The sequence below is a fragment of the Chiloscyllium plagiosum genome, unplaced genomic scaffold (assembly GCF_037043375.1).
Source record: "Chiloscyllium plagiosum isolate Xiang-an unplaced genomic scaffold, Cpla_swu_hap1 HiC_scaffold_23, whole genome shotgun sequence".
Classification (NCBI taxonomy): domain Eukaryota; kingdom Metazoa; phylum Chordata; class Chondrichthyes; order Orectolobiformes; family Hemiscylliidae; genus Chiloscyllium; species Chiloscyllium plagiosum.
The window spans coordinates 24,349,397-24,421,485 of NW_028270161.1; the positions used below are offsets into that span (position 1 = coordinate 24,349,397).

The following is a 72,089-nucleotide window of genomic DNA, read 5'->3' on the forward strand; positions in this document are numbered from 1 at the left end:
TAACATGCAAGAACTCAAAATGAGAAAGAAAACATCAGCTAATACAGTAAGAGAACAAGGCGCTAATTGGTTGGATCGTGGGTGGCATGGCGATGCAGTGAGACCTGTCATCAATCTTAGCTGATGACGCTCACACCAGGCCAGTCGACACCGGTCAGGGTGTTGCCATGGGGAATGCAGCAGGGTCTGACCTTCTAATTCACTTTCCCCTCAGTGTAAAAGATACAATCTAAAGACATGTTCCTCGTGTCTGTGCAGAACAGGGTCCTGTGTGTGTACATACGGAGCTTCCAGCTCATTAATTGAATTATACTGTGAGCCAAACTGATTATCTTACATTGATTTCCGCTGTATCTTAGCACAGTCTGGATGATGGAATCCATTTCCAACAACAGGAGCAGGTCCATACTCCTGCTGTGTCCCGGGACATGTGGAGCCGGTGAGGTCACTGCACCGCGCTAATCCCCAGGAAACGGACTGGCAGCTGGAAAACTCTGGGCCTCCCCCTGCACACCCCATGCATCCTGAGGGGCCCTGCAGCTACAACCTTTCTCTGGGCTGGGTGTTCCCAATCCTCTGTGCCAGACCACTGCTGCTCCTGTGCTTGCTGTCAGCTCTGGTCCTCCTATACCATCATTCACCTTCTTCAGAAGGCAGTCCCAGTGACCAATATCCCATCAGAGGCAGGATGCAGGAATCTCAGTGAAAATTGGGAAACACAAGGAGTGAAGGAGGTTCTTCAGTCTGAGGAGAGTCATTGGTGACACACACCTGCAGGTGAGGACACAACACACTCCCCCAGACAGTGGGACATGCTGCATGCACGCCAGTAATGAGGGCCTTGTCTCCATCGTACATTCAGCTTCAGCCTCAGCAACCTGGTGAATATACCACATCAGCTCAGTGAGCAGTATGTCACATCAAAATGGAGTACTTACTGCACTCTGAACCCTGTCCCATCCCAGATCAACATCAAGCTTTCAACTTCCCAGTGCATTCAGTGCAGACTATCATCAACCTTCCATGAGGGATGATGAGGTGATGGTGTGTGGCTCTCACGTCATCCTCTGATGTTGAACAAACAATGCTTCACCTTTAGCCAGTGCTGGCCTTTTGTAAAATCATTGCTGCTGAGTTCAGAATCATTGAAATGTTCAAGTTCAACTTGCAAGGACCAGTGGCATTGTGCAAGTCGGCTGTGACCATTATCTGACCCTAAACACCTTCACTGCAGGGAGATGGGCGATGAAATTATTACAAATTAAATGGAACTGGGCAAGGAGGGCCTGACAGCTGGTGGGCCTTCTCTCACTCTCTCTGTCCCTCCTCCTGTGCTCTCCAGCTCTCTCTACCCACAACCCCTCACAACCCTATCTCCCTTCCCCACTCCCATCTCCAGTTCGCTCCCATCTCTGATACCCTCACCATCCTCTCCATCTCTCCCACCTTGATGCCTTCCCTGGAACCATTGCCCAGTGTGCTCACTGCTCCCTGGAACTCATTAACTGCACAATGTGTGATTTGAGGTGGTGCACAGAGAGACCACGCGAGTAACAACAATCACCGACTCACGGAGTTATTGAGTCAAAAAGCACAGAAACAGGCACTTTGGTCTAACTCATCCTTGTAATCAAGTTGCCCAAACTAATCTAATCCCACTTGCCTGTGTATGACCCATGTCCCCCTCAACCTTTCCTGTTCGTGTCTCTGTGCAAATGTAATGACGCAGGTGCTTCAACCAACTGAGCCACAGTGCCACCACTTCCTCAGGATAATCCCTTTGGCCAAGTACCTGCAGCTGCTTTATCTTTGACTCTGTGACTTCCCATTTGTAATGCACAAGTGTTCTTGTCAGCAAGAGATCATCCAACCAATTGCCTTTGCTTTTCAAATGCCCACAAAAATAGTTGACTATTATTAACCAGAATATTTGAAGGATCAGCTGTATAACATACAGGTCAGAGGCTGTGAATTCTGCAGTGGCTAACCCACATCCCAACTGTATCTAGATCCTAGAACACCCTCTCTATGAAGACGGGGTGTACCTGTTCCAGCCGCACTGCACTAATTCAAGAAGGAAGCTCACAGTCAGCACCTTCCCAAAGGGGAATAGAATTAGACCCTGCAGTAATACCCACATTGTGGAAATGAATTATAAAACTATCCATGCCCCTGTTCTGCTGTCTCCTCCCCAGAATAGCATTGAAAGAACAGATGGGTAGGAAGCATCAGTGGGACAGGAAGGCTGCTATAAACTAGACTCACAGTAACAAACACACAACTCATGATGCAATTTTTATTCTTGGCTGAGAAACTAAGTCAGTACAGTCATCATTGGCTGTGACCGCAACTACAAGCAGATTGAGGCACAACATCCACTCTCAGACAGGATTCTTGGAGCATTGTTGGATTCTTTTAGTAGAGCAGAGACCTGGCAGTTTGTAGGAGCAGAGGGAATGTAATTTGACTGTGCAGACCATATCGTTCCAGTAAAGTACCTTCCCTGGAGGAAAGAGAGAATGAGGTCAGTGAACTAGACAACTGTGTGTGTGGTTGGTTCATCCTCTGTTTTTGGGAGCATCTATAATCTCATCATTTGTTGTTGTTGCATTGCCATAGTCTGACCAGACCATAGGGGCTGCTCTCTGGTGGTGATTTAACCTGAGGGTCACCAGATCTCAGTCAAAGGAAGAGGTTGAGGTTGGTAACCTCAAACTGATGATGGGAATTGAATCCACAATGTTGGTATCACACTGGTCTGCAAACCAACCATCCATCCAACTGAGTTAACTCGATCCCATCTTGTCATTATCCCATTGCTTGATGTAGGATATTGGGCACAACCCTAAATTTGCTGGGTCAGCCACAATGGGGAAAAGAAAATCATTTGAAGCTTCTCTATTGAAAGATCAATTAGTTGGACGATGTCTTCATTACTCTTTTCAGTGTTGTCTGAAGGGATGTGTGTTTACATTAAATAATGTAAGTGTTGTCACTATCTGGCTGAAGTTCTGAGTTCTGATTTAAAACAGACACTGTCTACGAGATGTGTAACAATCATTTGTCAATAGCCACAGGGTTATGGTGTATAAATATCTGATGGTTCATTAAACAACACAAACTTCCACTGCAAGGAAATAGTTTCAATGAACAACCTGAACAGACTGGCCTGAGGTCAAGGTTCATTAAAGCTGGGAAATAAGCCATATTTCCAGAGAAAACAAGCAATTATCTTACTGAGTGGAAGATGAACAGACTGTGTTAGATGACACTGTTGTGATGTTTGCTCATGGTCAAACTGACCAATCACTGAAGACAGGACAGTGTCAAGGTTTGATCTCACTGGCTGCTGACAAGGAAATGGAGTATAAGGGAATGAGCCCCAGGGCGATAGCGAGCTCTCTCAGAAACAGGAGTTGTCTGATCACCGGCTGGAACAGGCTGAGATGGAGCAGGCTGATCACATGTTACAGTCTGATCTGGAGTGGTTTCTTCAAAGAGGATTGTGAAAGCTCACCGTGGGCATTGGAGGTTATTAAGAACAAGGTTTGTTGTAAGTCACATGATTGGTGATGAATGTTACTTTGCTGTCGGCCCCTGCTCGGGCTGTGTTTGAACAATGACTAGCTTCAGTGAATCCTTGTTGCTCTGCTTCAGTTAGAGTGAAGGCTGCTCTGGACCAGCTGTCCAGCTGATCTCTGCAATTTCTAAAGAAAACCACGTTCAGGGTGGGACAGGCAGCTGCCAAAGGAGAAGTGGGCCATTCAGCCCATCAAGGCCTCTCTGCCTTTCAATGAGATCACAACTGACCTGATCATCCACAACTTGACTTTCCTGTCTATTCCCCAAAACCTTGATTCCTTTCCTGATTCAAAAGCTGTCTCAGTCCAATACTCCATTCCCCTTAAAGGAAAGGCCAGCATTCCACTTGCCTTTGTCATTATCTGTGGAGTTTGTATGCTGGCCTTTTGGGATTTTTGCATGAGGACTCTAAACATTCCACTGTGCTGCACTGGTCTGCAGACTGAACCCACTGAAATAATATTCATCTCCTGTTGGCTTCCTGCCAAACTGCATTACCACCATTTTTCCACATAATGGACTATCTGCCAAGAATTTGCTGACTCATTTAACCAGACTCAATACTATTACTGACTCATTGTGACATTCCTGGCTTACCTCGTTTTTTGTGTGATCCACAAAGTGGTGACACTAGGTTCCCTTTCATCCTGTAAATCATTAGTATATGGTTTAAATAATCGTGGACCTAACACTAATCCCTGTGGGACCTTTTTGTTCTGTTGAAAGAGTGACTGTGGGACATTAGGACTGGATTTGTTGAGCAAGCTGCATTTGCAGGACTTGATGTATTGACTGGAACAAGGTCAGCCTGCTGCACCTCTGAGATACACGTTTCCTGAAAGGCACTGTTAACGCCACCACAAGGGGTGTACAAATTTAAAAATCACCCAACACCAAGTTATAGTCCAACAGGTTTAATTGGAAGCACACTAGCTTTCGGAGCATCGCTCCTTCATCAGGTGGTAGTGGAGGGCTCAAGCCTAACACACAGAATTTATAGCAAAAATTTACAGTGTGATGTAACTGAAATTATACATTGAAAAATTGATTGTCTGTTAAACCTTTCACCTGATGAAGGAGCGTCGCTCCGAAATCTAGTGTGCTCCCAATTAAACCTGTTGGACTATAACCTGGTGTTGTGATTTTTAACTTTGTACACCCCAGTCCAACGCCGGCATCTCCAAATCATGACCACAAGGAATGTAAGACCTATGCCCTCACCTCCCCCCTCACCTCCATCCAAGGTCCCAAAGGATCCTGCCATCTCCGGCAGAGATTTTCCTGCACATCCAAACACCTCATCCCTGCTGTGTCCATTCCTCTCGATGTAGTCTCCTCTGCTTTGGGGAGATAGGATACCAACTCACAGAATGTTTCAGGGAACACCTTTGGGACATATGCACCCAACAACCGCACAGCCCTGTGGCCAACCACGTCAACTCCCTCTCCCATTCTGCCAAGGACATGCAAGTCCTGGGCCTCCTCCACCACCAAATTCAAGCTACCTGATGCTTAGTGGAAGAAGGCCTCATCGTCTGCCTTGGCATCCTCCAACCACATGGCATCAACATCAATTTCACCAGTTTCCTTATCTCCCCTCCCCCCACCTCATCCCAGATCCAAACGTCAAACTCGGCACCACCCTCTTGAACTGTCCTACCTGTCCATCTTCCTTTCCACTTGTCCACTCCACCCTTCCCTCTGACCTATAACCTCCCACCTGCATCTACCTATCGCATTCCCAGCTACATCGGACCCACCCCACCCTCCTATTTATCTCTCAGCCCCCATTCCCCCATACATTCCTGATGAAGGGCTAATGCCAAAACATCCTGCTCCTCAGATGCTGCCTGACCAGCTGTGCTGTTCTGGCGCTACACTTTTCGACACTGTTAATCTGGCCCAATTAGGGAACCCTGGCTGACAGGAAAAGGATGAATGGCAGGGATATTGAGTGCCTGAATGCCTGACTTTGTATGAGGCAGTAGTATAGGAATGGTCTGTTCATGCGTAACTGAGGGGTGACTTGGTGGTGGCGCCAAGAGTAAAGGACAATGCTGAAGAAACTTGCTCACAACAGTCGTCTCTGAGTTGGGGTAAGCGCTTCCTACATCATATGTTTTTTGGGATGCTTGTCTTGGTTGACTACCATTGATGACTGGGCCCAGTCTGGGGAAAGAATGTTATTTTTTTCTGGACAAATGACATTGTGGCAGATACAAAGCAACATGTAATTCTCCTGATAGCCTGTGGAGCCACAGATTTTTCTGTGATGAGGAGCCTGCCTTACCTTTCAGGAGGTTTCCTCCCACAATCCAAAGATGTGCAGGTTCGGTGAATTTGCCATGCTAAATTTCCCATGTTGTTAGGTGCATTAGTCAGGAGTAAATGTAGGGTAGGGGAATGGGTATGGGTGGGTTACTCTTCGGAGGGTCAGTCTGGACTTGTTGGGCTGAAGGGCCTGTTTCCATACTGTAGGGAATATAATCTAATCTAAAAGAATTGATAGTGTTAAGGAATTGTGAAGACAGCTGGTTCAATTACCAGTGATTGTGCTAAAAGCTTCCTCGAATTCTGGCACACTATTGCTTTTACTCAGCAATTTGAGAATTAGTGGAATCTGTGTCAGGATTTTTGGTGAGGTTTTAATGACTGGCAGAAGCCTGGAAATTTGGTTTAACCTTCAATGAGATGCTTCGAGACTATCTGCCATATGGGATTAATGATCTAACTGTGCAAAAACACCTGCTAACTGAAGCTCAGCTGGATTTCGCTCAGGCGCTATAACTGACTTTATCATTGGAAAATGCAGCAAGTAGAGTATATGAGTTCAGGGTACTCTGTGGGAAGCAGACAGCCTTGCTAGTCCAATTGAGGTTAGGGAACACCACTTGAGTGAAGACAATTGCATAGCTTTACTCAGAGCATATCCTGATCAGAGTGACTCGAGGTCTGCCCACAGCAAAACCCCAAAACAAAGCCAAGTCTCAACCAACAGTTGAAATTATCTTCTGGATTCTGGCCAGCAAGCCATTGTAGTTGTTGCTAGTATGGGGCATCGAGACAGCAAAAGAGTCCTACTTGACAGAAATTGAGTAAGATAGCTCATAGGTTGGTATCCAGGAGAGTTCATACCTTGGAAAGTTCACACACATCCAATTTGGAGCATTCAAATCAGAGGAGAAAGTGAGGACTGCAGATGCTGGAGATCAGAGCTGAAAATGTGTTGCTGGAAAAGCGCAGCAGGTCAGGCAGCATCCAAAGAACAGGAGAATCCCCCTGAAGAAGGGCTCATGCCCGAAACATCGATTCTCTTGCTCCTTGGATGGTGCCTGACCTGCTGCGCTTTTCCAGCAACACATTTTCAGCACATTCAAATCAGAACCAATCAAGATGACCCTCTGGTTAAGTGGTCATCTGGTTCTAATGGAGATCAATACTGCTGCAACACATCAATGATCGCAGAAGCAGTTTTTTAGTAAAATTTGTTCAGGACTCGAGTCCTTAACTTTGGGAAATTGCTCAGCCTACCTGAGAATTTACATTGTGGACCCTTTGCAGATTAATTGTCCAGCCTCTTTTCCAGTCTCTTCTGAAAGGCAGCTGGTTCAGTTACCAGCAGTCGTAGTAAAAGAGTCAGGCTCAGTCTTAATGGGGCAAAATTGGCTGCGAGAGATTCACCTAGACTGGCTTAACATTCCTCAATTAGGAAGTAGTTGCCTGAGTCAAGTCCTAATTAAATTCCCAGAAGTTTCCAGGAAGGTCTAGGGACTATCAAAGGAGCCAAGGCCATCCTGCATATTGACCAGGAAGCAATTCTGTGATTCTGCAAGGACTGCCCTGTGCCTTTTGCCTTATGGACAAAAGTAGAAGCAGAAATCAGGAAGCTGAAAAGTGAAGGAATTATCAAACCAGTCCAGTTTGCAGAATGGTCAGCACTGGTCATACCAATTTTGAAGCCGATGGGTCAGTTCATCTTCTTTGGGATTTTAAACTAACAGTGAACTGCTTTCCATAGCAGAATAAATACCCAGTCCCTGCGATAGAGGGTTTACATGGAGCACTGATGGGAGTTGGGGGGGAAGTGCTGCACTTTCAAAAGTTGGACATGAGCCATGTTTACTTGCAATTGCATTGAAAGGGGATTCCCAGAGGTACACTACAATTAATATCCAGAAGGGCTATAACAATATACAAGACTGCTATCTGGGGGACCGTCAGCCTGTGCAATTTTTCAGCAGATGATGAAGAACATTTTGCAAGTTTCTACCCAGATCACTATTTATCCTAATGACAGGGAATACTAATGAGGAACACTTTGAGAAATTGGACCGAGCCCTTTGGAGATCTTAGAAGGGGAACTTGTGTTCCAGGCTGTCCCAATGACCTACCTGGGTGACAGAGTGGACAAGACCATAGCTTGGGGCCACATTCAGTGGTGGGCTTATACTTATAAGAGAAAGCACTGTCCAGGACGCTGAGTAATGAATGTGGGTGCATTGAGCTGCTTCCCATGACCAGATACGCCAGTGGTGGTACTCCCTGCAGAAGAGTCTGCAATGATATTAAATTTTCTGGACACACTCCCAGTCACAGCCTACTGTCTCAAACTTTGGACACAGAAAGATCCAGTCCTTTTCAAACTGAAACAACTGGTATTAATGGGAAAAACCAAAGGGCCACCACAACTAGAGCTGAAAGCCTTTTGGACCTGGAGAGCCCAGCTCACGGTAGAGTACGGCATATTATTACATACAGCAAGAGTGATTGTCCTGAGCAAAGGTCGCTGTCAAATACTGGTTCTACATCACCAGTACCACTCAGGGGTCTCCTAAATAAAGATTTTGGTGAGAAGTTGTGTCTGGTGGCCAGGATTGGGTGCAGACACAGCTGCATTGGTGGGGCAGTGCCCAGAGTGCCCCGTGGCCAAGTACTGCCAGCAGCTGCCCCACATCCGTGGGAACGGCCAGGTAAAGCTTGGACTCGGTTTCACCTCGACTACACAGGTCTCTCATGGGTTCAATGTTCTTAGTCATTGCAGATGTCCACTCAAAGTGATTGGACGTGCATAGGGTCTATTCGTCAAACATGGGGGCAACAATAGAAAAATTGTGCACATCGTTTACAATATACGGAGTCCGGGAAGTGTTAGTCACAGCTAACAGCCATCATTTACCTGCAGGGAATTTAGTTGTTTCTTCAAGTCAAATGTGGTTCAACATTTGAGGGCAGCTCAATGCCACCCCTCACTCAATGGCCTGGCAGAAAGGGCTGTTCAAACTTTGAAGACTGGATTGAAGAAACAGCATATAGTCTCACTCGACACCAAACTGTCACAGTTCCTGTTTGATTAAAGGATGATGCCATATGCTACTACAGGGACAGCACCAGCAGAGTCAGTAATGGGTAGGACAGGTTTAAATCTTCCCAAACCGAGGAGAGTGTGAAATGGTATCAAGATCTCTAATGCTGGAACCAAGACTCTGCCAAATGCAAAAGATAATTTGATACAGGGTATGCAGTTTGATATAAGAATCATGTACATGGCCCTGCATCAGTAAGAGGCATGGTCGATGTGAAATCAGGGTCAGTAATGTACAACATTCAGCTCCGTGCAACATTCCTGAATGAAAGCTGCAATTTCACAAACTGTGCTGGAGCAAACCGTGCCCCGCCCCTCGGAACCTTTGGGAAATGCTGCTGGAAGCTGTGGATTCACCCTCTCCTTCAAGCGTTCTCGAGTCCCCTGAATCAGAGATGGAAATAACTGGAGTAGCTGCCTCGCTGTCTTTGCCACTGAAAGCAGGGAGTGAAATTCTACCGAGGTGTTCCTGGAGTAAAGGGAGAGTTCCTGTGCTTTACACACTTCCCGTGTTGGATTCCAAGTCAGAAGAACCTGACCTGGTGCTAAAACACCCCCAGGAAGCTTTCCAAGGAAAAGGTGCAGCCTATGTCCTCAGATTCAGTGGGCGAGAGATGCAGTGATTGTAACGAGGTCAGCTGTGTAGACATCATAGAAAATGAGTTCCCTGATTGGAGCAGATTTACAGCCTCAATCAGGGAGCCCTGGCTGACAGATATTAAGTAGTGAAATGTATTATTTCCCCATCCAATTCTATTTTGATTTAACCCCCGCCCTCTCTTTCACTGTTTGATCATACAGCATTACCCTTCAATGTTTAGATTAGATTAGATTAGATTACTTACAGTGTGGAAAAAGGCCCTTCCGCCCAACAAGTCCACACCGACCTGCCGAAGCGCCACCCACCCATACCCCTACATTTACCCCCTACCTAACACTCCGGGCAATTTAGCATGGCCAATTCACCTGACCTGCATATCTTTGGACTGTGGGAGGAAGCCGGAGTACCCGGAGGAAACCCACGCAGACACTGGGAGAATGTGCAAACTCCACACAGTCAGTCGCCTGAGGCAGGAATTGAACCCGGGTCTCTGGCGCTGTGAAGGGCACTGCTTGTCCCTGGCCACTTGGGTGTTTCCTCTCTTTCTGGTGCTGGAAACTGAATAAAGATGTGTGCACCTTGTGTCTTTCACAAAAAAAAAGGGAAAAAAAAAGGGGAGTATCAGAGAAGCTGTCACTTTGGTACCTGCCTCTTTATGAGGCTGTACTGCAGTCAAGGAGTGTTCATGTGTAACGAAAGTGTGACTTAGTGATGGGATACCAGCTTCTGTAGAATTATTTGACTTCAGAGACAACTATAGTAGTTAGTGACTTAACAGGTGCCAGAACATCAGAGCAACAGAGTTCAAGAAGAAGAAGGGAACATTTTCTGAAAGCCAAGTATTACAGTGATGTGTCTGTGTCTGTGTCAGTGTCTGATTTCGATTCATAATAAGTTTTTGTACTTCAACATCATTTACTATGTTAAATCAATTAATACTCCATTCAATAATTTCTACTGGTAATAAATTAATGAATTATGAAGAAACCTGATGAAATAGATCTTGCTGTTTAGAACCTGCTATGGGTAAGGCTTTTCAACTGATTATCTTGGTAAAATCTATATAATGTTTTCAGTTGTGTTATGAACGGTGGAATAGTGAGACTCGAGTGATAGGAGCGTCGGTCGGAGTAACTCAACCACACGGAGTCCAGCTGGAATCTCACCCAGGGATCTATTTGCCTTTCCCTGAGACACTCGGCAACATTGACTTACCGACAGCGTGCACACAGTGTTTTTTACCACGATGGTTATCGGGTTGGTTCATCTTCCAATTCATAAAATCTGATGAAGATCCATCAGTCCTGAGGAAAGTCCCCTCCTGTGGAGATATAAACTCATACTATTTTAAAATATATAGTTTGTTTCCCCTAAATAATGTAAAGTAGCAATGCCAGTAATGTTACCTTGTAGATGTCATTCAAGCCAGTCCAAAGCTGTTTCAATGGAGATGAATTCTTTCTAATAAAATGACTCAGCTCCTGCCAGTGTATGGAAGCAAGATGACCACCAGGAGCCAGCGTTCGGCAGTGCAACTTGAAATGATTTTGAAAAGGCAATTTATTCCTAGTTACATTTTTATATTGAACACATTCAATTGTGTTTCTCCACCAGGTTTAATTTTTAAAATTTGCTGCGTTGGAGAATATGAACAATAAAACTACAACCCCATGATTGTGTGTCCACAAGGACCTGATATGGGCTGACTCCAAACTTCAGTGAATGGTGCCACACTGAGGCTGAGGATTTGGGAACAATCAGATAGAAATGTCAGCAGCTTCTGTGTAACAGCTGATATTGGGCTGGGCTTGTGCTCGAACGCTCTGTCTGAAATATTGTGTTTCCTGTTCTTCCCAAGTGAGGTTCCCCTGACTCAGTGTCTAACACGGACAGCGTGTACTACATGGGGGCTCACTCTTGTACCAGGAGTGCCTCGGTGGAATTTCACTCTCTCTTCTTTCGACGTCAAGACAGCAAGGTGTCCACTTCCATTTGTCCACCTCTGATTCAGGGGTGTTGACAATGAGAGGGTGAATACACGGGTTCCAGAAGCATTTCCCAAAGGTTCCGAGTGGCAGGGCATGTTTAGTAATGTTTGTGAATTCACAGCTTTTATATTGTTCACATACTTATTCAGGACCATCACACCCACCTGAACCTTATACTGGCCCTGACCTCACGTTGACCATGTTTCTTCCCGATGTGAGACCATTTCCCCGATTCTTACACCAAACGTCGTCCCCAACATCAAACCATCTCTCTCACTTCCTGGTGCTGTTTCACCGTCCCTCCCCAGGGTCGGGAAGATTAAACCCAACCTGGGAGCAGAGATCACTGCCCATTAGGAACTCTGCTGGGGCTACCCCTGCAGTGACATGTGGCATGGTCCAATATTAGAACATAGGATATAACAGCACAGTTACAGGCCCTTCGGCCCTCGATGTTGCGCTGACCTGTGAAACCAATCTGAAGTCAATCTAACCAGCACAATTCGATTTTCATCCATATGTTTATTCAATGATCATTTACATACCCATATAGTTGACAAATCTACTACTGTTGCAGTCAGTGCGTTCCACACCCTTACTACTCTCTGAGTGAGGAAACTACCTCTGACATCTGTTCTATATCTGCCACCCCTCAATTTAAAGCTATGTCCCCCCATGCTTGCCATCACCATCCAAGGAAAAAGCATCTCACTGCCCCCTATCTAATCCTCTGATCATCTTGTATGTCTCTATTAAGTCATCTCTCAACCTTCTTCTCTCTAACGAAAACAGCCTCAAGTCCCTCAGCATTTCCTCACAAGACCTTTCCCCCCATACCATGCAACATCCTGGGAAATCTCCTCTGTACCTTTCCATCGCTTCCACATCCTTCCTATAATGTGGTGGCCAGAACTGAATGCAATACTCCAAGTGCAGCTGAACCAGAGTTTTGTACAGCTGCAACATGACTTCATTGCTCCAAAACTCAAACCTCCTACCAATAAAAGCTAACAGACCGTACATCTTCATAACAATCCTATCAACCTGGGTGGCAACTTTTACGGATCTATGAACATGGACACCGAGATCTCTCCGCTCATCTGCACTATCAAGTGTCTTACCATTAGCTTAGTTCCCTGTATTCCTGTTACTCTTTCCAAAGTGAATCAAACATAGAACATAGAAAAGTACAACACAGAGCAGGCCCTTCGGCCTACGATGTTGTGCCGAGGATTAATTCTAATGTAAAATAAAATAAACTTACCTACACACCCCTCAATTCACTGCTGTCCTTGTGCATGTCCAGCAGGCGTTTAAGTGTCCCTAATGACTCTGCTTCCACCACCACTGCTGGCAATGCATTCCATGTATTCACAACTCTCTGTGTAAAGAATCTACCTCTGATGTCTCCTCTATACCTTCCTCCTAATATCTTACAACTATCACCCCTCATTCCAGTCAATCCTGCCCTGGGGAAAAGTCTCTAGCCATTGACTCTATCCATGCCTCTCATTACCTTGTATACCTGATCAGGTCACCTCTCTTCTTCCTTCTCTCCAGAGAGAAAAGTCCAAGTTTAGTCAACCTCTATTCATAAGGCAAGCCCTTCAGTCCAGGCAGCATCCTGGTAAACCTTCATTGCACCCTCTCCAAAGCCTCTGTATCTTTCCTATAGTAGGGAGACCATAACTGGACACAATATTCCAAGTGTGGTCTCACCAGGGACTTGTACAGCTGCAGAAAAAACCTTGCAGCTCTTAAACTCGATCCCCCTGTTAATGAAAGACAGAACACCATATGCTTTCTTAACAACCCTATCCACTTGGGTGGCAATTTTGAGGGATCTACGTACTCGAACACCAAGATCCCTCGGTTCCTCCACACTGTCAAAATTCCTGTCTTTAATCCAAAATTCAGCATTCAAGTTCGACCTTCCAAAATGCATCACTTCACATTTATCCAGATTAAACTCCATCTGCCATTTCTCAGACCAGCTTTGCATCCTGTCTATGTCAAGCTGCAGCCTGCAATAACCCTCAATACTATCAACGGCACCTCCAACCTTTGTGTCGTCTGCAAATTTACTAACCCACCCCTCAATCTCCTCATCCAAGTCACTTATAAAAAGTACAAAGAGCAGAGGCCCAAGAACAGAGCCCAGCGGGACCCTACTCAACACTGACCTCCAGGCAGAATACTTTCCATCTACAACCAAACTCTGCCTTCTGTCAGCCAACCAATTCTGAAACCAGACAGCTAAATCTCCCTGTATCACATACATCCTGACTTTATGAATGAGCCTACCATGGGGAACCTTATCAACTGCCTTGCTGAAGTCCATATACACTGTTGGACTTTGGCTCAATCTACAAACTTACTTTCTTCTATGTGTGAGCCAAGTCCTGCGTGTTCTTTTAAATGAAGCAATAGGAGAAGATATTCGGTCTCACACTCTTAATTTATTTTACACAGTAAGTGAACAAAGAATTCAGAGCTCTGGGTCTAAACCTCTTTGTCCCTGACAAACTACAAAAGTATGCCAGTTCAAAAAGAAAAAGACCTCGTTTTGTCCCTGCCCCAGTATTTTATACAATAAAAAACGTCATACATACAATAAAAAACGTCATATAAACACTGAGGTAGAATTATCTTCTGATTGGGTGTTAGTCTGACTCCATTCCCCGCCTCCTCGCATTCCTAGATGTCCGACCCCACGTGACCTTCTTTTGCCCGCGAAATGGGGCATCACGCGGCCTCCTCGACCCACTTCCGAGGCGCGAAACGGGACGTCACGTGATCGCCCGCCCTCTTCCGGGGCGCGAAACGGGACATCACGTGACCCGTCCGCACCTTTCCGGGGCGCGAAACGGGACGTCACGTGACCAGTCCGCACTCTTCCGGGTGCGAGACGGGGACGTCACATAGCCACGCCCCGCACTCTTCCGAGTTCAAAATGGGGACGTCACATGGCCACGCCCCCTGCTTGAGTTACAGAGCCACCACAGTTTTAAATACTGCATTCATCCAGAGTCACAGCCAGCCTTCCGTTTTTAAAGTAAGAAATATATTTACAAGTCCCCCTTTTGGTCTCATGAAAATGAGACCAACCAACCAGTTCTATATATCATATTCACTCTCTGATGCATAGTCCTCCCTCCTTGCTAAAACCATGGTTTCCGTCTCCATCTGTGACATCTGGTAAGACGGGGGAGCCTTCCCTTCAATTGCTGTAATAATTACCCTGTTTAACAAAGATCTAATACAGGGAATACAACAACATCCGCACAACACTAACACAATAATCATACCCCCGAGGGACATAAACACAGAGGCAATTAATCCCTTCCATTTCCCAAACCATGAATCGAACAGTCCTCCTAGAGGATTGTAAATACCCGAGTGTTCATGCATTTCGTCAGACAAGATTCTTAGTCCTTCCAAGGCTCTAGTGACCGAACCATCAGGTGCCGTATTGTTGGGGATGAACGTACAACATTGATCTCCAAACATAGAGCACACTCCCCCCTTTTCTGCTAACAACATATCTAAGGCCATTCTATTTTGAACTGTCATCAATGAGGTTGCTGCCAATTGTTCAGAAAGTCCTGCCACCGCGTCTCTAGTTCTATTAGCGAGCCTAAGTACATTGTAATGTACATAATTAATTCGGTCAACATTTTTATTTGGCGTAACTGGGAATAAAACCCCGATAATTGGGAGATTCTCAAACCCTGCTGCTATCTGGTCTGCTAATTTATATTCATCAGGTACACCACGGGGAACACCTATTGCATCTATGTAAGTGGTTGAGCCAGATGTAACATCAAACAAATCCCTACGAATTCGTGTATGCGGATTTATTCCCTGTCGCCGTTCTCCCAAAAGGAATAAGGGTACCCCTAACCTAACCATTGCGCAGGTTCCAGACCAATCTGGAGGTAGACTAATATGCAGTGTTCTATCTCCACAGTACCAAAAAAGATCAGCTCTGGCCCAAACCATTGTGCTAGCGTTCTGCCAGCCAGTTACATTAATTGTATCCTGACACCAGTCAGTGGGCATGTCTCCCAAGACAATATTTGACTTTCGAGCAAAACACGTGTAATTGTTGGCTCTTGGTGTAAACACTGGAGGCAACATAGAATTCTTTACAGGTGGGAAAATAGCACTTAATGTGGTACAATTGGGAGGGTTCGCTTGCATAGTGAGGGCCATCATACAGTGAAATCCTGTTGGGTCTATATTAGGGAACAATGGGGCTGGGGTAGTAAATAGGGTTGGCCTTGCCGAAGAACACGCGACGCAATTACTCATATTCATTGAGGTTGCAGTCGCTGTCATCCAGTCCAGCCATAAGTTCTTGTCCCCATACCCGGTAGCCAATTTAATAATGTCCCTTCTTGTAAGGTTGTTGTGGTCTATTACCACAACTCCTGAACTTGGTTCTACCTCCATACTTGTACTCTCAGTTTGTGGCTGGCTCATAGGAGGGTCCACTAAGGTTACCTTTAATAATCCCATATTATCCACTCCAGATTGATCTACACCTATTACAAGATAAAAGCTTCTGTCATCACTCTCACAATAACTCTGTACCTCCTTTGGACTAGGATTAATATCAAATTTTGTCAGAGTTAACAAAAGTGGATTTTTTAACTCTGAGGAATGATCAAGTTGCCCCTTTGTCAGGCTCACATGGTCTCGAATGTTCCATCTATTATCCAAAGGTGACGATCTTTTGGGGGTCCATTGTACCCCAGTCCATGTTAATACATTATCCCACGACGGGCATGGGGTGATAATAAATGGCATAAAAACAAAGATATACATCATACTCCCTCCAGCTCCCTATATCTTTGCCACAGTCAATTACTTCGCATAAATCAAACTGATATGTTGTACCATGATTTCTATCGTGTCTAATGTGTACCTGGCTCCTCGTCTCCCTTAAACATTTATCCGTCTCTTGTCCTACTACTCTTTTGTTCCTGGAACTTCCTCCCTTGCCTGTGTGTTTGTCCCTCGTTGTTAATACTCCTATTAACAGCAGCATAACACTTATACATAAAACAATAGCAAAGACTCTCAATCTCCACAGCCTAAGGTAATATGGGCTGCTTACAGTGATAAACATCATATCCTTTACACAGTTTTGCTTAGAAATCTTGAGAACCTCTCCCCCTTTTTCCAAAACCTTCTTCGTACAAACATTAAACATTTAGGACCCTTCTACTCGTTTTCTGTTCTTATTTGTTCTAAAGTTCTTGTTGGCGGTTCCGTGGCTGCACACTGGCTCCAATGGTACCAGCTTTCTCCTTTCCCCTGTAGTCTGACCGCATGAGATGTCCTCTCCACCACCTTATAAGGTCCTGTCCACCTCGGCTCCGACCACTTCCGTTTGATCACCTTCAGCAGGACCCAGTCTGTCGTAGATGGCACCTGGCTCTGTAGTTCCCCCTTTTCCGGTCCAACCTGTTTGGAGAAAGCTGACACCAAAGCTGTTAGTTGGTCATAGTAAGGTTTGTACCTTAAAGAGGCTCCTCCTCCCTCTAACATCTGTATTCCAGCTCCTGGTCCCGGGAACTGCTGCCCTGTTGTCAGCTCATACGGGGTGAACCCTGTGATAAAGTTTACTGAGCTTCGAATGGACATTAAAGCTAAGGGTAGGGCATCCACCCAGCTTAACTTTGTTTGTGCACACACTTTTCCTATTTTTCCTTTTATGGACCGATTCATTCTTTCCACTTTTCCCTGTGACTGAGGATGGTACACTGTTCCAAACGCATGTTTCAGTCCTAAAGCTGCTTCAACTTCTTGCAGGTCTTTATTCTTGAAATGTGTGCCATTATCCGACCTGACTTTCTTTGGAAACCCATGTGTTGGAATATATTGGTTTATCAAGAATTTGATCACTGTCTTTGCATCTTCCTTTTTTGCAGGTATTGCTTCTGGCCAACCAGTGTATGCATCCACTGCTACCAGAAGGTACCGATATCCATTTACTCTCTCTATCATATCAGTGTAGTCAATCACTATTTCCTGACCTGGCATTCTTGGAAGAGGGAATTTTCCCTCGTGTGGTTTCACTGTTGGTCTCACGTTATATTCTGTACACGTTCTACATTCCCTGATATAATTTTCAATCATTGCTGGCAAGAACGGATGCCACCAATGTGTCAGATACCTCTGCATCTGTGTTTTTCCACAATGTGTGAGCCCATGTGCCTCCTGAAGCATAGAAGCTATCAAACCTGGAGGTAGCACTGGTCTACCATCCGGTGACCTCCAAATCCCTTCTGACTCTATGGCCCCTCTCTCTCTCCATACTGTCAGTTCATGAGGAGAGGCTTTCTGCTGCTCTGTTATTAACACATTCGCATCGCAAGCGGGCAGCAGGTCATACACTGTTCTCTCTGTTTGCATCATTATATATTGTGGTGTATACCCTGCTGCTTTCTTTGCTGCTGTGTCTGCTTCCTGATTACCCTTCGCTACTACTGTATCTGCTTTATCATGTCCTCTACACTTGACCACTGCCACTTCTGCAGGTTTCATCAGGGCCTCCGCTAATCTTTTCATATCTTTTTCATGTTTAATTGGGATTTTTGCTGCTGTTAAGAATCCTGCCCTGATCCATTGACTAAGTTCTACTTGTATAGCCCCTGCCACATATGCAGAGTCGGTATAGATATTTACTCTTTTTCCCTCTGACCATTCTAACGCAGCTATCATTGCCTGTAGTTCAGCCAACTGAGCTGATTCTTTGCCTGTCACTTTTCCTGTCAACACTTCCTCAAATCCCTCACTTGTCTGTCGTACCACTGCATAGGCTGCTTTAAGTCCTTCAGTTGGATGTCTGTAACAGCAACCATCTGTGAACAGCACTTCTTCTGGGTCTACTAATGGAATTGCCTGTAAATCTGCCCTTACTTTAGTATCTCTCTGTACCCTTTCCTCACAGATGTGTGGCTCTCCTTCTCCCATATTATCAGCCATGTTAATTCCTTCATGTGTAAAAATTATATGTGGTGCATTCAAGATTTTCTCTAACCTAGTTTGCCGCAATGACGTCATTGTAAAAGCTGTTGAGTTCACATAGGCCACTATACTATGTGTCGTCAGTACTGTTAATGAATGGCCCATGACTATATGTGCTACCTTTTGGAGAATTTTTGCTACCCCTGCTGCATGTCTTGTACATGGCGGGTGTCTGTCCTCCACTGGGTCAAGAGTAACACTTACGTACATCAGCACCTGCCGGCCTCCCCCTTTTTTCTGAAAAAGAACACCATTTATTGTGTGTAATTTTTCAGAAATATCGAGGAAAAATGGCTCTTTGTAATCTGGGATCGCTAAATCAGCAGCCTGCGTTAAAGCCTGTTTAAGAGATATGAAACTTTCATCTGCCTCCGTAGTCCACTGCAAATGGGCCGACAAATTTCTCATACCTTGCTCATTTACCATGGTCCTCAGAGGGAAAGTGAGCTCCCCATATGATGCAATAAATTGTCTACTGTATCCTGCCAACCCAAGAAATGAGAGCATGTCTTTTACAGTGACTGGTTTGGTATGATGCAGAATGGAGGATCTATGGGACGGAGACACACCTGTTCCCTTAGCAGAAATAACTCTACCCAGAAAAGACACCGTTTGTCTGCAGCATTGCAATTTAACCCGTGAAACTTTGAAACCGACACTATACAGGTGAAACAGCAACGACTTTGTGGCTTCCAAACAAGAAACATGATCGGGTGCTGCCAAAAGAATGTCATCCACATACTGGATCAATACCACTTCCTTTGGGAGCGTCAGATCCTTCAGCTGCTGTTTCAGTACCTGATTAAACACCCCAGGTGACAAAATAAACCCTTGAGGGACCCTTGTATAACGTAATTGTTGGCCTTTATAGGTAAATGAAAAAATGTCCCTCAAATAATCAGCTAAGGGCAAACAAAAGAACGCGTTGGCCAGATCAATGCACGAGAACCATTTATGGTCAGGGGTCAGCACAGACATTGCAGTGTAGGGGTTTGGAACCGGAACCGTTGGAGTAGAAACGACACTATTGATCCGTCTAAGATCATGCGCCATCCTATATCTGCCTGTATTCTGCTTCTCTACAGGTAAGATAGGAGTGTTCCAAGCTGAGCGGGAGGGTTCTAGCACCCCTGCTGCTAACAATCCTTCGATTATGTCGGCAATGCCGGCTTCAGCCTCTGGTTTGTGTGAATATTGTCTCTGCCAAATCGGAGTGTGGTCTATTAAATCAAATGTGATCGGTGTAACATGTTTGCAGTACCCAACATCCGTTGAACTAGCTGACCACAAGGTATCTGGTAGTGAGTCAAGCATCGCCGCAGCCTGTGGATGGTCTGTTTTTTCCCTACCATGAAACCGTTCAATCTGCCTATGTTCCAGCAGTACCTTGTCAGTTGTTCTGTACATAATTCGATAGGCTTCCTCCGATGGTGAATATTGTAAACCGGGTAACTGAGTCCACACCCAGTCCGTTAACACCATCAAGCGTTTGGACATAGGTCCCAGATCCTTGGCCTGATGTTCAGCATGCACGGCCAATGTGACATGAGGTATAGCTTCTTCAGACATCTCATACCAGTCCAACTGTTCTACAGTTAATTCAACAATACCTGCCACACCTTCGTTTCCAAGCAGGATGCAACTGGAAGAAATATCCCATTGAGTCCCTTCCAAGTGCTGATAGAATGCATGCTGATAAATTTCATTACCATCTCTATCATAATATAAAGTAACATGAAGGGGATCTGCAGGAGGAGCATAGGGATGCAACATCTGAGCCCAGGGTCGCCATTGATTGTATAAAGACTGTATGCCGTTGTTTTGCCTGTTTTCGGGTTCGAGAAGTCCCCAATATATATCTGCCCACTGCCCTTCTGCCATTGGTGATGTGTCTGGTGATAACATCATTTGGGATCCAGAGTGAATCATTGTCATAGAACAATTGATGGAATGGCCATTTGGAAAGGTCACTACCAGTCCATCTGGCCCGCAGAGAACCGAAACCCCGCATCTCACCAACAAGTCACGTCCCATCAAATTCACGGGGCATGCAGGTGATGAAATATACTGGTGACGAAAGGTCTGTCCGGCCACTGATGTAATCAATGGCGATGTCAAAGGCAGATTTTCTGGTTTACCCGAGAACCCTACTAACTGGACGCTAGAGGATGACATGCTTGACCGAGGTATATCACAAGTGATGGTAGAAAATCTTGCACCCGTGTCAACCAAAAAAGACAGAGTCTTGTCCATTACCCTCATTTGCATATAGGGGTCTGCCAACCCCACATGCCCCTGGGTTCTCGGGCCCCGTCAATATTCGTACCCCTGCCCTTCCAGCATAGTTTGGGGGTACTGTCCGTGCACCGGGGCTGCAGCTGCATTCGGGACTTGACAAGGCTGAACAGTCTGTTGAAAAGGAGGCTGACTTGCACGGAGGTACTGCCTTGGGATCAATCCCTGGCCTCCCTGGAGTCCCCACAGCATGGGACAATCCCTTCTCCAATGCCCGGGTTGGCCACATTCAAAACAGGTGTTAAGTGGCTGACCTCTAAATCCTCCGCGGCCCCTTCCTCTACCACGCATTCCTCCTGGTACACCTATTGGTCTGCCCCCATATTGGGGGTAGGGTGGCATCCAATCAGGTGTTGGAACTAAACTTGGTGGATTGTTTTGTGGCGACGGCCGCTGAACCATCTGATTCGTCGTCTTTTGGGAGGCCTTCTTTGTATCATTAGCCTTCCTTCTAGCCTCATCGAGCTGTAACTTCAACAACTGCGCTTTAGCTGACTCATTACTCTGTTTATCCTCATCTTGTTTTGTCCTGTAACGCTTCATGTGATGCGTCAAATGTTTTTCCCACTGTTCTGTAGTACAACCTGGGATGTCAGGATTACTCTCCATTGCCTCTTTTACTTCCTTTGGCATCCCTGCCATAACGGCATTCCTAAATAATGTAGTCTGTAGCTGGCCTGACCCTGGATGGCTCCCCGCAGTATCTGCCCACGTGTCCTTACACCTAGCCAAAAAGACAGACATATCCTCACCCTCCTTCATTGTGAAGGTGAGTGAGTGCATCGCTCCCGGTGGAATCGGAAACCTATCCCTCATTGCCCTTCCCACACAGGTGGCATGCTGCACAAACGGTTCCGAATCAGGTAATAAGGTGGTCCCCGCAGACGCTTCGATCTGCTGTATTTCCCACATATTCAATTGCTTACCCAGCAACGCTCTCCAATCACCCATGGCTAACTTGTACCCTAGTGTATATTGAGAAAACTTTACCATCCAGGGCCCACCCCCCTCCATGGGTGGGGGCATTTTATCCAGGATACAGTTCATATCAGCAAATGTAAAAGGCTGATAGACATTCCCCAGATAAGAGCCTCTGTAAATTAACGGCATTTGGTGGTGCTGATACTTTATAGGTTGTCGTAATGTGTCTCTTTGACGCAAGTCGTAACTCAATTCAGGGAGGGGCTTCAGTGGAGGGCCATGTTCGGTATGCATTGTGAGTGAGCCTCTCAAGGTGACCGGGTAGGTGTTTGGATCATTGTCTGTCAGGGATTCCTCGTCCTCAATATCTATACTACTTTTAGACTCCTCATCCACTTTCTCTCTATCCTGTTCTTCCCTCAAATCTCTCCTCCTTCTGTCTGAGAACCCATCATCCAATAACTGGCCTGAATCATGTAATCTTCCCCTCTTTTCATTCTCAGCACTATATGGTGTTGAATGAGCATCTGGCTCCTGTACTGGAAAACATCTGCCCTGTTTTAGCTGTTCTTTATTCCTACTGTGCATCATTGTCACCCTATTTGCTTCCTCCGCTTCCTTAACCCTCTGATCAACTTCTAATGTTAATTTTTCTACTTTCCTAATACTTTCTTCTACAGCCTCCGCCAGTCTCTGTTTTACTACATTGTACTCTCTTGTTCCTACTTCTCGCATATCTAACACCCCTTCTTGAACATACATAAGTGGCATTTGTATTACAGGATATGGAGGCGGTGATTGTACCACAGGCAATTTAGGATATAATGGCGCAGATGGTCCTGCCTTTCCTGTCTCCTTTGTCAAATCTGTTGTGAAGGTACCACCTACTCCCTTTTGTAATGTTTCTACCGCCATACAGGCTAACGTCATGTTGTGCAGATGAATCCTCCTCTCTTCTTTCTCCCCACCTTCTTTTGTCCACTTTCTTCTAACTAATATTGACCCTTTCTTTCTCTTCATGTGCTCTTCTACTTCTAATTTAGCTTGTTCTTCTGCTTTTCCTAAAAACAGTGACAATTTCTTCTTCTCCTCATCTTTCGGGACTTTGCCTTGTTTCTGTAATTCCTCCCAAATCTTATCATATTTCTCCATCATTGTTTTTTGTTTATTCTTGGCAAGCCCACTGACTAACTGACTTCTGGCTTTATCCCACTGCTGTTTTATGGGCAACATTAAATCGGAAGAACATCCTCCATATTCTTCACATTCTTTACCAAACTCCCCTTCCATTTTATGTATTTTTATTTTAATCCCCCCGTCCAGTAGTCAGTTAGTTCAGATATAAATATAACCAAACAACCAACCCAATCAAAGACAAAGCCGGTGGCTAGTCAGTTTGGATGAAATACACCCAAACAACTGACCCTTTCAGCGAGATTGATCAGCAGTTTCGTTGTCACCGTTAGGTTTCCACTACCAACTCTCTCTCACCGAAACACCACCGTCTTGGTCTTCAAAACGCTACTGGCTTTTCTTCCACCCTCCGTACATCCCCCAATCTAATTTCTAAAACTTACAAAACATCAAACATACATCAAAATTTGTGAGCGTTGCTTTTATGAGATCCTGCTCAATGGACTTTAAACCTCCTCACATTTACGTACCTTGTTGCTTTTATGGGGACTCTAACCCCAAGGGACTTTAAACCTGTACGTATCAAACTTTGTTGCTTTTATGGGGACTCTAACCCCAAGGGACTTTAAACCCGTACGTACCTTGTTGCTTTTATGGGGACTCTAACCCCAAGGGACTTTAAACCTGTACGTATCAAACTTTGTTGCTTTTATGGGGACTCTAACCCCAAGGGACTTTAAACCCGTACGTACCTTGTTGCTTTTATGGGGACTCTAACCCCAAGGGACTTTAAACCTGTACGTACCTTATCAATGCTTTGTCCACTTACTATTACTAGGACACTTGCAGTATAATGACAACAATCAATTTAGTATCTCCAAGTGCAGAACTTCGATATAAACAGGCGTCTGCTCACCTTTTTTTTATGCGGCGCCGCTTGTTGTTGTCATCAAACGTCAGTTGTCCGTTGTTTCTATTTTTCTCTCTTTCCGTCACTTCTCCGTCTTCATCACGTCGGGGTCACCAAATTGTTGGACTTTGGCTCAATCTACAAACTTACTTTCTTCTATGTGTGAGCCAAGTCCTGCGTGTTCTTTTAAATGAAGCAATAGGAGAAGATATTCGGTCTCACACTCTTAATTTATTTTACACAGTAAGTGAACAAAGAATTCAGAGCTCTGGGTCTAAACCTCTTTGTCCCTGACAAACTACAAAAGTATGCCAGTTCAAAAAGAAAAAGACCTCGTTTTGTCCCTGCCCCAGTATTTTATACAATAAAAAACGTCATACATACAATAAAAAACGTCATATAAACACTGAGGTAGAATTATCTTCTGATTGGGTGTTAGTCTGACTCCATTCCCCGCCTCCTCGCATTCCTAGATGTCCGACCCCACGTGACCTTCTTTTGCCCGCGAAATGGGGCATCACGCGGCCTCCTCGACCCACTTCCGAGGCGCGAAACGGGACGTCACGTGATCGCCCGCCCTCTTCCGGGGCGCGAAACGGGACATCACGTGACCCGTCCGCACCTTTCCGGGGCGCGAAACGGGACGTCACGTGACCAGTCCGCACTCTTCCGGGTGCGAGACGGGGACGTCACATAGCCACGCCCCGCACTCTTCCGAGTTCAAAATGGGGACGTCACATGGCCACGCCCCCTGCTTGAGTTACAGAGCCACCACAGTTTTAAATACTGCATTCATCCAGAGTCACAGCCAGCCTTCCGTTTTTAAAGTAAGAAATATATTTACAACACCACATCTACTGCTCGACCTTTGTCGACCTATCTTGTCACCTCCTTGAAGAACTCAATAAGATTAGTTAGGCACAACCAGCCCCTCACAAAGCCATGCTGCCTGCCTTTAATCACGCTATGCTTTTCCAAATAGTTATAAATCATATCCTCAGAATTCTTTCCAAAACCTTGCTGACCACAGACGTAAGACTGACTGGTCTGTAATTGCCAGGGATTTCCCTATTACCTTTCTTGAAAAGAGGATCAACATTCACCTCCTTCCAATCCTCTGGTATGACTCCTGTGGAGAGTGAGGAAGCAAAGATCTTCATCAGTGGTCTAGTAACCTCCTTTCTCAATTCCCGGAGCAACTTAGGATAAATCTGGTCTGGCTTGGGGACTTATCAATCTTAATGTTCACCAAACTTTCCAACACATCAACTTCATTAATCTTGATCTGTTCAAGCCCATATCCCAGCTCCTCAAAGTCCTCATTCACAACAAAGTTCTCATTTCCTTAGTGAAAACTGAGGAAAAAACTCATTTAGGGCTTCCCCTATCTGCTCAGACTACCCGCACAAATTCCCTACATTATCCCTGATTGGCCCTATCTTCTCCCTGATTATCTTATTCTTTACATATGAGTAAAATGCCTTTGGGTTCTCCCTAATCCTTCTTGCCAAGCCTTTCTCGTGCCCCTTCCTGGCTCTCCTCAGTCCATTTCCGAGATCCTTTCTAGCAAGCCTGTAATCCTGTAAAGCTGTGCTAGATCCTTGCTTCCTCCACCTTACGTAAGCTGTCTTCTTCCTTTTTAATGAGAAGCTGCTCTGTTTTTGTCATCCTAGGCTCCTCAATCTTACCCCTTCTTACCTGTCTCAGAGAAACAAATTTGTGCATCACTCGCAACAACTGCTCCTTAAATAGTCTCTACACATCTGCTATGCCCCTTCTGTGGAACAATTGCTCCCAGTCTGTACTTCCCAACTCCTGTCAGATAGCATCATAACTTCCTTTTCCGCAATTAAATATCTTCCTTTGGTGACTGCTCCTTTCCTCTCTAAGGTTATGGTAAAGTGAGACAGTTGTGGGTCACTGTCACCAAAGTGTTCTCCCACCAGGAGATCTGACACCTGTCCTGGCTCATTGCCGAGCACCAAATCCAAAATGGCCTCTCTCCTCATCGGCCTGTTTACATACTGAGTATGGAAACCCTCCTGAACACACCGAACAAAACTAGCTCCCTCCAAACCATCTGCACTAAGGAGGTTCCAGTCGATATTGGGAAGTCACCCATAACAACAACCCTGCTACATCTGCATGTTCCCAAAATCTGCCAGTTTATCAGTTCTTCAATCTCTCTACTGCTATTCAGTGGGTCTGTAGAAAGCTCCCAATGAGGTGGCAGCTCCCTTGCTGTTCCTAACTTCCACCCATACTGATTCAGTAGGCAAACCTTCCTCAACAACCTTCATTTCTGTAGCTGTGATGCACTCTCTGATCCACCCTGTCTGTTCTTTTTAACTGGGAGGGTGGAATCAACTTCAAACTTTTCCACATTAAACTCCATTTGCCACCTCTCAGCCCAGCTCTGCAGCTTATATCTATGTCCCTCTGTAACCTGCAACATCCTTCAGCACTGTCCACAGTTCCACTGACATTAGGCTCATCCACAAATTTACTAACCCATTTTTCCACGCCCTCATCCAAGTCATTTATAAAACTGACAAACAGCAGTGGCCCCAAAACAGATACTTGCAATACACCACAAGTAACTGAACTCCAAGATGAACGTTTCCCATCACCACCACCCTCTGTCGTCTTTTAGCGAGCCAATTTCTGATCCAAACTGTTAAATCACCCTCACTCCTATGCCTCTGTATTTTCTGCAATAGCCTTATCAAATGCTTTACTAAAATCCATATACACCACATCAACTGTTTTACCCTCATCTACCTGTTTGATCACCTTCTCAACAAGGTTTGTGAGGCACAACCTACGCTTCACAAAACCGTGTTGACTATTCCTAATTAAATTATTCCTTTCTAGATGATTATAAATCCTATCTCTTATAATCCTTTCCAACACTTTGCCCACAACCAAAGGAAGGCTCACTGGTCTATAATCACCAGGGATGTCTTTACTCTCCTTCTTGAACAAGGGAACAACATTTGCTATCCTCCAGTCCTCTGTTATTATTCCTGTAGACAATTATGGCATAAAGATTAAAGCCAAAGGTTCTGCAATCTCCTCCCTAGCTTCCCAGAGAATCCTCGTATAAATCCCATCCAGCCCATGGGACTTATTTAGTGGCACACTTTCCAGAATTGCTCACACCTCCTCCTTATGAAACTCAATCCCACCTAGTCCACCAGCCTATATCTCAGTATTCTCCTTGACAACATTATCTTCTTCCAATGTGAAAAATATTCATTTAGCGCCTCCCCTCCCTCCTCGGACTCCATGCACAACGTCCCACTACTGACCTGGACCGGACCTAATCTTACTCTAGTCATTCTTTTATTCCTGACATACCTATAGAAAGATTTAGAGTTTTCCTTTATCCTTCTGGCTAAAGACTTCTCATGTTGTCTCATGGGTCTTCTTAGCTCTCTTTTTAGGTCCTTCCTGGCTAACTTGTAACTCTCAAGCACCCTAACTGAGCCTTCACATCTCATCTTTACATAATGCTTCTTCTTCCTCTTGACAAAAGATTCAACTTCTTTCGTAAACCATGACTCCCTCACTCGACCAGTTCCTCCTCACCTGACAGGTACTGTTCCTTGAACAAATTCCATATTTCAATTGGGCCCATCCCCTGCAGTTTCCTTCCCCAACCCTGTGCATCCTAAATCTTACCTGATCATTTCATAATTGCTTTTCCCCCAGCTCTTAATCTTGCCCTGTGGTATATACCTATCCCTTTCCATCACTAAAATAAACTTAACTGAATTGTGATCACTATCATCAAAGTGCTCACCTACCTCCAAATCTAACACCTGACCTGGTTCATTAGCCTGTACCAAATCCAATGTGGCCTTGCCTCTTCTTGGTCTAACTACATACAGCATCAGGAAACCCTCCTGCACACATTGGACAAAAACTGAAGGTGCGGGCACAGGTTTTGCAATTCCTGCGGTGGCAGGGAAAGGTGCCAGGTAGGGAGGGTGGGTTGTTGGGGGGGCGTGGACCTGACCAGGTAGTCATGGAGGCAATGGTCTTTGCAGAAAGCAGAAAGGGGTGGGGAGGGAAATATATCCCTGGTGGTGGGGTCCGTTTGGAGGTGGCGGAAATGTTGTTGGATGATGTGGTTTATGTGGAGGTTGGTAGGGTGGAAAGTGAGGACCAGGGAAGTTCTGTCCTTGTTGCAGTTGAAAGAGTGGGGTCTGAGGGCGGAGGTGCGGGGCATGGATGAGATGCATTGGAGGGCATCTTCAACCACATGGGAGGGGAAATTATGGTCTTTAAAGAAGGAGGCCATCTGGTGTGTTCTGTGGTGGAACTGGTCCTCCTGGGAGCAAATACGGCGAAGGCGGAGGAATTGGGAATACGGGATGGCATTTTTGCAGGAGGTAGGGTAGGAAGAGGTGTAATCCAGGTAGCTGTGGGAGTCGGTGAGTTTGTAAAAAAAAGTCAGTGTTAAGTCGGTCGTCATGGATGGAGATGGAGAGGTCCAGGAGGGGGAGGGAGGTGTCAGAGATGGTCCAGGTGAATTTAAGGTCAGGGTGGAATGTGCTGGTGAAGTTGATGAACTGCTCAACCTCCTTGTGGAAGCCGGTGGCGCCGATGCAGTCATCAATGTAGCGGAGGAAGAGGTGGGAAGTGGTACCAGTGTAACTACAGAAGATGGACTGTTCTACGCAAACCTTTATCCCCACCTCCATCCACCTACTGTACTCTTAGCTACCATCTCCCCAGCACCAACCCACTCCCATTTATCTCTCCACCCCAGAGGCTCCCTGCATCATTCCTAATGATGGGCTTTTGCCAGACACCTCAATTTTCCTGCTCCTCAGATGCTGCCTGACCTGCTGTGCTTTTCCAGCATCACTCTAATCTTGACACAACATCGATGCCCCAGGTCCCAACCCATGCTGCAAGTTCAGCTAGCTTATTTTGGATGCTCCTGGTATTGAAGTGGACACAACCTTGTGTGTCCTGCAACCTTGAAACTTTATTTATAAGCTCACTACTCTCAACCTCCTGTACACTGGAGCTACGATTCAGGTTCCCATCCCCCTGCTGAATTTGTTTAAACTCTCCAGAAGAGCATTAGCAAACTCCGCCCCCCCAGGATATTGGTGCCCCTCTGTTTCAGGTGTTGACCACCCTGTTTGTAGAGGTCCCACCTGCCCCAGACTGAGTCCCAATTATCCAGGTATCCGAAACCCTCTTCCTGCACCATCCCTGTCGCCACATGTTTAACTCGTCCCTCTCCTTATTACTCGCCTCACTAGCACATGGCACAGGTAACAATCCAGAGATAACAACTCTGTTTGTTCTTGCTGTAAGCTTCCACCCTAACTCCCTGAATTTCTTCCTGACACCCCCATCCCTTTTCCTACTTGAGTCATTGGTGCGTATGTGGACCATGTATGTGGCTACTCCCCCCTCCCACTTGAGGATTCTGAAAAGATGAACCCTGGCAACTGGGAGGCAGCACACCATCCATGAGTCTCTTTCGTTCCCACAGAATCTCTTATCTGGCCCCATATCTATGGAGTCCCCAGTGACTAATGCTCTGTTCCTCTCCTCCCTACTCTTCTGATCAACAGGAACAGACTCTGTGTCAGAGACCTGTATCCCATGGGTTACCCGTTACCCCTGGTAAGTCGCACCCCCACCCCCACCCCCCCTCCCCCCAACAGTATCCAAAACAGCATACCTGTTATTGAGGGGAATGGCCACAGGGGATCCCTGCACTGTCTGCCTGTCCCCTTTCCATTCCCTGACTGTAAGCCCTTTACCTTTTTCCTGTACCTCAGGTGTGACTACCTTCCTGTAGCTCCTCTCAATTACGTCCTCAGCATCCCAAATGATCCAAAGTTCATCCAGTTCCAGCTCCAATTCCCTAATATGGTTTCCGAGGAGCTGCAGTTGGGTGCACTTCCAGCAGATGTAGTCAGTTGGTCCATTAGTGCTGATCCTTACCTCTCATATTCAACAGGAGACACATTCAACTGCTGTACCATCCATTTCCACTGTACTCCATTCCCAAAGAGACTAATGAAAAAAATACTAGTAACCTTACCAATCCGGCGTACAGAACTTGCTTTTTGATTAAAGGAGCAGGATGGGTTGGAGACAGTACCTAAGTGATGTTTTGGGTAAGCAACCCCCCAAATATATTACTTCACTTACTCAACAGTCCCGTGTTCCCTCCTGCTCTGTGTACACTCAGCCTTTCCATAAGGTAAGTTATTAAAGGATTAATTTCCCTTCCCAGCAGCCCTTTGGTCCTTGCTCTCACTGCTCCCGCTGCTGCTGAAAATGTGACAGCTTGGTATCTCGCGAGGCTATCGGCTGTTTCTTTAAGCCCGTCTTCAAAGTTTGGACTGCCCTTTCTGGCAGAAGGTAGGTGGAATCGAGCTGTCCTGATATGTCAAAACCCATTCAGTTTTAAGAAATGACCAAATTCCCTGCTGGGTGACGATAGTTAGAAGGCTGTCACCAAGACTTGCAGGATTCTCTGTGCTGCAAAAGATGTGACTAGTTTTTCTATCGTCATCCCAGTGTTTGATGAATGGACCCTCTGCATGTCCAAACACTTTGAGTGGGTGTCTACAATGACTATAAATACTGAACCCATAACAGAACTTACCGAGTTGATGTAAAACCGAGTCTAAAGTTTACCCGGCCATTCTCACAGATGTGGGGGAGCTGCTGGGGGTAATGTGTGACCTTGTTGACACTCTGCCCACTGTCCCACCACTGTGCCCAAACCTGGCCACCACCAGACATAACTTCTCACCAACATCTCCATTTTGGAGACCCCTGGATGGCCCTAGTGGAGGTCACTCACTATATGACTGCGACCTTTGCTTGGGACAATCATTGTCATTCCACATAACCATGAGCTGGTCTTTCCAGATCCACAAAGGTTTCAATTCTAGTTGTGATGGCCCTTTGGTTTTCCCCATCAATACCAGTTGTTTCAGTTTGAAAAGCCTGGATCTTTCTGTATCACAAGTCTGATATTGATCACTGTCACTGGGAGCATGTCCAGAAAATTTAGTATCATGACAGACTCTTTCATCAGGGGTACAACCAGTGATGTATCAGCTAATGGAAGGCAGTTCAATGCATCCACATTCGCTACTCAGCCTCCCGGACAGTATTCTAACTTGGAATTATATACACTTCATATGACAGCCCATCACTGAATGTGGTCCGAAGCTATGGGCAGCATTGCTTTGTCCTCTTTAAGCAGACCAAGTCTGGGTTTTTGGTCTGTGATTATCACAAATTACCCTCCTGACGCCAAATATGATTGCCAATCCTTCTCTTACTATCTGGGAGATTGACCAATGTCCTGGATGCATAAGCTATTGAATATTCCTGTCCACTGAACTGACCATGAGCTAATTCCACCCCAGTGTCAAACAGAGAGGCATTACATGTAGGTACATCCTCTTTCTCAGGATCACAGTGTATAAAGACATTAGAGGAGGATAGCTGTTACTTTTCTTCATTGAAAGCGAAGGCTTGTCTATGAGACCATTTCCAAGGCTGACCCTCTTTTAGGTTTTAATGTGAAGGTGCCAAGATGGATGCCAGGTTATGTATGAACGTTCCGTAATAATTTACCAGCCCAAGGAATGACCTGGATTCCTAGAGACACGTGGCACCTTTGATCACCCACACTTTATGTTCCAATGGGTGTAACCCAGTCTTATAAACTCTGTGCCTCAAGTCGGTCACTTGCTGGGCCTGGACCTCACATTTTTCCCTTCTTAGTAATATGCCTGCCCTGGCAAAACACCTTAGGACTACATCCAAGTTCTCCAGGTGTTCCTTATTCATTTTCTCTGTTACGGGATGTCATCTACGGAAATGGCGACCTAAGGTAGACCCTGCAAAATGTTCTCCCATGTTCACTGGAAAATTAAACATGCTGACGATAGCCAAAAAGGCAGTCCACTCTGTTGGTACAAGCCCTTATGGATATTAAATGTGGCATATCTCTGGGAATCCTGGTCTAAACATTTAAACACAAGCATGGCTCATATCCAGCTTCATGAAGGACAGCATCCCATACCAGCTACACATATAAATCCTTGTCTGAGGGATTGGGTATTTATCCAGCTGTGAAAAACAGTTTACCATTTGTTTATAATCCGCACAAAGGTGAACTGACTCACCGGCCTTCAAACTCAGGACGGCCGGTGCTGCCCATTCCTTCACTTTCCAACCTTCTGATTTCTGCTTTCCCTTTTGCCCGTAAGGCAAATGTCACTGGGTGGGCCTTGCACAATCACTGAGTTGTTTCTTGATTAACTTGCAAGGTGGTCTTGGCTCCTCTGATAGTCCCTGGAGTTTCCTGGAAGATTTCCGGATGTTTAATTCGGACTTCACTCAGGCAGCCATTTTCTCAGTGAAAAACCTTGAGCTAGTCTCGGTGAATCTCTTGCAACCAATCCCGTCCAATCAAGCTTCGGCCTGAGCCTTTTACTACAATCAGTGATAATTGAACAAGCTGCCTTTCAGAAGAGACTGGAACAGAGGTTGTACCCTTATTCAGTCAAGGTCCCCCAGTAACATCTCTCAGTCTTGCTCATGTCTTCTACAAAGTTAAGGGCTGGAATCCAGATCAAATTTTATGAAGACCTGGCTCTGTGATCACTGAGGTAGCCATGCTGTTATCGACTTCCATTAGAAGTGGGTGACCATTTTACTGGACATTTATCTTCATTGATTCTCATATTGATGTTGTGAATTGCCAAGTAAAACTGATATTGTCTCAGAATTAAAGGAGAATTAGAGTCATAATATTCATTCACTCGTCAGTCAATTCTTTAATTTAGCATTTAGGTTTAGTATTTGGTGGTTTGGGGAATGTAAGGCTCCGAATGACAGAAAAAGCCGCAGCTCCACAGGCTCTCAGGAGAACTACTCATTGTTTCTCATCTGCCACAATGTCATTTGCCCCAAAAAACAATGCATTCTTTCCAGAAGCTGGGCCCAGTTCTCAATGGCAGGGTTTGAACGCTTCCCCCAAAAAAACATGATGTAAGAAAGACTTACCCCAATTCAAAGATGACAGTTGTGAACCTGTTTCTTCAGGATCATGCTTTCCTCTTGTCATCATTGAAATAACACCACGGAGGCTGGGATCCCATCATCAATTCATCATTTAATTACACGTGCACAGCACTTGACACAGGTCCGGTTTCCTCTGAGCCACCTCTCAGAGTGAACAGAACCTCTGACACTTCTGTTTATATCTGTCAGCCAGGACTCCCTGTTTGGGTCAGATTAACAGCCCCAATCAGGGAACTCATATTCTGAGGTCCAGCTGGCTGACCTCATTCCAATCATGAGAGTTAGAATGGAGTGGTGTTTCGTTTAATATGCTCACTGTGAAACAAACTGGCTTATCTTGATTGAAATTCAGGACCTGGATGAGTACTGCACCAAATTGTGTTGAAGATATATTTATGGCAGGTATCGAGGGCACCTGGAATTGAGAACATCTGGTATGTCTGATAAAGATAATTTATTTTATCTTCCAAAATGCTGGTGTCTCTGTTTACTCCAAATATTCAAGCTATTGTTGACCCTGTCTTAAAAGGTATCTTAGAGGTGATATGATTGGAGCCAAATTTGACATGCATTTCCCGAGCTGGTTGGTCATTATCTCAAACTGGGGGCATACCATTGACTCTCTTCAATTGTAGACATTTGCTTATTGTGTCTAAATCCTTCGGATATGCCATGACTCCTCTGTTATTTGGTTTGACCACAAACCAAACACAGTCAGTGTGAGACTCCCATACTTTGTCCAAAAATGTATCATTCACCCGATGATGTTCTGACCCATTTAAAGCATTTTGTACAACTCTGGACAAAGCACCTCAAGGCAGATCGTATTGATAGGCCTTGAAAAGGATAGAGCACAGATTCAGTAGAACAGTACCACGGCTTACAAGGCTAATTTGGCTTTTTACTTTTTTATTTTCCATTCTCACACAGCGGTAGTGTTTATATCCCCCAGCGCTCATGTTGTGTGTGTGTAGGTGCAAGACACAGTGAAAACACCAAGTGCAAATAACTTTATTGATATTCCAGCACCAGGAATCCCACCCCATGTATCCAAGGAACCAGTGCCAAGCAGAGGCCCCTCAGGGCAATGCCTGTGTGAAATAAAGAAAAGTAAAGGGGAGGGATTAAATCAAGATAAAGCACTCCACACCCAGCGGTGACCACCTCTCCCTTTTGGCTGGTTATTGGTAACTAATTGCAGACTTTAAGATGTATTTAAAACAGATGACAGGTTGGATAGCGAGAAAATTATTTTATCTGTTGGGGGATTCCAGAATGAAAGGGAAAATTTTTAAATTAGATTTAGGTCTTGTCAAAAGCACTGCCTTACACAAAGGTCCCAGGAAATCTGGAACTCTCACACCAAAAATGTTGCGGAGGCTGGGACTGAATGGAAAATATCAAGGTACAAATTCATTGATTTTTGTTCAGCAAGAACCTTAAGGGATAGGGAACTAAGTCAGATCAATGCTGTTCAGATATAGATCAGTCACAGTCCAAGTATATGATGGAACAGGTTTGAGTTGTTGAAGATACAAGAGTCTTGTGAAAATTAAACAATGCTGCAATAACAGAGAAAGATCCATCTCAGTTTGTTTATTTATCACAGGGAAACAGGTTCATGGTTAGAACACCCAACCAGGATCAGGGGCCTAGTTTAAACAGCATCACCGGTCCTCAGGGATGTAATAGAAACATTGTAATAGAAACCATGAGCCCAAGCAGTTACAAATGTTCTCGTTGAAGCTGAGAAAAATGACTATCCTGCACAGGGGCGACGCAGTAAATGGTATTTCTAAATTTTTATAGATTCCTCATTGGCCAAGAGGAGCAGGAGGGCCCCTCCTTCAAGGATACCTCCAGACCCCAAAGTTGTTGATTCTCATATGGTCTGGGTGAGCGGTTGGTAATTACTTGAGATGTTGGATTCAAATATGAGCTTTTATTAAACAACAAAAACACTAACTGCATACAGATGAAGAAATCAACCCCAAGCAGAAACTATGAGAGAGAACAATCCCTTCATAGTATGTGATCTTCCATCATTCCCAATTATAATGTAAACATATTGTTTATATATTCCCATTAACCCTTCAGCCTGCCTCTCCCCCCTGCATGGCTCTGACTTCATCTCTGACTCTCAACGGCCTTTGACAATGTCAAGAATACACTCAAGTACAAAGACATATAGTCCAAAGATGTGCACATTATGTGCTTTGGTTGATTGGCCATGTTAAATTGCCCCATTGTGTCTAGAGATATGCAGGCTAGATGGATTAAGCATGGGAAATATAGGGTTAAAGGGAAAGGGTCTGGGTCTGGGTCTGGGTCTGGCTAGAATTCTTCTCAGAGGGTCAGGAAGGACTTGATGGTCTGAAAGGCATCTTTCCTCATTGTAAGGATTCAGAATCAAAATTACATCTTGCAATTTTCTGTCAGTCGGTATAAATCATGAATAAACCCATTAATGCTCTCTTCCAATCGCAAGTGTGTTTATTAAAATTCACTTGCTCAACAATGGTGTTGTTTCTGAGTATGATTTGAATATCCATATGCCATACGTAGTTGCCTCCTTGATGACCTCTTGCTTGATTAGGATACCATCTGCGTCACCTCCCACTACATGCAGTCAGCACTAACCTGCTTCTTTCTAAGCTTTATAGCTGGTGCTAATACAATGAGATGCCTCGTGAATCTCTGATATCTGTGCAGCCACTGTTCAGGGTATTTTCCAGTGAGTATGAAGTTAAATACAGCCTGGACTGGGACTGAAAATTGTTCAAAGCACTCTGGTAATGACAATGAACTCTCCATTCCTTTATCTTTCTTGTTGCTGTCCATCATTGTTTGGTTGCTCAATGTTCTTTTCTGTTCCTCATCAATCTGCTCGCACCATATCAGACAGTTATATCAAGGAGAGGGATTGGTAAATACTGCAGGAGTCTTTTGGATTTCGAGTCAAATAAGACTTTTTAATGTAACCGTGGTCAGAGCTAACTACAGACAAGAATTCACCGTGACCATAAGGTCACTGGAAAGAACCATGACCTGGTAATTTTATAATCTTCCATCACTTCCCAGAAATAATCTAAACTACCTTATTTGCATATCCATCAACGTTTTACACTACAGGTACTTGACATATTCACATTAACCCTTTACACTACAGGTATTGGGAATGAAAGACTTCAAGGATGTGACAATAACAGAGATGCTGGGATTGTTCTTCTTAGGGCAGGCAAAACTACGGTAAGATTTTGGAGCGTAGGAACAAGAGGAAGCCATTCAGCCCCTCGAGCATGCTCTGACATTCAACATGTCACCACGCCTAACCCCGCCCCTTCACCGATCTCCGACAGCATGCCTAACCCCGCCCCCACGCCGATATCCGTCACCACGTCTAATCCCGCCCCTTCGCCGATCTCCATCACCACCCCCAACCCCGCCCCCACGCCGATCTCTGTCCCCGCCCCCAGGCCTAACCCCGCCCCCCAGCCCTGCCGTGTTTTCACCATCCCTCCAGACCTACCCCTCTCTGAGGATGAAAGATCAGTCCTCAGCAGAGGCCTCACCTTCATTCCCCTACGCTCTCGGATTAATGAGTTCAACACGCGGCGTGACATCGAACAATTCTTCCGCCGCCTTCGCCTCCACGCCTACTTCTTCAACCAAGACTCTCGCCCACCCTCTGACGATCCCTTCTCCCGCCTCCAACACACCCCATCCACCTGGACACCCCGTGCTGGCCTCCTACCTGCCCTCGACCTCTTCATAGCCAACTGCCGCCGCGATATTAATCGCCACCTGAACTACCCCACCCCTCTCACCCACTCCAACCTCTCCCACCCACTCCTACCCCACTCCCACCCTGCCCCCTGTAAAAACGCCATCCCATTCTCCCAATTCCTTCGTCTCTGCCGCATCTGCTCCCAGGAGGACCAGTTCCAAAAACGTCCAACCCAGAGGGCCTCCTTCTTCAAGGACCGCAATTTCCCCCCCCGATGTGGTCGACGATGCCCTCCACCGCATCTCTTCCACTTCCCGCTCCTCCGCCCTTGAGCCCCGCCCCTTCAACCGCCACCAGGACAGAACCCCACTGGTCCTCACCTACCACCCCACCAATCTCCATGTACAGCGTATCATCCGCCGTCATTTCCGCCACCTCCAAACGGACCCCACTACCAAGGATATATTTCCCTCCCCTCCCCTATCAGCATTCCGTAAAGACCACTCCCTCCGTGACTCCCTCGTCAGATCCACACCCCCCACCAACCCAACCTCCACTCCCGGCACCTTCCCCTGCAACCGCAGGAGGTGCAAGGCTTGCGCCCATACCTCCCCCCTCACCTCCCTCCAAGGCCCCAATGGAAACTTCCATTTCCGCCACAAATTCACCTGCACCTCCACACACATCATCTATTGCATCCTCTGCACCCGATGTGGCCTCGTCTATATTGGGGAGACAGGCCGCCTACTTGCGGAGCGTTTCAGAGAACACCTCTGGGACACCCGGACCAACTAACCCAACCACCCTGTGGCTCAACACTTCAACTCCCCCTCCCACTCCACCAAGGATATGCAAGTCTTTGGACTCCTCCATCGCCAGACCACAACAACACGACGGTTGGAGGAAGAGCGCCTCATCTTCTGCCTAGGAACCCTCCAACCACAAGGGATGAACTCTGATTTCACCAGTTTCCTCATTTCCCCTCCCCCCACCTTGTCTCAGTCAAATCCATCGAACTCAGCACTGCCTTCCTAACCTGCAATCTTCTTCCTGACCTCTCCGCCCCCACCCCAGTCTGACCTATCACCCTCACCTTGACCTCCCTCCACCTATCGCATTTCCAACGCCCCTCCCCCAAGTCCTCCTCCCTACCTTTTATCTTAGCCTGCTGGACACACTTTACTCATTCCTGAAGAAGGGCTTATGCCCGAAACGTCGATTCTCCTGTTACCTGGATGCTGCCTGACCTGCTGCGCTTTTCCAGCAACACATTTTCAGCTCTGACATTCAACAAGATCAAGGCTGACCTGTGGCCTAACTGCACCTACCTGCCTTTGCTCATATCCCTTGATCGCTTTTGCTGAACAATATTTTCCATCACAGATTTGAAATTAACAACTGGCCTCACATCCACTGCCATTTGTGGAAGAGAGTTCCAAACAGCGACCAAACTTTGTGTGTCAATGTGCTGTGTAACAGCTCTCCTGAATGGTCTGGAGTTCATTTTATTTGCATTAGTTTAGCATTACCATGGCTGACAGAGCTCTCAGTCGTGCTTGTTCCAATGTTGACTGCCCCTAATTTTTATAGACCTTTCAATACGGCAATTGATGCTGGTAGCTTAGCCATAGATCAGTCCTGTTACAGGATGTGTTGGGAGCAGAGAAACCAGTGTGACACTTCTCTCACACACTCAACCTCCATCAAGAAGAAATATTCTTCTGTAGAATCAGAGACTTTGAGATTTTCATTGGCTCTTCAACACTTTGAAGTCCACATTGACATGATAACAAGGAAACACAAACTTTAACTGATCATAATCCATTGAAGATCATCAAACATTTAAAACTTGAAGTGGGAGACTGTATAGATGTGGTTTCTTGTTGTAATCATTTAATGTAAAGAGGATTCACTTTAATAAACAAAATACTTTAATTGCAGATGCATTGTTCTGTGTACAAAGTGTTGGAATAAGTTAAATGCTGAAGAAACACTAAGATTGTATCAGCTGATATAAGGTTCTTTCTGACTTTCTGGCAGAGGTGATGGGAAGAAGAACAAATGGATGTAAATCTTGTGTTTTATCATTTGTGCAACATATACTTTGTTGTGAAATGAATGTTTAAATTATGTTTCACGTTTTTAGATGTGGAAGCATGAAAAGTCTGCATCTTTTTATTCTACCATACTTTTGAAGGTGGACTGGAATGGCAAAAGAACTATTTTCTGAGGATTGTCGTAGGTTTGAGACACTTTTTAAAATCAAGTAACCTGACATTATTGTAAGAAAAACAGAAATTGCCAAATAAACTCAGCAGGTCTGGCAGCATCGATAGAGGGAAAGCACAGTTAACCATTCAAGTGCAGTGACTTTTCTTTACATCTGATAGCCTCAGGTGAAAATTGAAATTCATTTTGATCACAAAGAGTTAGGGGAGAAACAATGAGCTGATAGACAGAGACAGAGCCCAGAGAGAGAGGGAGGGAGGGGAGCAGGTGGGAGAAAGAAAGGGATTGTTGATTGGAGGCCAGAGAAGAAGAGAAAATGATAATGGGGACTCTGAATGGGTGAAAATGTGTTGGCTGTGCTGAAAGCGTTCCATGTCATGACTGACCCTGGAGCATAGGGGTGGGGAAAGGACATGGAAGGAAGTGTTTAGGCTTTAAAATTATTGAATGTGACACTGAGTCCTGAGGCTCCATAGTTTGTAAGTATTGTTTAAACAGCTACTTGTGCAGTTGTGGAAGCTGAGTTTATAGCTTAGATGGAGCGAGGGGGTGTGTATGAACAGAGGTTAGGCCAAAAACAAGTGAATGACTGGTCTGTTGGCTCGTGAGCATGATCAATACAAAAGGTCTTCTGCCGACCAACAAATAAATGCTTGGGATTCAGGTAAATTAACAGCTTCAAGGTGGGAAGGTTTCAGAAGAAATGACACAATGTCCTGAGGAGAAGGACTTGTGATGTCCGACACTAAAAAGCTTTTCAAGCCTGAAGGTAGACAGTTTATTTCCCCTTACCTTGTGATGTTTAGTTGTTAAGTCAGAGATCATTTCATCTGTGAGCCAGTTATGTCATGCCTCCCACAAACTTGTGGAAGGATCTGGTGAAGAAAGTTCAAGAAGCAGGTTCAGATCAGCCCAAGAATCACCTCAGCAAACGCTGTGAGCAGGGACATTGGAGCGTCCTTCCCAGCTTTTCCTTCTGTCCACAACATTCGTGTTTTTATTGTTTCTGTCTGTGCAGTCTGCATCTGTGTTCAGAAAGGGAGCTGAAAGGGGTTAGTATTTTAACTGGGGGAGTTGTTAGCCAACTGTTCATAATTATTAATCTGTGGTGAGAATCTATTTCTGTGTCATCAATATTCATTCTTGCTAAGTATGGAACCCTGGCCAATACATTCTGTCCACTTACAGCTGAAACACAGGTAAATTGGGGAATTGTCTGTATTTTTATAAAATCTTTAACTTTTGTAAAGACTCTAGGAACAATGGGGATTGATTTCCAGTGCACTACCGCAGAGGTGTGACAATTTGTGATGAATAAATGCTTCTGTTCCCAATAAGATTTATTACCATTAATAGGCCACAACATATTGAATGAAATCTGACTATTATTCATGGATTTCCTGGATTTTAAAAATAAATAGAGAAAATATTTCAACTATCAATTGTCCATTTCCCTGTGATGTTGCAATTATTTTTCTCTGTATGCAGTCAATTGCCCTTCAGTCTCGGGAGAACAGGGACTAACAAAATGGATTCTTGATGAAGAACCCCAATGTATCACCAGATCCTTTTTGTGGGGAAGGATCTGGTGATACATTGGGGGCGTGGCCAACAAACAATCACCACTGAAACAATCCTGATAGCTGTTACCACCATCTCAAATGATGGAGAAGGAAAGTATTCTCATCGTGAGACTGGATTTTCTAATCAGACCCTGGAATTCATCACTGGATACTTCCCACAAAGGAATTTCACAAACAGCCTCAAGCTATTCAGACTGTTCCATCAGATGATTTGGACTGAAAATCTGAGGACAAGATTGAGATGATTTTTTTTTTCTCTCACAACCAAATGGAATGAGAGAAACATTGGCTGTCAAATGTTTGGGAATTTTAAGCTTATTAAGTTCATGACTTTCTTTTATTGATCTGAATAAACAGTAGTTATTTCTATTGTAAAGTGTAATGCTGGAATTCTGGGAGGACGTTGGAAAGGTTAAGTGTAACATGTGAACATTTGATAAACAGACTTTTATTTGAAGTTGACACCTGCTGATGTGTGAATACACCCGAGTTTGTAGTATAAATATAAATAACAGCTCATTTTCCTATAATATTTCAGTGTGACAATGGAGCAGATAATATTTGCAGCCTTAAAATACAATTTTTTAATTTACTTCTCTATATTTCCTGCCAAATAGAAACAGGTTCCAACTTCCTTCTTGATTGTTTCGCTCAATCTCTCATGTAACTTGGAATAGCTTCTCGATTAACAATCTCGGGCACTTTGCCAAATGATCTTTTATATACACGCAGGCTGCATGACTTATGTTTCATTGTGTGATCAGATAGTCTCATGGGGCTGCCTGTGTTTGAATTACTGGAGGCTTGTTTATCTGTTGTCATCACCAGTTTCCAATGGTGTAGGTGGGTGCAGAGATTTGACACAGTGGCAGTATTTCATTTCACATTCAGATTAGTGTCCGCATGCCACCTCAACATTCTCCCCACTATTGAATCCCACTGAAATTAGGAACTGAAAAAGAACATACAGACATAAGCAATGGGAGCAGGAGTAGGCCATCTGGCCTTACAAGCCTGCTATGCTATTCAACAGGATCATGGTTGAACTTTTGTGGACTCAGCTCCATTTACCCACCCACTCACCATCAACGTTGGCCACCCATCCCACAGGAACAGGGAAACTAGTTGAAACAGACTCATTGATCCACGGTAATGTTTTGTAATTATAATGTGCCCACTCTGGGTCATGGGCCTGCACAATCATAAATCCTGCAGCTGAAGCTCAGAGCAGTGAGGATCCTGGATACAGATGATCCAGTAAATGATTGGGAATCGAGCAATGTTTAAACCTCTTGACCAGGAGGAACAGGAGTGTCACTCCACGTTGCTTTAAGGAAATATTGAGTATTCTCGGTTATTGATTCCTCTCCCATTCCAATCTGCAGATTTACTGCAAAGTTACCAGGAATAAGGAACTTTAGTTATAGAGTCATAGATATGTACAGCATAGCAACAGAGACTTTGGTCCAACTCGTCCATACCGACCAAATATCCTAAAATAATCTCATCTCATTTGCCAGCATTTGGCCAGTATCCCTTTAAACCATTCCTATTCATATACCCATCCAGATGCCTTTTAAATGTTGCGATTGTACCAGCCTCCACCACATCTTCCAGCAGACCATGCTGTACATGTCCAACTGTGTGAAAACCTTGCCCCTAAAGTCCCTTTTAAGTCTTCCCCCCTCACCTTAAACACATGCCTCTAGTTTTGGGCTTCCTCACCCCAGGAAAAGACCTTGAACATTCACCCTGTCCATGCCCCTCATTATTTTATAAACCTTTATAAGCTCACCCCTCAGCCTCTGATACTCCAGTGATAACAGCCCCAGCCTTTTCAGCCTCTCCTTCAAGATCAAACCCTCCATCCCTGGCAACATCCTCGTCAATCTTTTTGGAACCCTTTCTAGTTTTGGAACCCTTTCAAGTTTCACAACATCCTTCCCATAGCAAGGAGACCAGAATTACATGCAGTATTCTAAAAGTGTCCTAATCAATGTCCTATACAACTACAACATGACCTCCCAACTCCTGTACTCAGTGCACTGACTAATAAAGGCAATCATACAAAACGGCTTCTTCATTATCCTATCAACCTATCTCTTTAGTTTCAAAGAATTATGAACCAGCACTCCAAGGTCTTTTTGTTCAGCATTACTCCTCAGGACCTTACCATTAAGTTCATAAGACCTGCCCTGATTTGCCTTTCCAAAATGCAGCACCTCACATTTATCTAACTTAAAGTCCAGCTGCTACTCTTCACTCATTGACCTGTCTGATTAAGATCCCATTGTACTCTGAGGTAACCTTCTTTGCTATCCACTACACCTCTAAGTTTGGTGTCATCTGCAAATATACTGATCATACCTTCGACGTTTACATCCAAATCATTGATATAAATGAGGAAAAGCAGTGGGCCCAGCACCTATCCTTGTGGCACACAGCTGAAGACAGGCCTCCAGTCTGAAGAGCAACCTCCACCACTCCTCTCTCCCTTCTACCTTTGAGCCTGTTTTGTATCCAAATGGTGAGTTTTCCCTGTATTCCATGTGATCTAACCTTGCTAACCAGTCCAACATGAGGAACCTTGATGAATGCCTTACTGAAGTCCATACACATGATATCCAACAATGTGAAGGTAGCAGAGAAACTCCAATGTTCTTCTTTGGGCAGAGTGAGCGACGGTCAGATTGAGTTGAGGTATTCAAACTCATCAGCAAGTAGGTAGAGGCACATTTAAATAAATTGGCAATGAACCAGAGAATTGTCTCTTCAGTACAGCTTTTTGCTTTATTTACAACAGAAGGCCTAACAGGGTCATCAAAGCATATTTCTGAACAACTTTACAAAGATATTGATCAAATACTTAAAATGGAAATGTAGACAAGATGGTGCTGAATGAGAATGGCAGGGGTACCAGATTGATAGTTCTTTCTAAGAGCTAGCACAGATTCAATGGGCCAAATGGCCCCCATCGACACACAGTATTAATGTGCAATTTTAAGATTTTCTGACATAGTGAAAATGCTGCATTTAGTTCTGGTCAGTGCACTGCAGGACTATTATATTGACCATGATAAAGCTGCAGCAAAGATTCAGCAGAGTGTTCCTGGGTTGAGAATGATGCTTGTGGTGCAGTGGGAATGGCCACAAGTCACGAGTGTGGTGCTAGAAAAGCACAACCGGCCAGGCAGCACCAAAAGAGCAGGAGAATCAACATTTCGAACAGAAGCCCTTCATCCTTCATTCCTGATGAAAGACTTATGCCTGAAATGTCGATTCTCTTGCTCCTCAGATGCTGCCTGACCTGCTGTGCTTTTCCAGCACCACACTCTCGACTCTGACCTTCAGCATCTGCAGTCCTCACTTTCTCCAAATGGACACAAGGCCTGGGTTCAAGCACTATTTCCCCCAGAGATGGGTCATAACATCTCTGAACAGGTTGATTAATAGCATCTAAACAGAGTCCAAATTTTCACAGGGATTATTTCTGATAAAGAAAGGGTGAAATCTTCAATTAAATCAGGCTGATTTAAAAAAAACTATTTTACTTCGTGTGGCTGACAGGACTGAGGGGAAAATCTTTAAACTAGATCCTTACCATTCAAAGTGAGATCATAAGGCTCTGTCTCACATGAAGGATCATGGAAATCTAGAACTCTGTCTCCAATTGCTGTTGAGTTTGGGCTGAATGGAAAATTCCAAAGGAAAATCTGAATGACTGGCGAGATGGAACCAAAGTGGAGTCAAGACACAAATCAGTCACAAAATTCACAAACCTGACTGCCCTGGTCAACCCATCATCTCTGCCTGCTTCTGCCTCACCAAAATTATCTCCTTATATCTTGTCACTGTCCAGTCCCCCTTGGCCCAGAAACTCCCCACATTCATTCGGGACATCAGCCACACCCTCCACCTCGTTTCCCCAGCCTCATCTTCACCATGGACATTCAGTCCCTGTACATGTCCATCTGCCATAGCAAAGGCCTAAAAGCCACCTGTTTCTACCTCCCTGCCAACTCAACCAGTACCCCTCCACCGACACACTCATTTGATTCGCTGAACTGGTCCTCAACAATTTCTCCTTCGAATCCTCCTACTTCCTTCAGACCAAAGGGGTGGCAATGGGCACCCACATGGGCCCCAGCTAGGCCTGCCTCTTCTGCAGTTACACTGGCATCATCCCCTACCTTTTCCTCCGCTACATTGATGTCTGTATCGGTGCTACCTTGTACTTCCAGAAGGAGGATGAACAGTTCATCAATTTCACAAACACCTTCCACCCTGACCTCAGGTTCACCTGGACCATCTCCTTTCCCTTCCTGGCCTCTCCGTCTCTATCTCCTCCACTTCCCGCTCCTCCACCCTTGAATCCCACCCTACAACCACAACAAGGTAGAACATCCCAAATCCTCGTTCCACCCCACCAATCTCCGCATTAACCTCCACTGTTGCTGATACTACCACCGGAGATGTATTTCCCCACCTTAGCCCAATCGGCTTTCCACGGAGACCATTCCCTCTGTGACTCCCTCATTAGGTCCATGCCACCACCACCCCCCCCCCCCCCCCACCAACTCTCCTTCCACTCACAGTACCTTCCCTTGTCGCTGCAAAAGGTGTAAAATCTGCACCCACCCCCTCGCCCCTCACTTCCGTCCAAGGCCCCAAAGGACCCTTCCATATCCAACAGGGATTTTCCTGCACATCCAAACACCTCATCTACTGTGTCCATTGCTTTCGATGTGGTCTGTTCTATGTTGGGGAGACAGGACGCCAACTCGAGGAACATTTCAGGGAACATCTCTGGAACACATGGCCTCCACCCCATGGCCAATCATTTCAATTCCCGCTCCCACTCCGCCAAGGATATGCAAATTCTGGGCCGGCTACACTGCCAAATTCAAGTCCCCCGATGTCTGGTGGAAGAACACCTCATCTTACACCTTGGGACCCTCCAACCACACGACATCAATGTGGACTTCACCAGTTTCCTCATCTCTTCTCCCCACCTCATCCCAGATTCAAACTTCCAACTCAGCACCATCCTCTTGACCTGTCCTACCTGTCCATCTTCCTTCCCACCTATTTGCTCCACCCACCCCTCCGACCTATCACCATCACATCTCCACCTGCATCTACTTATCACCTTCCCAGTTATCCCAACCCTACCCACAACCCAATCCACCTATTTATCTCAATTATCTGTGATAATTGAGATCTTTGACAAATATTTATATCTACAGTGAAGCACAAAGCAGTTCCAAATTTGTCCAGTTTGTCTTTCCACAATCATTGCCCAAGATTTGCATGTGCTCCCATCAAGATCCAAGATGAAAAATATATTAAAATAGATTGGGAGAATGGGAGTATTTCAGAAACTAGTCAAATTTGCAGACAAAAAAAAGCTTGTGTTAGGCCTGCCCATATTTGAAAGATATAAATGGCTGACAAGGGATAAACATAATTAAATAGGCTGCTCCACCATTCAGAGAAACATAATGGTACCTTTGAGCACGGCTACTCCAAGTTGAACCTGAGGCCCTACACAGTCATCCCAGACAGTTTGATGAGAGGATGCCTAAGAATAGACACAAGTTCATTAGAATAAGACAAGTGATTGATTCCAGCCTCAGTAATGAAAGGATGCTGTCCCATTAGGTGAACGGCGCCTTTTAGAACAAGGAGTGCAGAACAGTCCATGAGGCTGTCGGCCTAACTCATTCTGCCGCTATAAAAACAACAGCGACATTTATTTTGTAGTAATCAGTTGTTTCTTTGAAATTATTCTCAATATTAAGAAATAAGTTCTTGTTAAAACTTATTCAGATTATCATAGAGATAGTTTTCAACATAATTATAAATACACATATGTAACCAAAGAATAATAGAAGCATTAGGAGAAAAATATTGAAACACAGATGTGAAAAGTTAATTAATCCTGGGAAATACTTTCCATATCTCTGAGAAGATGCCTGGCACAAAATAGATTGTTCGCAGCTCATTAGATAAAAATGCCAACATCAGAAGTAGCTGTATAACTTTACACTTTATAACTAACGTTACAACAGAAGTTAATAACAGGTCGTCGGTTTGTTGACTGAGCCGGTGGGTTTGTGCTCAGACGTTTCATCACCGTGCTGGTAACATCATCAGTAAGCCTCCGGTAAAGAATTGGTGCCCTGACCTGGTTCCTACTTATGTGGCTTGGTCTACTGAGGTGGTTGGGATCATTTCTGAATCCATTACTGAGAGATTGGTAAATGGAGTTGGAATCTATATGTTTGTTAATGGAGTTCCGGCTTGTATGCCAGGCCTCTAGGAATTCCCCCGCATGCTTTTGTTTGGCCTTTCCCAGGATGGATACGTTGTCCCAGGTGAGCTAGTGTCCCTGTTTGTTTGTGATTGTGGATACTAGTGATAGCTGGTCAAGTGTTTTGTTGCTAGTTGGTGCTCATGTTTCCTGGTGGCTAGTTTCTTACCCGTTTGTCCAACATAATGTTTGTTGCAGCCCGTACGGATAAGCAAGTCTGGGACAGATCTGAAGGAGTATGCCCAGTAACTCTGGAATATGAATGAATCAGATGCATAGAAAAATCCCAAGGCCTGGAGATTACAATTTCGATTAAACACCATGTGATCATGGGAACTTGGGGCTGCCCATCATTGATTAGGTGTTTCACAGGATTGGGTGTATAGAATAAGGGGACGGACACAGTGACCACGATCTATGTGATTATTGTAACACAAAATGTATAAAAATGCTGTATTTGACTGTAACAATCAGAGTGTGTCATTGATCTCTCTTCCGATCTGAGCCACGATTAAGGGAGTGACTGGGTTCTCACATCGAGGCCAGATTTGGGGAATGTCTTTGACCCTCTCCCTGCATTAACCAGCTGTTGCTTGAATAAGAATAAAGTCTGCCACTTGCCTGAATCCCGCCGCCTCCTGAGCCTTTGTCCCCGGTCAGGGGTTATGCTCCTACACCTGGTCAGGCTTCATTGCACTGGTTCTGGATCAGTGGTGCTGGAAGAGCACAGCAATTCAGGCAGCATCCGAGGACAGGCAAAATCGACGTTTCGGGCAAAAGCCCTTCATCAGGAATAAAGGCAGAGAGCCTGAAGCGTGGAGAGATAAGCTAGAGGAGGGTGGGGGTGGGGAGAGAGTGGCATAGAGTACAATAGGTCAGTGGGGAAGGAGATGAAGGTGATAGGTCAGGGAGGAGAGGGTGGAGTGGATAGGTGGAAAAGGAGCTGGGCAGGTCGGACAAGTCCGGACAGGTCAGGGAATCGAGTTGCTGGAGGTTAGAAGCTAGGATGAGGTGGGGGAAGGGGAAATGAGGAAACTGTTGAAATCCACATTGATGCCCTGGGGTTGAAGTGTTCCGAGGCGGAAGATGAGGCGTTCTTCCTCCAGGCGTCTGGTGGTGAGGGAGCGGCGGTGGAGGAGGCCCAGCACCTCCATATCCTGCGCCCACACCTCCTCCCTCACCTCTATCCAAGGCCCCAAAGGAGCTTTCCACATCCATCAAAGTTTTACCTGCACATCCACTAATATCATCTATTGTATCCGTTGCTCCCGATGCGGTCTCCTCTGCATTGGGGAGACTGGGCGCCTCCTAGCAGAGCGCTTTAGAGAACATCTCCGAGACACCCGCACCAATCAACCAAATCGCCCAGTGGCTCAACATTTCAACTCCCCCTCCCACTCTGCCGAGGATATGGAGGTGCTGGGCCTCCTCCACCGCCGCTCCCTCACCACCAGACGCCTGGAGGAAGAACGCCTCATCTTCCGCCTCGGAACACTTCAACCCCAGGGCATCAATGTGGATTTCAACAGTTTCCTCATTTCCCCTTCCCCCACCTCATCCTAGCTTCTAACCTCCAGCAACTCGATCCCCTGACCTGTCCGGACTTGTCCGACCTGCCCAGCTCCTTTTCCACCTATCCACTCCACCCTCTCCTCCCTGACCTATCACCTTCATCTCCTTCCCCACTGACCTATTGTACTCTATGCCACTCTCTCCCCACCCCCACCCTCCTCTAGCTTATCTCTCCACGCTTCAGGCTCTCTGCCTTTATTCCTGATGAAGGGCTTTTGCCCGAAACGTCGATTTTGCCTGTCCTCGGATGCTGCCTGAATTGCTGTGCTCTTCCAGCACCACTGATCCAGAATCTGGTTTCCAGCATCTGCAGTCATTGTTTTTACTTCATTGCACTGGTGCCTATTGATGGGAGTTTGGACAGAGACAGCAGAGGCACTAATACATGTATCTCTTCAGAAAACTTGCCGACCAGGTATCCCAAAGTTAAATAATCCCATTTGCCAGCATTTGGTCCATATTCCTCTAACCCTTTCCTATTCATGTCCCTGTCCAAATGTTGTTTAAATGTTGTAACTGTACCTATCTCTATCACTTCCTGTCACTGCATATTCCATACACAACCATCCTCTGTGTGAAAACATTACCCCTCAGGTTCCCTTTACATCTTTCCCCTCTCACCTTAAACTTATGTCCCTGAGTTTTGGACTCCCCTACTCTTGGCTATTCACCCTATCCATGCCCCTCTTGATTTTATAAACCTCTATAAGATCACCCCTCAGCCTCCAACACTCCAGTGAAAAAAACTCTGAGTCTATCCAGCGTCTCCCTATAGCTCCAACCCTCCACTCTTGCTATGACTCCATGACTCGATAAAATGGTACAGTGCCAGAGGACTGGAGCACAGCTAATATGGTTTATATATATACACACATGGGGAAACAGAATAAGCCAAGAAACAAGTGGTTCATCCACAATGTCAGAAAAAGAAGGAAACAACAACAACTAATAATTTCATGCACATTTAACAGAATAAAACATTCCAAAGTTCTTCTGTGGAACACGAAAACTAAATTTAACATCAAGTTTTGTGAATGTTATCCCTTTATTCTGGGAACTTCATCTCATAACAATAATAAGTAATCCTAACTGTTTGCATCAATCACATTGATGAAATCCTACTTTCTGAAGTGCATTCATTTACACTCTGATTATGGTGTTGGGAACTGTGACTGCCAATTCCATCTCTCGCTCAGCAATCACAATATCACATCATAAATTCTCAGGCGTAGCACATCAAATATTTTGAACATTTTTGAATATCCTGTATTTGAATATCCTCCAGACCCTCCTGTTGGCTGTCAGCCACCAATTGTTCAACAATAATATTGACATCATGAATGGTTGAGCCAATCAGATTTGAGTCAATGGTTCCATGCTCCTCACAGCTAATGATATATATTGGAAGTAGCAATCAAAACCCCATCACATCCGCTATCTGGGAAAGAGAGAGGTAGCAATGAGAGCAGGAAATTCCTACCTATATCCTGACGTATTGTTATTAATGTTGAATCTTTTTTCTATTTCAGGTTTGAGGAGAAGAACTTCACCTCAGCCATGAAGTTGATTGGTGTTTTGCTGCTGAGTGCATTGCTCATCAGTAATGCGGCAGGTAAATGGATTCTCTTGTCTCCAAAAATCCACCATTGCAAACAAAAAAATCAAAATGTAAATTGTCATGTGGAAAGTGTTCCCACAGAAGCTGGGAATTTGGGGCAGTCAGACTGAGCGGGATAAGTCCACCTGCAGCAAGTCTCTGTTACCTGAGACCCAGCAGCTCACAGTCACTGTCCTGAAGTGTCAGTCAGACACACTCCAACACAAGAGAGCACAGCTTTCTCTCGACTTGATGGAAAAGTACATTGTAGGAAGAACACTGTCTGTGAGAAGATAGAGAATGAGGCCTCATAAATACTAAAGGTCAAATGTTTGAAAAACTGGCCAGGGTCCTGCAATACTGAATGGGGATGGGAATGAATGAAGTGGCAGAAATATGAGGTGATAATGTGAACAATATGGAGATCTGAGGGGTGGAAGATGAGGTAAGGGAAACTTTTTAACATGAAGGAATGAAAGGAATTGGGGAAGTCGGGGAAATGGGACAGTTGGAGGGACTGCCAAACACTGTGGAGTGAGCTCTCATTTTGGGAAGAAACAGGAGAGATAACAGAAACACTGGTATTGACCGTGGCATCATCAGAACAGGACAGACAGAGAAACTGAATGGAACAGACTCCCTACGGAATGTGACATGGGAATACATGTAATGATGGCATCAGTGGGAGCTGGGGCATTTTCCAGTTCTGCCATTGACAGTGTCACCTCAGAAATAGAAATGTTGAGGAAGGGGGCAGCCTGAGATTAACCATGAAGGCAAATGAAGGGTGACAATTTAGAGTAAAAAAAATTGATGATATTTTAGATGGATTCATAAAATATAAGCACATCACCAACAAATCAATTAAGGAACTCATGCAAAATGACCTCCTCCAGAGCATTGAGAATGTGGAACTTGCGATTATACGGTGTGCTAGAAACAGACTCTACAGTCCCCATTGAGGGGAAAGTAGACAAGCAGAAGGGAATGAAGTTAATTGGTGGCATTGTCCGAGGAAGTGACCAGAAAGGAAGGGGACTCCTGTGGGAAATAAACACTGTCTTTGACTAACTGGATGAAACAGCATCTTTCTGTACAGTACTTTCTCTTTGTTTCCAAATAAATAAACAGAGTGAGCATGAAGAAGGTTATTGCAGTCAGGTGGAAAGTCTCACTCTGAGGCAGACCCCATCGACCATGTGCTCACCAGTTTCTAGCCTCATGAAGGGGCAATGAACTGTGAATGATGTGATTATTGCAGCTTGTTTTAATCTGCAGCTGAGCAATGGACACCAAATTCAACACGTATGGATCAGGACCTGGAGAAACGTAGTCTCAAGGGCAAAGGGGATTGTCCTGGTGGTTTTGTTTATTTTGGCTATTGCTACAAGTTTGTTTCTCAGCCAAAGACTTGGATTGATGCTGAGGTAAGTCCTTGGAATCTCCATTGTAAGTTATTGGGTTGTGTTCCTCAGCATTTCTAAAATGACTGGACACAGAATGAAAGAAGCTTCTTGTATATTCCTGGATGTTTCTGAAGCCGTATATACATTACCTGGGTAACGTGAACTCCATAATATCCCAAAGCAAATGATGAGGGTAATGAGCTGTGACATGAATCTGCCAGACATGGAGGGTTCCTTATTCATCTAAGGACAACAGTGAGACTTGATTTATTCATTTGTTGGATTGGCAACATACTTTAAAAATTAGGGTCAGACCATTCAGGAGAGAGGTTAGAAAGCACTTTGACACTCAAAGGGTGTGTTATAACAAGAACTCTGTTCTACAATCAGCACTGAATGTTGGATCTGTTGTTCATGTTAAATTTGAGATAGATAATATTTTTGTTAAGCAAGGGTTTCAAGGGAAAGGGGTATAAGGTAGGGATATGGAGTTGTCTACAGATGAGCAATGATGTAACTGAACGTCAGAACAGGCTCAAGGGGCAAAATGGCCAACCCATGTTCCTATGACCTTTGTTTGTATGTGGACAATTCCAGCTGAGTCAGCATTTACAGCCCAGCTTGATTGGCCCTGAGAACATGGTAGTGAGCTGCCGTTTTGACATTCTGCAGCTCTTGGAATTTCGGTGCACCTTATAATGTTGTAATGAAGAAAATTCCAGGATGTGATCGAGCAACAGTGAAGAAAAAGAGATTACAGGTACAAGACAAGATGATGTATGGTTTGGTGGTGTTGCGATATAACTACTATCATTCTTGTTCTAGATGGAAGAGGTCACAGGTTTGGAAGATGCTGTTTCTGTAGCCTTGCTGAGTTATTGCAATCCATCCCTTGGATGGTATACATTCTGCATTAGTGACGGAGGGAGTGAATGTTCAAGGTACCTACTGGGTGTGCCAATCAAGTGAGCTGCTTTCTCCCGAATACTTTCAAACTACTTGAGCTTTGTTGGTGCTGTACTCATCTGGGGAGCTGGAGAGTACACCCTCCCACTCCTCACTTCTACTTTGCATGTGGTGGACTGGCTTTGGGGAGTCAGGAAGTCAGTTAATCACAGCAGAATTCCAGAGCTCTGCCCTTGTAGCAATAGGTATTTATTTATTTATTTATATGCTGCTCCAGTTCAGTTTCTGACAAATGGCACTCTGATGTTAATGGAGGCTGATTCAGTGATGGTAATCTCATTGAATATCAAAGGGAAATGTACAGATTCATTCTTTCTGAAGGTGGTCTGAAGCATGTTTCCGTTGATGGGTGAGTCCCGAACCAGAGGACACAGTTTGAAAATAAGGGGTAGGCCATTTAGAACAGAGTTGAGGAGAAACGTCTTCACCCAGAGAGTTGTGGGTGTGTGGAATGCTCTGCCCCAGAAGGCTGTGGAGGCCAAGTCTCTGGATACTTTCAAGAAAGAGTTGGATAGAGTTCTTGAGGATAGTGGAATCAAGTGTTACGGGGATAAGGCAGGAACAGGATATTGATTGAGGATGATCAGCCATGATCATAATGAATGGTGGTGCTGGCGCGAAGGGCAGAATGGCCTACTCCTGTACCTGTTGTCTGTTATCTATTGTCTGTTGTGGTCTTTGCCTGTTTTAACTGGTCTGAGCTTCCCTGGAGTGGAGGAGAGTGAAATCAGCATGTGCCTGATCCTGATCACCATCCAGGGAAACGTCCTGCAAAATAAATGGAGTGGGAATTCTGTCGGGCCAGGATTGGAATTCTGATCTTCAGATCATAGAAAACATGGTTCATTTTGAACATCAGTTCCCAGCTCATTGAAAGGCCAGATACTGTTTAAAAACCTACAGCCACTCAGCTATACATTCAGGTATTCTTGAAAATGCACAAATGTGTTTAATATTTGATCTGACTTGTTGACTGGAAATTTATTTTTTGTGGCTTCCTCATGTCTCTTTCACTTGGTCAGTGATGTCTGCGTTATCAACTAATTTTATGCCTTCCTGTCAGGCATAAAATATCTTCTAGACATAATACATTACACATCTTTGCTTTTTTACTCATATTTGTAAAATAATGGATTTATCAGAGATAGCCAGCATGACTTTGTGCAGGAGGAGTCTTGTCTCTCAATTTTGATTGCATTTATTTAGCAAGCTGCAGGTTGGCTAACGTGATGCCACTGTTTAAGAAGGGTAGTAAGGACAAGCCAGGGAATTATAGACCGGTGAGCCTGACGTTGGTGGTGGGCAAGTTGTTGGAGGGAATCCTGAGGGACAGGATATACATGTATTTGGAAAGGCAAGGACTGATTAGGAATAGTCAACATGGCTTTGTGCGTGGGAAATCATGTCTCACAAACTTGATAGAGTTTTTTGAAGAAGTAACAAAGAGGATTGATGAGGGCAGAGTGTTAGATGTGATCTATATGGACCTCAGTAAGGCGTTAGACAAGATTTCCCATGGGAGACTGTTTAGCAAGGTTAGATCTCATAGAATAAAGAGAGAACTAGCCATTTGGATACAGAACTAGCTCAATGGCAGAAGACAGAGGGAGTGGTGGAGGGTTGTTTTTCAGACTGGAGGCCTGTAACCAGTGGAGTGCCACAAGGATCAGTGCTGGGTCCTCTACTTTTTGTCATTTACATAAATGATTTGGATGCAAGCATAAGAGGTACAATTAGTAAGTTTGCAGATTACACCAAAACTGGAGGTGTAGTGGACAGCGAGGAGGGTTACCTCAGATTACAACAGGATCTGGACCAGATGGGCCAATGGGCCGAGAAGTGGCAGATGGAGTTTAATTCAGTTAAATGCGAGATGCAGCATTTTGGAAAAGTAAATCTCAGCAGGACTTATACACTTAATGGTAAGGTCCTAGGGAGTGTTGCTGAACAAAGAGACCTTGAAGTGCAGGTTCATAGCTCCTTGAAAGTGGAGTCGCAGGTAGATAGGATAGTGAAGAAGGCGTTTGGTATGCTTTCTTTTATTGGTCAGAGTATTGTGTACAGGAGTTGGGAGGTCATGTTGCGGCTGTACAGGACATTGGTTAGGCCACTGTTGAAATATTGCGTGTAATTCTGATGATGTTGTAAGTTCCCTCTAATTTGTTCTGTTTTGTGATAATAAAGGTGTCATCTACATAAAATGGACCCAAAGTTTGGGCTGGATAGATGGGAGGGCAGCTTGTTCAAGTCTCTGCATTACTGCTTCCGCTATGAGACCTAATATTGGTGATCCCATGGGCGGTTTCGGTGAATTGCTTGTGGTTGGTTGTTGGTTATTGAATGTGAAGTGGGTGGTGAGGCACAGATCTACTCGTTGGAGGATGTTGTCTTTGCTGATGACGTTGGTGCTGTCTGGTGTTTGCGGTGCTGGTTTTGCTGGTAGTGATGCCAGTGTTTCTTTGGCCAGGTGGATGTTAATTGATGTGAAAAAGGCTGTAACATCAAAGGAGACCATTATTTCATCCTCATTTGAACTAATGTGTGCAGTTCTGGTTGCACACTATAGGAAGGATGTGGAGGCTTTGGATAGAGTGCAAAAGAAGTTTATCAGGATGTTGCTGCATTGGGATGTATTAGCTGTAAGGAGAGATGAGACAAACTTGGATGGTTTTCAGTAGACCATCAGGGGCTAAGAGGCGATCTGACCAAAGTTTTGAATATTATGCGAGGCATGGATAGGGAGGAGGTCGGAATCTTGCTCCCAGGGTGTAAACATCAAATAGTAGGTGGAATAAGTTGAAGGTGAGGTGGAAAAGTTTAAAGGATATGTTCCAAGGTCAAAAGAACATATGATCAGTTTAAGATAAAAAGGGTTTTCTGAATTTAAGGTACAGCCCCAGCTGCCAGTTTACAGACAGGCTTTTCCAAATTACATACATGTAACTATCGGCTGTTCAACGGATACCTGAGTTTTGTTTGCAGTTTTGACAACAATTCTAATTTAACCATTTAATTTAAATTACACCCAGGATACTAAACCCAGTTGAGTTTGAATTTATTGTATTGACAACATCAGACCAATGAGAAGGTACGATGTTGGGGGGGTATAAAATACCAGGGCATTTTGAAAATTGGTCAAAGCAACTGACACAGAGAACCATCATCTGAAGAAATGAACATCTTGCTCACAAAGAAATCTCAGAAGGCACTATCTATCAGAAGGTATCTTTTCCTGGAAAAGCAGTAGAAAGTAAGAAGACAACCCAGGAAGAAGACAGCAGAATAGGAAGGACAGAAGGAAGTAACTGTTTCTGATGTCTGGAAGGAAGACAGCGTAAGGGTCTGTTTGGACTTGGGATTAAATTAATGCAATGTTTAATAATTGTCTTATTGGAGCAACAGTTTTATAGAGTTGGGGTCAGACAGTAATTAGTTAAGAAAAAGGCGGGGCTTGGATCTGTTACTAGCTTTTGTTTAGTGTTCACTGTTAGAGTTAGGAAAATAAATTGCTATTTTTCTTTAAACAGTGGAAATTAGGAGGTCTCTTTCACCCACTCACACTTCAGCAGATCCCAAACTGAGGCGAGCTTTTCTGGGTGTTTTAGTTTAATTAGCAGAGGGGTTTGTCTTCTGCATCGTAACAGATATGTGCAAGACAAGGTTTTTTTATACAGAGGGTGGTCGGTGACTGGAATGTGTTGCCAGGGTAAGTAATGGGTGCAGCTATGATAGCTACATTTCAGAAATATTTACACAGACACATGTACAGGTGGGGAATAAAGGGAGACAGGCCACGAGCAGGCAGATGGGATTACTTCAGAATGCCACCATGATCAGTGCAGAAATGCTCAGGGTGAAAATGTCAAATACTAAGTGACATAGGTTTAAGCTGAGGTGGGAAAGTTTTAAAGAATCCGTGCAAGGCACACTTTTCATGGAGGGGGCAGTCGGCGGCTGGAACACACTGCCAGGGAAAGTCACAGATATGTGTTAGAGCTATTGTGACAGACGCACGAGCAGGCTGGAGATAGAGGAATCCTCCCATATACAGGCAGATGGGATGCGTTTAGAATGGTACCATGGTCATCACAGCTGGTGAGCTGATGGGCCAGTTCCTGTGCTGTATTGTGGACTCAAATGTTGTACTTTCCACTTGGAGCTGTAGCAGATAAATTTATTAAGAGTCTTTCGTTGTTAGGGTTTCCATGATATTTTATTTTTAGCATTGGTTTTGGAAATGTCATAAATATGTTAGATAGATTAATGATCAGAAATAGTAAAGCTTTGCAAATGCATTGCATTTCTTATCCACACTTTTGAGTGAAATTTTATAATGGGAAAAGCAATGTGTCCATAAAAGAAAAATTAATGCCAATGCAGCAAATTTTCAACATTAACCTGGTGGAGAAACCTAATTGAATATGTTCAATGTAAAAATGTAGCCAGCAATAAATTGTCTTTTTTAAAATCATTTCAAGTTGCACTGCCGAACGCTGGCTCCGGGTGGTCATCTTGCTTCCATACACTGGGAAGAGCAGAATCGTATTATTGCAGAGAAATTCTCTCAAACAGAACAAACTTGGATCGGCTTCAACGATATCTACAAGGTAACGTTACTGGTCTTGTTGCATTACATTATTTGGGGGAAGCAAACAATATATTTTTCAGTGGTGTGAACTTATATCTCCACAGGAGAACGCTTTCCTCTGGACTGATGGATCTTCATCAGATTTTATTCGTTGGCACAGGGGGCAACCCAATAACCATCGTGGTAAAGAACACTGTGTGCATTTCATTGGTAAGTCAATGCTGTCGAATGTCTAAGGAAAAGGCAAATAGATCCATGAATGAGATTCTAACTGGACTCCGTGTGGTTGAGTTTCTTACGACCAAAGCTATTGTTGTTCCAGTCGCAGTATTTCACCGGTCACAACATAACTGGAAAAATTATACTGATTTTACCAAGATGATCAATTGAAAGCTTTATCTATAGCAGGTTTTAAGCACAAAGAGCCATCAATCAGGTTTCTTAATAAATCGGTGATTTATTCTCATAACAGAACTTATGGATTGAAGTCTTCATCGATTTAACATAGTCGGTGATGTAGAAGTAGGTTATTATACTCAATACGAACACACGCACACAGGAAATAAAGCCCAGCTTTCTCTCTCATAGTTGGCTTTGTCCTCTTTAAGCAGACCGAGTATGGGTTTGTGGTCCGTGATTAGCACGAACTTTAACCCACAAAAGGGATTGATGGAACTTTCTGACTCCGAATCTCCTTCGTATTCTATCTGGGGGTATTTATGCTCTGCGTGAGCAAAAGACTTGGATGTGTAAGCTGTTGGGTATTTCTCTCCATTGAGTCACATTAGAGCTAATATCACCCCAATGCCATATGGAGATGGTAGAATGCCAACACCTTTGAGGATGATAACTTCACCTTTACTTCATTGGAAGCTCGGGATTGTCTGAGACCATTTCCAAGGCTGACCCTGCATTAGAAGTTGATGCAAAGGTACCAGGATGGATGTCAGGTTATGTTTGAACTTTCTGTAATAAAGTACCAGGTCAAGGAATGAGCTGAGCTCCTGGACAGACATGGGAGCTAGGGTATATTTGATCACTCTCGCATTATCTTCCAAGGGGTGGAACTCAAGTAGGTCACTTGGGGAACCTGGAACATTCGTGGTTCACTTGTAAGGCATCGTCCCACTTAGGAAAAACATTTAAAGGACTATGTCCAAGTTCTCTCAGTGTTTCTTATTGATTTTCCCCCTTATTACAACATCTTCAAGGTAAATATTGACCTGAAGTAAACCTTGTAAAATATTCTCCATCATCCACTGAAAATTACACCTGCAGTGATACCCGAGATGGCAGTTTTGTGTACTGGTACAAAACCTTATGGGTATTAACTGGGAATCCTCGTCGAACTGCAATTGCAATTCAGTGTGGCTCATGTCCAGCTGAAGGACAGCTTTGTGTATAAATCCTCTAACCCATGGATTGGGTGTTTATTCAGCTGCGAAAATATGGTTCACCATTTGATTTAAGATCCCCAAAGTGATGCACCGACCCATCAGGCTTCAAAACTGGTAAAACCGGTGCTTCCCATTCCGCGAATTGGACCAGTTTGATGATTCCTTCCATTTCCAGCCTTCTCACTTCTGCCTCTTCTTTTGCCTGTAAGGCACATGGCACTTGGCAGGCCTTGCAGAATCTCAGAACTGATGGCTGGTCAACATGCAAAGTGGCCTGGCTTCCTCAGATAGTCCCTAGGCTCAATGGCTAACACTGCTGCCTCACAACACCAGTGACCCGGGTTCAAATCCTGCCTTGGGTGACTCTCTGTGTGGAGTTTGAATATTCTCCCCGTGTCTGCATGAGTTTCCTCTGGGTGCTCTGGTTTCCTCCCACAATCCAAAGATGTGCAGGTTAAGTGGATTAGCCATGGGAAATGCAGGAGTAGGGTTGGGGTGGGATGCTCCTCGGAGAGTTGATATGCACTTGTTGGGCCAAATGACCTGTTTCCACACTGTAGAGATTCTATGAAATTCTACGCCTTCGGAGAAGATTTCTGGACATTTAATTCAGACTTTACTCAAGCAGCCATTTTCTATTTGAAAAATCTTAACCCATCCTAGATGAATCTCGAGCAGCCCCCATGAAGCTTGTGCCTGAGTCTTTTACTATAATCACTAGTAACTGAACCAGCTGCCTTTCAGAAGAGACCGGAACAGAGACTGGGCCATTAATCTGCAAAGGTTCCCTTGGATAGACTCTCAGCCGAGCTGAGGTCCTGCATAAAATTCAGGGCTGGAGTCCAGAGCAAATTTGATCAAAAACTGGTTCTGCGATGACTGACGTGGGTGCGCTGGTACTGACCTCCATTAGAACCGAATGAACATTGATGATTAATAGAGGTTTATCTTGATTGGTCCTAATTTAGATGTTCCAAGTCAGATAGAGGCAGCCTTTCCAGGATATGAACTCACCTGAATAGCTCCAAGTACCCTCCACCTCTCGACAGGATTTGACTCCCTGATTTAAAACTAAATCATCCAAAACACGTTATTCTAAACTGAAATCTCACAGACTATTTCAATTATCTGAAATCTGTGCCATGGGGAAGGAGATTGTTTAACCCTGTGGTGAGTCTTTGCTGTCCATGTTTACAGGAGAATCCAGTCCAGAGTAAACTTAGCTCCCAAACTATCCAAACTCCCACTGAATAGTATAAACGGTTTAGATGTGAGTAACTTGTACACTGACTGCAAACAAGATCACAGCAGGAAGTCTCCCAGGTTATTTACAAATTGTACTTTTTGTCAGCTTTTGTTCCTGCTTTTCCTGGTCTGTCTGGTTTACTCTGGATATCAATATTCCAAGGCAATCCCAACAAAGGAAAGGACCTAATTGCCCTGTATTAAAGCAATGTACACAACAAATTGCAGCAAAAATAGGATTACTTCACAAGCTGACCCTTGTACTTACAATTGTTAGTGACCCAGATAACGTGGACCTATCCAAGGATCAGACTGTATCATGTGATCAGCCTGCTCCAGCCGGTGATCAGACAACTCCTGTTCCTGAGAGAGCTCACTATCACCCTGGGGCTCATTCCCTTATACTCCATTTCCTTGTCAGCAGCCAGTGAGATCAAACCTTGACACTGTCCTGCCTTCAATGATTGATCAGTTTGCTCATTGGGAAATATCACAATATTGTCCTCTAACACAGTCATTCATCTTCCACTCAGTAAGACAATTGCTTGTTTTCTCTGGAAAGAGGCTTAACGCTCAACTTTAACGAACCTTGACCTCAGGCAGTCTATTCCAGTTGTTCATGAAAGCTATGTCCTTATAACATTGGTGTTTTTTAATGAATCGTGTGGTATTTACACATCATAACCCTGTGGCTTAGGGTTACTACCAATGCTCTAAATAAAGCAATGGGGAAAATGACAAGATCATTGATACTCTCAAAAACACAGAAGGAACCAATCACACAAATAGTTGTCTGATTTACCGAACTCTTTTCTTTTCTCCAGCAAAGACACCTAATTGGAACGATCGGCCTTGTGATTGGAAATTGTGTTTCCTTTGCTCCTACAAACTGCCGCATCCCTGCTGCTACTAAAAGAATCTATTGCTGCTCCATGGATCCCTTCTGGGAGTGGATGTAGTGCCTCAATCTGCTTGTAGTTGCGGTCACAGCCAATGAGGACTGTACTGACTTAGTTTCTCAGCCAAGAATAAAAATTGCATCATGAGTTGTGTGTTTGTTACTGTGAGTCTAGTTTATAGCAGCCTTCCTGTCCCACTGATGCTTCCTACCCATCTGTTCTTTCAATGCTATACTGGGGAGGAGACAGCAGATCAGGGACATGGATAGTTTATAATTCATTTCTGCAAAGGAAGGATTAGAGTCACAGAGACACGGAGATGTACAGCACAGAAACAGACCCTTCAGTACCAACTTATCAATGTCCACGAGATATTCGAAAATGATCGAGTCCCTTCTTATTCACATACCCATCCAGATGCCTTTTAAATATTGTAATTTCACCAGCCTCCACCGCTCCTTCTGGCAGTGTATTCCATAAACACATCCCTCTCTGCGGGAAAACATAGCCCCTTAGGTTCTTTTTAAGTCTTTCCCTCTCACCTTAAAACTCTGCCCTCTAATTCTGGACTCCGCTACCCTGGGGAAAAGACCATAACTGTTCACCCTACCCACACGCCACATGATTTTAAAAATGTGTATGAGAGCACACCCCAGCCTCCAATGCTCCAGGGAAAATAGTCCCAGCCTATTCAGACACTCCCTATAGCTCACACCGCCAAACCTGGCAACATCCTTGTAAATCTTTTCTGAACCATTTCAAGATTCACAGCATCTTTCCTATAACAGGGAGACAAGAGTTGAACATAGTATTCCAAAAGTGGCCTAACCAATGTCCTGTACAGCTGCAACATGACCTCCATATTCTGATACTCAATGTACTGACCAATAAGGACAAGTTTACCAAACACCTTCATTAACCTGTTAACCTGCAACTCCACTTTCAAAGAACTATGACCCTGCACCCCAAGGTCTCTCTTTGTTCAGCAACACTCTTCAGGATCTGAACATTAAGTGTATAAGTCCTGCCCTGATTTGCCTTTCCAAATTACAGCACCTCACATTTATCTACATGAAACTCCACCTAAAACTCCTCAGCCCATTGCCCATCAGGTCAAGGACCCTGAGGTGACTTTTTCACTGTCCACTATACTACCAATTTTGTTATCGGCAAAGTTATTAATCATGCCTCCTATGTTGACTTTCAAATCATTTATATAAATGACAAAAAGCCTTGCACCCTGTACCAATCATTGCTGCACACTTGTAGTCACCAGTCTACAGTCTGAAAAGCAATCCTCTACCAATATGCTCTGACTCCTACATTAAACCAATTTTTTATCTAAGTGGCTAGTTCTCCCTGCATTTTATGTGATCTAACCTTGCTAACCAGTCCACCATGTGTGACCTTGTGAAATGCCTTGCTAAAGTCCTATTGACAACTTCCACCATTTTGCCTTCATCAATCTTCTCCATCACTCTTCAAAACAAAATTCAATCAAGTTAGTGAGACATGATTTCCCACACACAAAGCCATGTTGACTATTGTTAATCAGTCCTTGCTTTTCCAAATACATGTAAACCCTGTCCCTCAGAATCCCCTCCCACAACATACCCATGGGTGACATCAGGCTCACCAGTCTGTAGATCCCTGGCTTTCCCTGGCTTTCCCTTACCACCTTTCTTCAATAATGGGCCACCACATTAGATTGCAAGGTCCAATTCTATTCCCCTTTGGGAAGGTGCTGGCTGTGAGCTTCCTTCTTGAATTAGAGCAGTGCGACTGGTACAGGTACACCTCGTCTTTACAGGGAGGGTGTTCTAGGATTTAGATACAGTGACAGTGAAGGAATAACATTCATTCCAGGTCAGGATGGAGTGTACCTTGGAGGGGGACCTGCAGTTTGTGGTGTTCTAATGCCCTTGCAGGCCTGGTTCATACAGCTCACTGATTAGGAAAGTGTAGTCAAAGGAGCTGTGGCCAGTAGCTGAAGGCCATCTTGTAGATGGTACACACTGTTACCAGAAGGTGCAGTTGGTGGAGAGAGTGCCAAGCAAGACATATGTCTTGTCCTGGGTGGTGCTGAGTTTCTTAAATGTTGTTGGAACTGTGCATACTCAGGCAAGTGGAGAGTATTCCATTACACTCCTGACATTGACCTTATCAACAGCCTTTGGGGAGTTGGGGTGTGAGTCAGTCATTGCAGAATAACAGCCTCTGACCTGCATGCTTTCGAGCTGATGCTGCAAATATTCTGGTCAATAACAGTCACCAGGCTATTGTTGCTGGGGATTGGAAAAGCAAAGACACTCGGTTGGATGATCTCTTGCTGACAAGAACATTTGTGCGTTATGTCACAGGGTCAAAGATAAAGCAGCTGAAGATTGTTGGGCTGAGGACATTATCCTGAGGAAGTAGTCACTGTGCCTTAGATGATTAAAGTGCCTACCTCATAAAAACGAAATGCTGGGTTCATTTCCCAGCAATGCCTCTATCTTACTTTTAGTGACCCCTTGTAGCACAGTGGTCGTGTCCCTAGCCCTGGACTGAGAGGCCTGGATTCAAGCCCCACCTGCTCCAGAGGTGTGTAATAATGTCTCTAGGCAGGTTGGTTAGAAGATTATCCTGGGGAAGTCCTGCAATGATGTTCAGGGGCTGAGATGATTGGTCTTCACTGACCACAACCATTTCCCACACCCTGCCCCTGACCCCACTCCCTGCCCTGACCCACACACCCTCCCCTACACCCCCACCCACATCCTTAAGCCAGGTCCGAGCCCCACACCTTGCCCCAATCCCCACACCCAGCCCGACCCCTGCACTCTGGGCCAAAACCAGACACCCAGGACCCAAAACAGACCCATCAAAGGGGTCACTATTAACAAGCTATCGAAAGCCATTAACAACATCTCAAGGTGATCAAACCAATTAAGCCAATGCCCCTGATCGGTGAAGACCTTGTAAAATTTGAGAAGCTGCCCAGGAAGGTATAAGAAGCCAGCTCTGGCAGGGCCCAACCTGACCCCACTCTCCCTCTGACCCGAGAGGTCCCTCTGGACACAGCAGAGACCAGAGCAGCTTGACCTCCGACCAGAGAGAGAACCAACCTATGAAAAGAGAGGAACCGGCCAAAGAATTCAACAAACCAGCAAACATTACCAGTCTCTGGGAAGGATTAAAGTTTTGAAAGAATTGGATAGTTCGAGATAGGGTTGTTAAAACTGTAAAGATTAGCTTTTACCGTGTTGTCTTCAAATAAAGACATGACTGTCCCGCTCACTGCTGCCACGTGCTGCATCATCCCCCACCTGACACACACAAAGGTACCTGGGGAAATACATTTCACACTTCCTGGTCAGGTGGCTCTGCAGGGTCCTAGAGACAGAATCGACATTTTGGGAGAAGCCCTTCATCTGGAAGGACTCCGGCCCAAAACATCAATTTTCCTGCTCCTCGGATGCTGCCTGACCTGCTGTGCTTTTCCAGCAACACACTCTCAACTCTGATCTACAGCATCTGCAGACCTCACTGTCACCTCGGGTCCTAGAGACAGCCTGTCTCAAACAACACAGGGTCTGCTGTTCTCTGGGGATTTGTAGTTGGTATTCCAGGCTAGAGGGGGGAGAGGGATAACAAAGCTTTGAACAATGGGGTTACTGTGCAGCACAATGTCCTGTTCCATGGTGAGGAGATGCTGATGCTGATGCTGATGACCCCTAAAGACCACAGGAGATTCACAATGAAATTACAACATTCTGTAACCTGGTTGCTGCTTCCCTTATCACTCTTACCATTTACCTGACGCTAGAAACCACACAATACCAGATTATAGTCCAACAGATGTATTTAAAAGTACAAGCTTTCAGAGAACTGTTCCTTCATCAGGTCCAACACCAGCACCTGCACATCACATTTCCCTGCACTCAGACAGACATTGGACTGTGGCATTGGAAGGTCTTTGAGCTCACATTGTGTGGTCCCTCACATTGTTTCCTCTGAGGGAGCTAATGCCTGACTGAGAAAGTGGAAGGATTCCTCTTGCTTTACAACATTGCACATTTATTGTAGAACAGAAAGATTGCAAGGCAGCAACCCCTTCTGCTCCAAGCCCACCTCTGAATAAACAGTTTGAGGGTGAGATGGACCTAACAGTCATATTTTCCAATTTGTTCTCTGCAAACCGATTCCTTAGAGCTGGCAAAATTGAACATTCTTTCTAAAAACTGTCACAGTTAGAATGGGCAGAATGATTTGCTTTGGTGCTGTAAACTTCAATGGCTATAATTCAGAGCACTGGTAGTACCGGAATAGACCAGCAGATGGTGGTGTTCAGCTACAAGAACATTGGTCTCAACATTTCCACCAGGTGTTCCATACTGGAGCTACCCCAATTCGAGCTGCAAGAATGCAAATCATGGGAATTCTTGGGACTGTTGCAGAATAACCATTGGACGTCACCTCCCATACAACAAACACATGCATTTATATCACACCTTTAATCTTATAATAGCTTCTATGCAGCCTGACATGAACATTATTGCTCTGAGGATCCTCTGTCTGGGTCCCTTTATATTCTCACTCTGTTCCCTTGGAGCTGCTCAGTTTGTGGCTCCTTTACTCTGACATTGGAATCATCTGTTTTAATGAAGACAGATACAAAGTCATGTCCTTCAACTCCACAAGAAGATTTCCTTGTTGTTCCTCAATCAGCCTCTTTCTTACTTTGCCTCTCCTTTCAGAAATTAGTTTTCATTTTTCAAACATTGGTTCCGAAAAACACGATTGACTATTAAACTATTCTCATCCTTTTCTGTTTGACCCTCGATATTTTGCGGTTCTCTCCTATACTCTTTGTATTCATCTTGCCTCTCTATTGAACTATTGATCGTGCAGTTCCTTTTAATGTGTGATTTTTATCTGTGTCTTCAATTCCTCGCGGAGGTTCAGTATTAGAGTCTCCTCCTCTCTCCCCTTGTAGCTCTGAGCCTGGTCTTGACCCAATTATCTCCACTTTGGAACCTCCCACTGTTCATTCACTGCTTTCCCAGGCAATTTCATTCCAATTCACTGGAATTACTATCTTCCAGGTGACCATCATTGGATAAAGATTGAGGATTATTGATGTGTTGGAGAGGATGAGTCAGGTGGAAAATGAATTCACTGCCAGCCTACCTTATGAACAGATTGGTTCGTGAACTGGACAGTACATGAGTGTGAGGGATACCAGGGGGGTGGGAATTTCAGTGGGAATAGCTGCAGTGAGACTCGAAACCTCCGTGCCCACTTTAATTCCATAGCCTCAATAATACCTGCATTGAATAAATTGCATGAAACCCTCTGAAGTACCTGCTCACTGCAGCATTGAGTAGAAGAGCACTTCCCAGGTTGAAGAGACTGTTGACAGAGGATAGTCTCCTGGGCACAGCTGAGAAGGTAACGTGAACCAGCAGGACTCCTTCTTTCTGTAGACATTGCCTGGGATTGTGTGATGTCAATGTCACTTGACACTTGTCAGCCCAAGCCTGGATATTGTCCAGGTCTTGCTGCACCATGGACATGGTCTGCCTCAGTACCTGAGGAGCTGTGAATGGAGTTGAACGTTGTGCAATCAAAGCCATCATCCCACCTCTAACCTAATGATGGAAGCAAAGTCATTAATGAAACAGGGTCAAAGTGGAACCAAAGGCACGACTTTGAAGAACTCCTGCAGAGATGTCCTGGAGCTGAGATGATTGATCTCCAACAACCACAACCATAGTCGAGGATTTTAACTTTCCAAACATAGACTGGGACTGCCATAGTGTTAGGGGTTTAGATGGAGAAGAATTTGTTAAGTGGGTACAGGAAACTTTTCTGATTTAATATGTGGATGTACCTACTAGAGAAGGTGCAAAACTTGACTTACTCTTGGGAAATAAGGCAGGGCAGGTGACTGAGGTGTCTGTGGGGGAGCACTTTGGGGCCAGGGACCATAATTCTATTCGTTTTTAAATTGTGATGGAAAAGGATAGACCAGATCTAAAAGTTGAAGTTCTAAATTGAAGGAAGGCTAATATAGACGATATTTGGCAAGAACTTTCATTAGCTGATTGGGCGCAGATGTTCTCAGAATGGCTGGAAAATGGGAAGCCTTCAGAAATGAGATGACGCGAGTCCAGAGAAAGTATATTCCTGTTAGGGTGAAAGGGAAGGCTGGTCGGTATAGGGAATGTTGGATGATGAAAGAAACTGAGGGTTTGGTTAAGAAAAAGAAGGAAGCATATGTCAGGTATAGACAAGATAGATCAAATGAATCCTTATAAGTGTATAAGACATTAGGAGTTAACTAAAGAGGGAAATCAGGAGGGCAAAAAGAGGACATGAGATAGCTTTGGCAATAGAGTTAAGGAGAATCTAAAGGGCTTTTACAAATACATTAAGGACAAAAGGGTAACTAGGGAGAGAATAGGTTCCTTCAAAGACCAGGGAGGCAGACTTTGTGTGGAACTGCAGGAGATGGGGGAGATACTAAACAAGTATTTTGCGTCAGGGTTTACTGTGGAAAAGGACATGAAAGGTATAGAATGTAGGGAAATCGGTGGTGATATCTTGAAAAATGTCCATATTACAGAGGAGGAAGTGCTGGATGTCTTGAAACACATAAATCCCAAGGACCTGATCAGGTGTACCGAAAACTCTGTGGGAAGCTAGGGAAGTGATTGCTGGGCCCCTTGCTGAGATATTTGTATCATCAATAGATACAGGTGAGGTGCTGGAAGACTGGAGGTTGGCTAACATGGTGCCACAGTTTAAGAAGGGTGGTAAGGACAAGCCATGGAACTATAGACCAGTGAGTCTGGCGGCGGTGGTGGGCAAGTTGTTGGAGGGAATCCTGGGGGATAGGATGTACATGTATTTGGAAAGGCAAGGACTGATTAGGGATAGTCAACATGGCTTTGTGCGTGGGAAATCATGCCTCACAAACTTGATTGAGTTTTTTGAAGAAGTAACAAAGGGGATTGATGAAGGCAAAGCAGTGAATGTGATCTATATGGACTTCAGTAAGGCGTTCGACAAGATTCCCCAGGGAAGACTGGTTAGCAAGGTTAGATCTCATGGAATACAGGGACTATCCATTTGGATACAGAACTGGCTCAAAGGTGGTGGTGGTGGGTTGCTTTTCAGTCTGGAGCCCTGTGACCACAAGGATTGGTGCTGGGTCCACTACTTCTTCTACAAAGTATGATAAATTCCCCCTGGTCCTCACTTACCAGCAGCCTGTGAGTGGACCCTGTTATTTATAAATAGATTCAATCTCTCTGCTGCTATTGCATGAAGGAAACCTCCCAACCAGGAGAGAAACGGGGGACAGGTGGAGTTCCGATCCGGTATAACAATCTTGTTCATCAGATCAAATCGTAAAATATTTCACACATCCATGTGAATATATTCACTTACAGTGACTGCACCGTAAACATTCTCTCCTGGGGAGGTGATGGCCAAATGGGATTATCACTTAACTATGAATCCAGGAACCCAAAATAATGCTCTGGGGACCTGGGTTCAAATCCTGCCATGGCAGATGTTGGAATTTGAATTCAACTTTTAAAAATCTGGTAATAAAGAGTTGACAGATAACCATGAAACTATTGTCAATTGTTAGAAAAACCCATCTGGTTCGTTAATGTCCTTCAGGGAAGAAAATCTGCTATCCTTACCTGGTCTGGCCTACATGTGACTCCAGAGCCACAGCAATGTGGTTGACTCACAATTGCTCTCTGAAATAGCCTCTCAAGCCACTCAGTTGTAACAATCACTAGAAAGTCAAGTGGACTGCAGCGATTCAAGAAGGCAGCTCACCACCACCTTCTCAAGGACAATTAGGGATGGACTATCAATGCTGGCCAGACAGTGATGCCGAGAGAAATTGAGGTTTTAATTAAGATAAAGAAGGAAACATAAGTCAGATAGAGACAAGAGATATCATGTGAATCCTTAGAAGAGTATAAAGGAAATTGGAATATACTTAAGAGGGAAATCAGGAAGGCAAAAAGGGTACATGAGATAGCTTTGGCAAATAGGGTTAGGACAGGGTTTTTATAAATCCATTAAGGTCAAAAGAATAACTAGGGAGAGAACAGGGTCCCTCAAAGAAGGGCTTATGCCCGAAACGTCGATTCTCCGGTTCCTTGGATGCTGCCTGACCTGCTGCGCTTTTCCAGCAACACATTTTCAGCTCCCTCAAAGATCATGAGACAATGCGGATCTGCAGATGCTGGAGATCATAGTTGAGAATGTGTTGTTGGAAAAGCACAGCAGGTCAGGCAGCATCCGAGGAGCAGGAACATCGATGTTTTGAGTTGGAGCCCTTCATCAGGAAATAAATTTTTAAATTCTCATTGCGAACATTCTATAATTCCTGATCTGAGCAAAGCATTCACTTCCACCTGATTACAGAGACCAGGAACGATGAGTACAGTTTCCTTTCTCACTGAGCTGTTCCAGTGCCACGTTGTACAATTTAATGTGTAACTCCTGGAACATTCTCATGGTTTCCAATCCTTTCTGTGCTGACCTGTCAGTCTCTGATTGGTCAGCAGGAATTTGGATATCACTGATACTCGAGTCAATTGGATTCGATTTCAATGGTTACTTCCATCTTCACGGACTGCTATATATATTGACAGTAAGACTTGACACCTCATCACTTCAGGCAACGGACGGGAGAGAGAGAGAGAGAGAGAGGTTGGAAGAGGAGCAGGAGAGCCCCATCTTAACTGTGAAACCTGGACACTGATGCTGAATCATTTTTGTTGTGTTTCAGGTGAGGGGAAAGGAACTTCACTGCAGACATGATGCTGCTGATGGGATTGGTGCTGAGTACATTGATCGTCAGTGATGTTGCAGGTAGGGTCAACCTAACATTGTGTGTGATGACAGGTTAATGCTGTGAACTGTGGGGTTAATGAATGTCCCTTGGTGTGAATGAGAGAAAACAGACAGAGATGGTACCTGAGGAATCTCTGAAAGTGAGCAATGACCGAACCATTGCCACGTGTTTGCTATTTTACACATTCCACATTCACTGTCTGCCCACTCCCCATATGGGCACAGCATGCTTCACCATCCCACCTGATTTTACTGCTGCTCCCCCTCCTGCCTGTCTGTGTCCAGGGCAAAAGGCAATGCCCAACCCAGTTTTCTCTCATAGTCTGATCCCACATTCCTGCTCATTCCCACATTCATCCCACTTTCCTACTCCCTCTCCATGAATTCATTTTCCACTCAGTCCAAACCTACTCTCCTGCTCGCTACTCACAGACTAATCCCTTTCTATTCTCACCCACAGAGACCCATTACTGACCCACTCAATCTGATCCTATTCTCACATTTCCTCCTCAAACGTAACTCACTCAGTTATCTCCTGCTGTGCTGACTCCCCGTGTCATTTAATATCCAAATCAATTGAATCCCACTATCCTGCTCACTCCCCAAAGTCATTAATATTCACCCAGTCCAATCCTATTCTCCCCCTCATTTCCAATACACTGCCATTTTTAAGAAGCTCCCTCATTACCATTATTAAGAATTGAAGATCCCTGAGCTCAGTTTATGGCTCAGGATTGCACCGCCCCCCTCCCCCACCACACTGGAGGAAGAGCACTATCTGTGAGAAGGTGGAGAATGAGGCCTCATTAATACTGATGGTGACCAAGTGACAAGCGTTTGAAGAACTGACCAGGGCCTTGCAATTCTGAATGGGGATGGGAATGAATGAAGTGGCAGAAATGTGAGGTGATAACGTGAACAATATGGAAGTCTGAGAGGATAAGAGAAAGGCAAACTCTAACATGATTCTTGGAAGGAACAGACGGAATTGGGGAAGTGTGGGAAATGGGACAGTTGAAGGGACTCACTGTGGAGTATGCTCTCAGTTTGGGAAGAAACAGGAGAGATATCAGAAACATTGGCGTTGACCGTAGCATCATCAAAACAGGACAGACAGAGAAACCGAATGGAACAGACTCCGTACAGAATGTGCCATGGGAATAAGTGTAATGATGGCATCAGTGGGAGCTGGGGCATTTATCCAGTTCTGCCATTGACAGTGTCACCTCAGAAACAGAAATATTGAGGAAGGGGAGAGTCTCAGATTAATCATGAAGGCAAATGATGGGTGAACATTTGGAGTAAAGTTGATGATATTTTCGATGGATTCATAAAATATAAGCTCCTCACCAAAACATTAACTAAGGAACTTATGAGAATGACCTCCTCCATTATAGGGTGTACCAGAGGCAGACTGTACAGCCCCATTGGGGGGAATGTAGACAAGCCGAAGGGAATGAAGTGATTTGGTGGTAGTGTTGGAGGAAGTGATCAGAATGGTAGGAGACCCCTGTAGGAAATAAACACTGTCTTTGACCAACTGGACGGAGCAGCTTGTTTCTGTGCTGCACGTGCTCTATATTTCCATGTGCGAAGGTTATTGCAGTCAAGTGGAAAGTCTCACTCTGAAGCAGGCCCCATTAACCACGTGCTCATCAGTTTCTCACCTCATGAAGGGGAAATGAACTGTGAATGATGTGATTATTGCAGCTTGTTTTAATCTGCAGCTGATCAACAGACTTCAACACACATGTATCAGGACCTTGCGAAACGTAGTCCCCTGGACGAACAGGATTGTTCTGGTGGCTTCATTTACTTTGATCATTGCTACAAGCTTGTTCTCGAAAAAAGGACTTGGATTGATGCTGAGGTAAGTCCTGGGATCTCCATTGTAAGGTATTGGGTTTGTTCCTCAGTGTTTCTGAAATGACTGAACACAGAATGAAAGAAGCTTCTTGTATATTCGTGGACATTTCTGAAGCCATGTGTTACATTACCTGGGTAACGTGAACTCCACAATCAACTATGACATTGAATCTGCTCGATATGGAGGGTCCCTTAACAAAATAATTTAGCAGTGAATGAAAAGTATGAGCCAAGTTTTAAAATTGTCCCATAACAATTTTAATTTAAGAATTTTCTTCTTTGGATACTTAATATCAAAATGATTTTATGTGTTCCAGTAGAACATACTGTTACTTACACATCCACCATTGTAATGATGTTCACTAAAGTTCATTGTTCAAAATGTTTGTGATTATTCTGCTCAAGTTTGAAGTAGGTGCCTGACATTGAAGATCATTGCATTGCGAGACAGAAAAGTGGTTCAAGGAACTAAAAGTCTTTCAGTTGTGAAGGTAACTGAGAAAGGAAGTTATTTTGCTCTTAAAATGTTGAGAGGAATAGATATCATTGGGGAGTATCCAACCTGCTCGACAGGATTTCCTCAAAGCCTGGAGCATCAGAGGCTGAGGGGTGAGATTTCAGAAGTTTATAAAATCATGAGGGACACGGATAGAATGAATAACTAAGATCTTTTTGCAGGGTACAGGAACCAAAACTAGGAGGCAAAGGTTAAAGGTGAGTGGAGAAACATCTGGAAGGGACCTAAGGGGCACCTTTTCCACACAGAGGTTACTGTGTGTATGGAGTGAGCCACCAGATTGAATTGGTGGAGGCAGGTGCAATTACAACATTTAAAAGGCATTAGGATGGGTACATGAGCAGGAAGGGTTTAGAGGGATATGGGACTAATACTTGCTAATGGGACTAGATCAGTTT

The 72,089-nt window shown here is 44.6% G+C and overlaps 2 protein-coding genes across 3 annotated transcripts in view; both read left to right on the plus strand.

Moving 5' to 3' along the window:
* Window positions 1–2,509: 2,509 nt before the first annotated feature.
* On the plus strand, window positions 2,510–60,587 carry LOC148145849 (C-type lectin Cal-like). Its single transcript, XM_087999776.1, has 6 exons — window positions 2,510–2,524; window positions 49,872–49,954; window positions 51,218–51,366; window positions 56,790–56,918; window positions 57,004–57,109; window positions 60,366–60,587. The coding sequence occupies exons 1-6, from the start codon at window positions 2,520–2,522 to the stop codon at window positions 60,452–60,454; spliced, it is 561 nt and encodes a 186-aa protein (XP_087855902.1). The 5' UTR covers window positions 2,510–2,519; the 3' UTR covers window positions 60,455–60,587.
* An 8,661-nt stretch (window positions 60,588–69,248) lies between these two features.
* LOC148145850 (C-type lectin Cal-like) overlaps window positions 69,249–72,089 on the plus strand; it is a 17,510-nt gene continuing 14,669 nt past the window's right edge. For both annotated transcript variants that reach the window (XM_087999777.1, XM_087999778.1), the window contains exons 1-2: window positions 69,249–69,326; window positions 71,036–71,178. In XM_087999777.1, the coding sequence (XP_087855903.1) occupies window positions 69,272–69,326; window positions 71,036–71,178 (198 nt within the window). In that variant the 5' untranslated portion in view covers window positions 69,249–69,271. The remainder of the gene's footprint in view (window positions 69,327–71,035; window positions 71,179–72,089) is intronic.

Excerpts from the sequence above, each read along its gene's own strand:
- LOC148145849 (XM_087999776.1), top strand. Across the intron at positions 49,955-51,217 it reads GCTCATCAGTAATGCGGCAG|CTGAGCAATGGACACCAAAT; the intron begins GTAAATGGATTC and ends TTTAATCTGCAG. Across the intron at positions 57,110-60,365 it reads ACACTGTGTGCATTTCATTG|CAAAGACACCTAATTGGAAC; the intron begins GTAAGTCAATGC and ends TCTTTTCTCCAG.